General features: G+C 34.5%; 4 protein-coding genes and 2 pseudogenes across 8 annotated transcripts; 5 read left to right on the forward strand and 1 right to left on the reverse strand.

Annotated features, from left to right (window-relative positions):
* The first annotated feature begins 879 nt into the window (after positions 1–879).
* On the forward strand, positions 880–5,168 carry LOC25492882 (U4/U6.U5 tri-snRNP-associated protein 2). Its single transcript, XM_039833071.1, has 10 exons — positions 880–963; positions 1,238–1,391; positions 1,475–1,719; positions 2,172–2,256; positions 2,356–2,541; positions 2,628–2,795; positions 2,905–3,084; positions 4,220–4,388; positions 4,490–4,661; positions 4,752–5,168. Exons 2-10 carry the CDS (start codon positions 1,254–1,256, stop codon positions 4,843–4,845), a joined length of 1,437 nt encoding a protein of 478 aa, XP_039689005.1. The 5' UTR covers positions 880–963; positions 1,238–1,253; the 3' UTR covers positions 4,846–5,168.
* A 6,672-nt stretch (positions 5,169–11,840) lies between these two features.
* On the forward strand, positions 11,841–13,876 carry LOC112421032 (ATP-dependent RNA helicase DBP10-like; annotated as a pseudogene).
* Positions 13,877–33,406: 19,530 nt separating this feature from the next.
* LOC25492884 (ubiquitin carboxyl-terminal hydrolase 14) lies at positions 33,407–36,242 on the forward strand. 4 transcript variants are annotated; one of them, XR_003011350.2, is made up of 8 exons: positions 33,411–34,091; positions 34,171–34,203; positions 34,364–34,454; positions 34,596–34,786; positions 34,871–34,991; positions 35,295–35,380; positions 35,468–35,593; positions 36,020–36,242. XR_003011350.2 is itself a non-coding variant. In XM_024781789.2 (6 exons), the coding sequence occupies exons 3-6, from the start codon at positions 34,987–34,989 to the stop codon at positions 36,196–36,198; spliced, it is 396 nt and encodes a 131-aa protein (XP_024637557.1). In that variant the 5' UTR covers positions 33,444–34,091; positions 34,171–34,786; positions 34,871–34,986; the 3' UTR covers positions 36,199–36,242. The 4 variants fall into 4 exon arrangements, 1 of the variants encoding a protein (XP_024637557.1); XR_003011349.2 differs by having other exon boundaries at positions 33,407–34,091; positions 34,171–34,454; XR_003011348.2 differs by having other exon boundaries at positions 33,408–34,091; positions 34,364–34,786.
* Positions 36,243–38,441: 2,199 nt separating this feature from the next.
* LOC11437744 (U4/U6.U5 tri-snRNP-associated protein 2) lies at positions 38,442–44,437 on the forward strand. 2 transcript variants are annotated; one of them, XM_024782456.2, is made up of 10 exons: positions 38,442–38,628; positions 40,138–40,574; positions 40,662–40,906; positions 41,738–41,822; positions 41,933–42,118; positions 42,208–42,375; positions 42,485–42,628; positions 43,355–43,526; positions 43,625–43,796; positions 43,885–44,437. In XM_024782456.2, the coding sequence occupies exons 2-10, from the start codon at positions 40,206–40,208 to the stop codon at positions 43,976–43,978; spliced, it is 1,635 nt and encodes a 544-aa protein (XP_024638224.1). In that variant the 5' UTR covers positions 38,442–38,628; positions 40,138–40,205; the 3' UTR covers positions 43,979–44,437. The 2 variants fall into 2 exon arrangements, with proteins under 2 accessions (XP_024638224.1, XP_003607389.1); XM_003607341.4 differs by having other exon boundaries at positions 40,149–40,574; positions 43,885–44,398.
* Positions 44,438–48,310: 3,873 nt separating this feature from the next.
* On the reverse strand, positions 48,311–55,886 carry LOC11438791 (altered inheritance rate of mitochondria protein 25). The gene is made up of 11 exons (XM_003607343.4): positions 55,410–55,886; positions 54,446–54,532; positions 54,177–54,218; positions 54,028–54,072; positions 52,096–52,161; positions 51,900–51,956; positions 51,738–51,799; positions 50,307–50,427; positions 48,974–49,051; positions 48,787–48,893; positions 48,311–48,603 (listed from the first exon to the last, which is right to left on the reverse strand). The coding sequence occupies exons 1-11, from the start codon at positions 55,764–55,766 to the stop codon at positions 48,573–48,575; spliced, it is 1,053 nt and encodes a 350-aa protein (XP_003607391.1). The 5' UTR covers positions 55,767–55,886; the 3' UTR covers positions 48,311–48,572.
* A 1,086-nt stretch (positions 55,887–56,972) lies between these two features.
* LOC11441224 (putative F-box/FBD/LRR-repeat protein At1g78760) lies at positions 56,973–59,240 on the forward strand (annotated as a pseudogene).
* Positions 59,241–60,948: the final 1,708 nt, after the last annotated feature.

Raw genomic sequence — 60,948 nt, forward strand, 5'->3', positions numbered from 1 at the left:
GTCCCTGCGCTTTTTTTTGTTTGGCATTAGTCCCTGCACTTTGTAAAACTTTTGGTTTTAATCCTTCTAATAAGTATCTTTTAAAAAAAAAAACCAAAACTAACGGTGTCCCACATGGACCAATCATGGCACGCCATGTGGCATGCTAAAGGGTTAATTGATTTTTAATTAGTTCTTTGAAGGGTTTAAGTCTTTCTAGTTGCTATGAATTTAAACATCTTCTCGAGTTTGATGAAAATATGGAAAATCTATCAAAACTTTCTTTAGAGGAGACTGCTATAAAAAAACTTCCATCTTCACTTGGATTTCTTGTATCCCTTCTTAACCAGATATAGAAAATTACAAGAACCTTGTTTATCTTCCAGATACAATAAGTGAATTGAATCCCTCAAAAAAAAAAAAAAAGTGAATTGAGGTCCCTCTTAATTCTGAATGTTTCTGGCTGCTCAATGCTCCATAATTTTTCAGAAGGTTTAAACGAAATGAAGTCTTTGGAGGAACTTATTGCAAATGACACTGCTATTGAAGAACCGTGTTTTCTTCTTTTTTTTTTTTTTTCTCATGTTCTTTTTGTTTTTTATTTTAAATATCTAATAAAATAATAAAAAACTCATTAATTTTTTTTTTTAATTCAATTATAAAATTTTGTCGTTTTGTGTGCCACGTGGCATACCGTTAGTTTTTTTTTTTAAATAGATGCTTATCAGAAGGACTAAAACCAAAATTTTTACAAAGTGCAGAGATCAATACCAAACAAAAAATAGCGCAGGGATCAAAATCAAAATTGGATGAAAGTGCACGAATTAAACACTTAAGCCAAAAAAAACTATAACAAAGGGAATAACCCTTGTTTTCTCACTTTAGACTTTGTTCAAATATACAAATCCGTTCCTCTCAGAGACACTATCACGTCGCGCATCGTTTTCCCGCTTTCCCTGCTTCTCGTCTCTCTTCATCTCCTTCGTAAGTTCTCTTTGATTTTTATTTTCGTTTTCATCTACCTTGCACTCTGATTTCGTATGCTATTTGCTCTCTGTATTTTTTTTGTTAGAAGATTACTTAGTTATATAATATATGTAACTCGTTTATTCGTGTCATATATACTCTTTTTGCATATATTACTTACGACTCAGTTCCTAAACAAAACGATCATCTCTGCATTCCTTTTCTTTTTGCACACTATTGTTTTTTTATAGAATAATCTCTTTGATTGTTGTATTTGTTGCTGATTCGAAAGTGTTTTAGCAAAGAACATGGCATCGACAAGGGAAAGGGAAACTGGCGATAGGGTAGACGAGGAAGGGCTTAATTTTGAATCGAAAAGGCAAAGAAGTAGTCGCGAGGTGGAGGTTCGGAAGGAGTGTCCTTATCTTGATACTGTTAATAGACAGGTATTTTATTCAGTTGGTCCATTGTAGATAAATGCTTTACTAGATTGCATATGTATTTGATTTTTGTATCGTTTTGTGTGCAGGTTTTGGATTTTGACTTCGAGAGGTCATGTTCCGTCTCTTTGTCAAAATTTAATGTGTATGCGTGTTTGGTTTGTGGTAAGTATTACCAAGGGAGAGGGAAAAGGTCTCATGCCTATACGCATAGCTTGGAAGCTGGACACCATGTTTATATCAATCTCCTAACTGAAAAAGTCTACTGTCTTCCCGATGGTTATGAAGTTAATGATCCTTCGTTAGATGACATTTGGCATGTCCTGAACCCAAGGTTCGTCTAATTTGTTCATCTGCCTTTGTTTGTTTGCTGCACAAAATTTTTCAAAAATAGAATCCAATTTTAGGTTCTGAAAAAATGTTTTTTCATGAGGAATAATCATTTTATGCTTGTTTCTTAGGTCATTGTATTGTTACTTTTTCTATTAATTATATACTGATTCGACAATAGCGGTTGTTTTTATAGATTTTGGTCATTGCGTCAAATGTGTCATAATTTTTTGCTCAATGAATTCAGTTACCCACTTACTTTATCATGCATTTGATCACTTTCAGTCACCCAAAAAGATCAATTTTTCTCCTTGGTTCATAATAAAATTGAAACCTTTAAAGATCTACCATTTATTAAGAAATTTTTGGATTATCATTTACGTTTCTTGCTCATTTTACCTTGTCAATATGTCAACTAATTCTAAAGATTAACTACTAGGATATATCTATGTGCAGGTTTACTGCAAAAGATTTTGAACAACTTGACAAAAATAAGCAGTGGTCTCGGGCAATTGATGGTTCTAGTTACCTTCCGGGAATGGTATATTTCTTCTTCCGGAAATTTTGCTTATTTTTTATTGGTATTTTCAAGTTTGGTGCTTTATGACTTATCTATATCCATCATATCAAAAAATTTCAGGTTGGACTTAATAATATCAAGGAGACTGATTTTGTGAATGTAACAATTCAATCCTTAATGAGAGTTACCCTGTTGAGGAATTTTTTTCTTATCCCTGAAAACTATCAACACTGCAAATCTCAACTTGTTCACGGATTTGGTGAACTCACTAGGAAGATCTGGCATGCACAAAATTTTAAAGGACAGGTTTGTTTCTGATGCTGCCATTGGTTTGTGTGTGTGTGTGTGTGTATTAAAACTTTGTATGCTATCGTTAATATGCATATCAACAGGTCAGCCCCCATGAGTTTCTTCAAGCAGTGATGGAAGCTAGTAAAAACCAGTTTCGGATAGGTGCGCAGTCTGACCCAGCTAAGTTCATGTTATGGCTTCTTGATACACTGCATGCTGATCTTAAACAATCGGAAAAGAATACGAGCATCATTTATGAGTGTTTTCAGGTTAATTTTTTTCACTAATTTATGTTTTCTTTTTTATCGATATATTCTAGCTGGTTGCAACTAGTCGCTTTCAGTTATGTTTTTTGTATTAAATTTACAATGCTTGCAGGGTGAACTTGAGGTTGTTAAAGTGATTCCTAACAAAAGGATCATTGATGAGAAAGAAAATATGGAGGACCAATCAGACAGGGGAGCTGAGCAATATGCATCCGCCAAAGAAACATTTCTAATGTTAGGACTGGATTTGCCGCCACCTCAGGATGTGATGGAGAAAAATATAATACCCCAGGTACTTCTTCACTCAATATTATTTTGCTTGTTACATATAGACATGACAAGGAGTCTCAAATCCTTGGATACATGAAAATCTATTCACATTTATTGTTCTTTATATATGTTAAATTTAATCTCATCTCAATAAACAATTGTAATTCGATATTACTTTATTTTATTATGGTGTCAATTGCGAATAGTTGAAAATAGCAGTTTGTTTGAATCGTGACATAACACCGCTATTTGACAACACTTCTTACAAAATAGCTAGCATGTTGTGGAACAATATTGATTTGTTCAAATTCCGCTACACTATTGCGCAGCTATTTGACAATACTGTTTTCGTTTATTTTTCCATCTTCTAACCCGTATCAAGGGCGTGGAAGCAATACCCTGCCCCACCCCGTTTTTAAATGTTGTAGCCAATGTATTTTGGGTTGGGGTGACCCTAGATTGAAGCTTGATTCTTGTTATTTTGTCTATCATATCCTATGGATATATCATACATGTATAAATTGTAAAATTTTGGATATGAACAAAAAAAAGAAGTTGTAAATCTAATATATATAGGGAGCATATCTTGTGAGAAAGGGGTGTCTTATGTGAGAGTGAGAGGGTTTAATATCAACCCTTAGGTTAAAATGAATGGCTCAGATTAAAATTGAGAATGAGAAACAGCAGTCCACATGACTCACTCTATTTGGGATTTAATCTAAGGCATTCATTTTAATATAGACTTGAGCATAGTCATGACTTACTTGGTTTGTTTTGTTGCATCCATTTAAATTTTTGCAAATACCATGTCAATGTCAATGATTACTTTACTTATAAGCATTAAGCAGTGCTATGTCAGCACTGGAAGTTTATAAATTCAAATTGCATTCCATAATATTTTTCCATGGCCATTTGGCATTTTAGTGCAGCCTAAGTAGATATGTTGTTTGAACCCTCTGCCTCGAAAATGCTATGTGGTAAATGCCTCAAAGAAAAAATGGTAGAATTCCTACTGAAGCAAGGACATTAAGTTCATTTTACAATTCTATGATGAAGTTTCTCCTATTTTTTGTTTTTCAGTTTTCGGTTCATTTTAGTTTTGCATATTGAGGTTTTATGTATCTCTCTCTTGCTTGCTGATAAGGTTTGGCTTCTAGGTTCCACTCCTTAACATACTAAAGTTTGACGGTGAGACTATCACTGAGGTGGTCCGTCCTCATATAGCCAGGATGCAGTATCGTGTTACCAGATTGCCTAAGTATATGATTCTTCACATGCGGCGATTTACTAAGAATAATTTTTTTGTGGAAAAGAATCCTACTTTAGGTGCGAACTTATGTTGAAACAAACCTTTTTTTGTTCAATTTTAAATCAGCCTACTTATTTCTAAGTTAACCCTAATTCTATGATTTTTTGTTTGTTTTAAGTCAACTTTCCTGTGAAGAACCTGGAATTGAAGGATTACATTCCCTTGCCAACACCAAAAGTAAATGAGAAATTGCACACTAAATATGATTTGATTGCAAATATTGTTCATGATGGCAAACCTGGTGAAGGATCTTATAGGGCGTTTGTGCAACGAAAATCAGATGAACTATGGTAAATTATATATTTTTTAAATAGTATAAAAATATATAAATTTGAATGGGTGTTTTAACAATTTTAAGTTCTAACTCCTTGATTTTTTAGGTATGAGATGCAGGATTTGCACGTGTCAGAAACACTCCCTCATTTGGTTGCGCTTTCAGAAACTTACATGCAAATATATGAGCAACAGCAGTGAAAGGTCAAGTTCAAATCCTTTTCTGAGGGCACCGTCACCTGACAGCAAGTGTTCCCGGAGGACTTTGAATATGAGAAATAATTCATGCACAAACACAAAATTAGTTGATAGGCGGTAGTTTAGATGCTTTTGGGGAAATATAATGTGATTTTTTGCTGAGTGATTCAAATAGTCAAATGTGTTGCATAGCTTTTAGGGTCCGTTTGATGTGGAAGATAGGATAAAAAGCCGGATAAAAATACGATAGGATAGTGATAATAGGATACAAACTTATCATATCAAGTGTTTGGGATAGCATTATTTTGTCTTTTCATATGTTTGTTACACACACACACACATATTTGATAAGCAGATAAGATGTATATTATATTTAAACGATAAAATCATCTTTATGAAAGAAATACATTTTTTTAGGAAAAAAATGTTTTCACTTAGTCACTCCATCACAAAATCACTTTTTCATCCGCAGAAAGCTAACCTAACTCACAAACCTGCAAGCTCCATTACTCCCAAACCTGTAGAAATTTTGCAAGCTTCTCAACATGCTCTAGTGTGAAATCAGCCAAAAAATCAATAACTTCCCTCCCTCCAAACATAAAAACACAGACAGAATGAAACAAAGCCACTACAATTGCAACAAACCCTAAAGAAACGCTGAAACTACTGTCTCACAATAACTAAGCATCCCATGATAACATCATACACAAGAGTTTCAATTACTTCCTCCCCTAATTATTTATCAAACTTGTAATACAAGCATACAATGATACTATTATTTCCAAAGCTTGAAAATTTATCATCTGTCATCAAAACAAAATAAATCAAAAATAAGAACAACTTTCTATTTCATCCATAAAAGGGAATCAATTTCATCAAAACCACAATATATAGAATTCATTGAAACAAGGATGAAATATCAGTAAAGCAAAGAGGAAAAGACGAAGAAAAATATATATGATTGGAGACGAGGTTGGAGGCAAAGATAGTTGGAGAGAGCACGATTGCAACGAATGAAATGGAAGGTTGAAACCAAAGAACTGATAAAGATGAATGTTGAAGGAGAGATTAAAATGTGACGTTTGAAGAGTGAGAGGTTGAAGGTGAGTTGCTGAAAGAGACCTTGGAACGTGATTTGCAGAAGAGAGAGGGGTTGGAATTTCCTTTCATGTTTAGATTTGTGGCTGGTGCCCTTTAAAATGCAACCATCACATCACATGTCCTGAAATTTCCTTAGCAGTCAATAAGGTTTGCCAGTTCATGGCCAATCGCTTGGATTCTCATCGGATGGCAGTCAAACGCATCATACACTATCTGAAAGGCACTATGCATCTTGGCCTTTGTGCCACTCTTGCCCTAGTTAACAGACAACCATCTCTCAGACCCTTTGTGATGTTGACTGGGCAATTGACCCTGATGACAGGTGCTCAACCAATGGTGCTGCAACTTATTTTGGGCCCAATTTGATTTTTTGGTGGCATGCAAGCAACCAGTTATTTCCAGGTCAAGTAATACTGAATATCACAGCTTAGCTTATGTCGGTGTTGAATTGCTTTGGGTGCATACAGTGTTCACTTCACCTCCTCCTTCAATCTTTTGTGACAATCAATCAGCGGTTCTCTAACACATAATCCCATTCTCCATGCAAGGACTAAGCACATGGAGATTGACGTCTTCTTGTTCAAGAAAAGGTCCTACAAAAGCACCTAACTGTTCAACATATACTTGTTGATGATCAGTGGGCAGGCAAACAAACCAAAGCCTGTTTCCAATTCTAAGTTTACTCTTAAGGCCCAAGCTCAATGCACTACTAAAAAAACAAAAATTAGTGAGGGAAAACGTGAAATCCCTCTCTAATTCCGTCACTAAATTTTGCGACTATGGAATTTGTGAGGAATTTCATTTTTTCCGTCATTAATTTCCCTCGCTAATTTTGCTTTTTATATTAGTGATGAAACTGCTCCGACTTTGTCGAGGCAGCTACCAGGATCTTGGGGGGGGTGTAAAGTAAGGATATTAGGCTTGTTAGCCAAGTCACAATAGCTAAAGATAAGATATTAGAGATGGTCAGGGAGCTAGTTATCCAGCTGTCACTAGCCGATGGCACTTGATATAAGCTTTAGTGCCTCCAGCTCTTGTAACTAACTTTCATAAATGAGAAAATCCAGTTACAGTAGAATAGCTTAGGCTTCAATACATAGCAAGGATCAAATATGGAAGGTAGAAAATTGAAACAGTTTGTAGCAATCTGATATGCAAGGATTGGATTCGGAGGGTGTCAGCTGTATCAATGTGTTTCACGGAGAGGTATTTTGTGGTGACAAGAGTGCAATAGGAAGGGACCTAATGAGGTACTGATTCTAATTTATCATCCCACGGATGATAGCAAGATCGATTTGTGTTTTGATTGTCTAAGCAAGCCTGGAGTACTGGACAAATTATTTTTGATCTGATGTGTTTCAAGGTTGCTGCGAATTGTGATGTGCTGCTATGGACTATTTAAAAATTAACATGGGGAAGTGTTGGAAAAATTGATGAGCTGATTTGGATTTTGCATATTGCTTGCTTATATAATTGGCCTAAGTTTGATTATGAAAATTTCTAATTCCTTTGATGGAGGAGTATCATTGTATAATAGGAAACAAGTATAGGGAGTAGGCGTGTAGTGGCTGTTTAGGAGGCTTATATGATATGTGGTTTCATGATATCAGGATAATTTTTATTTGTTGCTGCATTGAATCGATCATGCTATTAGATTCTGCTGGTTTGATGGCTGGAGAAGCTTTGCTGATTATGGGTCTACTTTATGTGTGTCTTGTGTCTTAGAATGCTATGCGTTGTTTTGGTGTATTTATTAGTAGGTTGTTTCTATGTGGTGTATTAGTATGTTTAGAGTTGTATTAATGTATTAGAGCTTGTATTATTATCAACTTCTGTATTTGTAAGTTTTTAAGTCTAGTTGTATCAGTTTTTACAACCATGTCTAGAAGGTGGGTAGAGTCTTCTTACGATGATGTTGTAGGAAGACATTCATTAATAAAATTTCACTTATGTTGAAAAATATATTGAGCTAGGAGCATATAGTCTCTTATTTTTGTTCAGGTAATGAAGCATAAGATATTTAGTTGATTCTTACAAAATGTTGTACCGAACAAAGTAGACATGTATGTAGCATAAAGTATAGATCATTGTCCAAAGCAACTAAGCATTGTAAATCATTTATACAATTTCCTTTTATAAATGTATAGTGGTATTGAGTATTTTAATTGTGTGAATTACTTTGATATAAGTTTGGTTAAATAAACTCTTTTTTTTAGAGAAAGGTTGGTTGAATAATAGTAGCAGTAGTAGGAGCAACAGCGGTTATTTTACATAAAAAGAGATATCAATTCTAACATATATATTAGGATAAAATTGTAACATATATGCAGCATTTCATAGTTTGTTTACCGCTCTTTGCGTCTTGTTAGAGATTGGTTTCAATAATATTTGCCGATTTGAAAAAAAAAATCTAACATATATACTATGATAAAATTGTCAAATAAAAATATATAATATGGTAAAATATATTTGGAAGATAAGATCTTTTTATAGTGTATAATTTTGTTCTATTGTAGCAAGATATTTCTATTTTGATGGGATATGACTTTTTTTCATTAAATAATATAATTAATATTATTAAATGATAAAATAGTAATTAAAATAGTTTAAATAAAGGGTAGAATATAAAAGTAAAAAGTCAGCTCAAACCTCATGTAATCTTTCTCTCTCTGTAATACATGTACGATAGAATCTCATATAAAATACTACTAAACAAAAAGAATCTCCTAAAAAAAGAAGATATACAACAAAAAAAATGCTTATAATTTGTATCTCATTATTTTTTTAACAAGTGTGTATCTCATATTTATCAATTTACGTAACAGCTCAACATTAAATATATGTTATTTCAAATAAAAAACCATTAAATGGATGTGTAAAATAACAGAATATATTAATTAAATTCAATTATCATCGTAAAAGAAAAAAAATATTATGAATGTTATTGTAGTTGGCTCTGTTTGGTAAAAATAGTGGATGGCTGATAAGTTAGCTGATAGCTTATAGATGATGGCTTATAGCTGATGACTAGTAGCTGACAAGCTACTTGAAGTGTTTGGTAAAATTAGCGGTTCAATTAGCTGATAGATGTAAAATTACATAAAAGGACATTTTTAATTCATAATAAAGTTTATATCAATTAATGTTTAAAACATTTAAAAATTAAAAATTGTTAATTTAATATTATTATTAAATTAATTTTTAATTCTTTGTATTTAAAACATACGGGGCTGTTTTGTATTTAAATTAGTTAGGGGTCCATAACCGCAACTTTTGGAAAGATAGGGGTCCAAAAATGCAACTAAGCCTATTTTTTAATCATAGTATCTAATAGGTACTCAACCACTCCAATGAAGATCCTCTATCAAAATGTCTAAATAGGTCCCACCAATAACTATTAATTTATTAATGAAAAGAAACAAAAGCAACTCAAATAATAATTATTTTATTGAAAAGTGGTGTGGGGTCCACTTAAAATTGGGGTCTTAAGTAAGACCCTGAGTCTTAAGAGACCCTCAATTTCTTTTTCCACATTGGAGGTACCTATTAGGTATCAGGTCTTAAATGGTCAAGACCCTACCATGTGGATGCTCTTTGTTGCTATAAACGGACAATACTCATTCCTCATACTATGGTAGAATCTAACAAATTGCGTACCTTGGACGAACCAATAAAGTGATGTCCTTTTAATTATTTGAATGTTCTTCTTCTTACATTTTTTGTTGCAAAATTATTAAAGAAACTTTCATAATCATGGTTCTTTAAAAAATTATCTTCCATGGAATTAATTAAAGTGAGTAAAAAAAAATGCATGTATATATATTAGTAACTATAAAGTAAATACTAGTTTTGTTTCCCCTAAAAATATGGGGCATTGGGCAGTCCCTGTAACATTCCAGACGACTTAAAGCATTGCCGACTGATCCTACAAATCAACACGAGTTTTTTCAGCGTATTTTATCCTCACTCGTACACTTACTGGGAAACAAACTTTCTGGAGTTTCCCGGTAAGTCACCCATCCAAAGACTACTCCAAGTCAAACACGCTTAACTGTGGAGTTCTTATGGAATGGGCTACCAAACAAAGACACATCTTGTTGATATAGGTAGTACCAAACAATTCTTATAAGTCTTCCTTCAACCATGTAGTCTCATACCTACACGGCCTCAGGATCCCTCTCATTTCGATGTGATTCGGTTCCTCTAGAAGCTGTCAGAAGCCACTCATTGGCGTGCCTTGTGCACCGGCGACCACTCCCCGTCCTCGTCCGCCTTGGATGTTACAATCCCCCACTCTGCCCATGCTTAGGGTCACCATACCTCAAACATAAAACAATACAGTAATATTATGATATGATGTGTAGAAAAAGACGTATCAATATTACATATAAGAAAACTTGAGGGTGGTTTAGAACATCAAGCCCTGTCTGAAGCCAATGTATTAGTGTTACCTTTGTTATTTTCTCTATGAGCTTTACGTGGGTGTGTCAAGTAAGTTTGAAGTCCACATTGAATGAAAAAATGGATATTAATCAACATATAAGTGCTAAAACCCATATATATATATATAAAGGTGCATGACTCCTTCTATCAATGATATCCTAACAGTGGTGGTTAGGTGGCACACCCACTGATGTTGAGTGTCAAAAGCAGTTCAAGTATACTTGGATCAAAAATCTTCTTGAGAGGGAGCATACCCAAATGAGTAAGAAAGTTCATACAGTTAATGCTTTATGATTTTTGGTGAACATGCGGTGTTCGTTCCACTTATAGTATTGCTCAAAATTCAATATGATGGTCTTCTAGTGTATTATGCCTCTGCTCAAAACCTAATACTTCATTCCATTCTTTCAAAGTGGAGATGTCTAAGGCTTTGATAGGGAAAAAATTGTTTTGCACTGAAGTACAAATATTAGTCATAAGAAAGTGGTTTTGAATTGTAATCCTTCGAAATTTTGATTGCTTCTCAACTCTTGAGAAGAGATTCATATTTGATCATCTGAAGTATATATCAAAATGAATTTGGATGAAAGTAATTGCTTCTAGACAATCAGACAAAGGAGATTAGGGGTAAATAAGATGACACAATGATGTTATCTTAGTTCATCAAAATTGGACGTTCGGTCCCTGTGACTGAGATTATCCAATAATGGTGCTTGAGATACCCTCTCAAATGTTACACACTTTTCTAGGATGACACATAATGTCTTTCTTAGTGTGGCCATCTTGTAGAATTTCATTTGTTGCCTAAGGTAATAATCTAACTTCTTATTTTTAAGTATAATCTAAATTCATATTTTTTTTCAATGACACCAACAATAATTTTTATTATAGAAAAAGTTGTTTAAGGACATAATTAGGTCAACGAGAAAGTATGTATAGATAAACTCGTCTAGTTTGTTATGTTTCTTAAAGGATAAAAGGAAAAAAAAATGTTGAAAATATATATACTTATATCGTGTTTGTTACACTTTTATTTTAATATTTGAATCTACTCTTATCTTATTTGTTATAAGTGTTATTTGTATTGAAAGTTGATAAGAGGAAAAAAAAAAATGTTATTTTCTTTACATATAATATTGAATATTGATAATTAAATAGATGATAAGGTAAAACTTTCGTCCTTTGTCATTTAAATGAGATTAAATATAAAATGAATTTTTTGAAAATATATATTAATGTGACAAAGTCAAAAAAATATTAAGTTAATAAAATTTAAAATACTTAGTTTTTTGAAAGGGAAATTTAATATTAATAGAAATCTTCCCTAAAAACAAAAAAATTAATGTGATCAAAATTAACGGTTGTGATTAAAACCCCTTCCCTGTTCTCTTTCGTGTATATAGAGTAGAGTACTTGATAAACCCTAGAATTATATTCTTCCTTCCATGCAACCGTAGCAGCTTCCTTCTCCTTTTATTATTTATTATTCATCCTGCCACTTACATAATTTTATTCTCTGCCATGTCTTTTTCCGATCTCGGACTCTCGGAATGGACGGTGCAGAATTGCAAGAAGCTCGGGATGCAAACACCGCGGCGCGTGCAACAACACTGCATTCCTAAGGTTCTAGAAGGCCGTGATGTGGTTGGAATCGATGAGACTGGTAGTGGTAAAACGGCAGCTTTTGCGCTTCCCATTCTTCAACGCCTCGCCGAGCATCCGAAACCTTTCGGTGTGTATGTGTTTGCTCTCGTGCTGACGCCCACGCGCGAGCTTGCGATTCAGCTGGCAGACCAGTTTTTGGCCCTTGGGTCCTCGCTCCTCCCCAGCCTTACGGTTGTTGTGGGTGATTATGACAGTCCTACACAGGCAAAATAATTGGTAGCCAGTCCTCACCTTGTTATCGCCACTCCAGAGAGGCTCAGAGTTTTGCTTCTGGATAATCCTGAAATCGCTACTATTTTCGCTACCACTAAGGTAATAATGATATTCATGAATTTGGTGTTTTAAAACATTAACTTTATTATGGTTACACTTGTTTCTGCAGTTTCTTGTTTTGGACGAAGCAGACCAACTTTTGGATGTTGGTTTTCGGGATGAATTGAATGTTATCGTCCAGTGCTTACCAGAAAACCGGCAAAACCTCTTCTTTTCAGAAACCATGACTAGTAATCTGAAAAAGATGATGTATGACCGTTATCGAGATAACATGTATGCCTTCGAGGCTTGTGAAGGGCTGAAGTTGCTTGAGCATTTGAAGATTGATCAAGTATGATTCCAACACTGTTTAATTATGTTTGCATTACCACATTTCCATTGATTTATGTGGTCTTAGTGTTTGGATTCAATTTTGGGAAATAGCCAAAAGTGACTATGTTCAGTTTTTATTTATAATTTTAAAATTGTCATTGTTTTCAGTCCCCGACTGTAGAACTCTGTGAAATGGATTCTAAACCTGGCAGCCGCACATGGATTTCTCCCATAACCAGTGAGTCGCACTCTCTCCTTTCCCTTTCTTCCTTCCTGGTCAACCGTAACAGCTTACTTCTTTTATCTTTTATTATGCCTCTTAATTATTTTTTCTCAGCAGCTAGCTATTGTAATACAACGGACTGTGATAACGCTGGAAACGACAAACACATGTCGTTTTCAGATCTAGGACTCTCGGAATGGATGGTGCGGGGTTGCGATAAACTCGGGATGCAATCTCCGCGGCCCGTGCAACGACACTGCATTCCAAAGGTTCTAGAAGGCCGTCATGTAATTGGAATTGATAAAACTGGTAGTGGTAAAACAGCAGCTTTTGCGCTTCCTATTCTTCAACGCCTCGGTGAGACTCCTTTTGGTGTGTTTGCTCTTGTACTGACGCCCACCCGCGAGCTTGCGGTTCAGCTGGCTCACCAGTTTTGGATCCTTGGGTCCTCGCTCCGCCTCATCCTTACGGTGGTTGTGGGTGGTTTAGACAAACGTATTCAGGCAAAACAATTGGTAGCCAGGCCTAACCTTGTTATCGCCACTCCAGAGAGGCTCAAAATTTTGCTTCAGGATAATCCTGAAATCGCTCCTATTTTCGCTGCCACTAAGGTAATAATGATAATGATGAATTTGGTGAATATTTTGTTTCTGCTCAAAATTGGATTGGATACTGTACCGGTATGATTAAGTATTCCTATAAATTTTTATGAAGAAAACATTCTAGATAGATTAAACGAACGTTAATATGATTATGCTGTACCTGACTGACACTTGCTTCTGCAGTTTCTTGTCTTGGATGAAGCAGACCAACTCTTGGATGTTGGTTTTCAGGAGGAGTTGAAAGTGATCTTCCAGTGCTTACCAGAAAACCGGCAAAACCTGTTCTTTTCAGCAACCATGACTAGTAATCTGCAAAAGATGTGTGACTGTTATTAAGATAACATGTACATGTATGCTTTCGAGGCTTAGGAAGGGATTTAAGGTGCCTGAGCATTTGAAGATTGATGAAGTATGATTGGAAGACTGTTTAATTATGCTTGCATTAGAACTTCATTTTTATTTGATCTTATTGTGTGCTAAAGATGCTTTTTTATTGATTTATGTGGTCTTAAGTGTTTTGCTTAATGCATGTTTGGATTCACTGTTTGTAGATAGCCTGACCGCCATGTTTTTTTATTTTAATGTTTATGTAATTATATCATTCGAGGTCAGTTGCATATCCACTGTTTTGTTTCATTTGTTTGGATAGTTGTACTCAATTTAGAACTAGTATTTGGACAGTCTTCCCCAATATTATATACAACAATTACCTTTATTATTATTTTATTACAGGAAATAATTGCCTTAAAAAGGTTTACCGGATCCTGTTAATTTCAACGAATAGAATCTATTTAGCTGAAGAGATGTCTCATTAATTTGATACATTTGTTACATGGTTTTAACAAAGAGTGATGATAGATATACACACTAATGTGGCAAACACCATTCTACACCCCTTATGTGGCATGGGGCAATTTTGTCTATTTGCTAAAAATGAGGGGTAATTTTGTCAAAAATCCTGAAACTTTCTATCTTCCTTCAACATCTCTTTCCTCTCTTCTCTCCATCCCTCCACCGCCACTATTCCGTTTCTTGCGGCGGCGACAGCGATAGAACGTCCCAATCTTTGTCTTAATCCTTCTCATGCTATCGATCCACCACATTCACCACCATCCTCCACCTAACCATTCTCCGCCGCACCCCCAGATCATCCGTCGTCCACCACTTTCCTCCTCCTAAAACTCGGATCTGACTTTCCCTCTCTCGTCCGTCCACTTTACCATTCTGTCCAACCCATCCCGCCATAGTCCTCTCACCACCGCCGACGTCTCTATTTCTCTAGATTTGTGAGACCAAAATCCAAACAAAGCGAACAATAATAACATTTATCCCTCAAAAAAATAATAACATTCATCCCTGTCTCTCATTCAAACTATTATCTTCTTCTTCTTCTTCTTGGAGGAAGATGAACGTCACAGAGGAGAGAGAGTTTTGTTGTTTCATGGAAGAGTAACAACACAGGGTAGAAAGACCACGTGTGCTTGTTTCATTTTCATTTTCTTTTATTTATTTTTTCTTTTCTTTTTATATTGTTATTTTGACTTTAGTCAAAAAAATGTTGCCAGCTAAGGGTGTGTATGGAGAGGGATGCCAGCTTGGGTGGTCTATCAAACATAACTCTTAACAAATCAGATCACTTTTAATTTGATACTTGTTGGTTGGAAAGCTAAATAGTTTGAACTAGGGTTAAGGACTCGTTTGGTGATAGAGAAATAGGATATGATAATCCGCTGTTAGGTGCATCAATATGATATGATATTAAATCCATCAAACGTAGTTTTTAATTCGTAGTTTTCATAAAACTAATCATATTATGGAAATATGCTCTATATTTCATTGATATATAAAACAGTACATAGGAGGTATTTATAGAATACAAGGGACTGTAGGCAGAGTGCTAGTCTAGCCAGAAAATAAAACAAATTATTCTGTCTATAAATGCTACTTATTCTCCCTTTAAATTCTAATTCTAATACAGCTAATTACAATTAATTAGTATTTACAACCAGTTATAATAAGTCAAACAGCACAAAATCTGATTGATTCTGTGCTAATATTCAACACTCCCCCTCAAGCTGGCATGAATATGTCATTCATAGCAAGCTTGCACACCATGTCATCGAACTGTCTCTTAGGTAGGCTCTTTGTGAGGACATCTGCTACTTGACTTTTGGTAATATAGGGCATACAATCTCACCACTGTCAATTTTTTCTTTAATAAAGTGCTTGTCCACTTCAACATGTTTCGTTCTATCATGTAGAACAGGGTTATGAGCAATAGAAATAGCTGCCTTATTATCGCAATAAACTTTCATTGGAGTTGGGCCTGCAATCTTCAATTCTTGCATGAATTTTTTGATCCATAGTACTTCACAAAAACCATGAGCCACCGATCGGAATTCAGCCTCTGCACTGCTCCTTGCTACAACATTTTGTTTTTTGCTCCTCCATGTAACTAAGTTTCCACCTACAAAGGTACAATATCCGGATGTAGACCTCCGATCATTTATATTACCTGCCCAGTCAGCATCTGTATAGGCTTCAACCTGTATATGCCCTCTGTTTCTGAACATTAACCCTTTTCCTGGAGTTCCCTTTAAATATCTCAATATTCTGAAAACAGCTTCAAAGTGGGTTGGCCCTGGTGCATGCATAAATTGGCTTATTACGCTCACAGCAAATGCTATATCAGGCCTTGTATGTGACAAATAAATTAGCCTACCAGCCAACCGTTGATAGCGTTCTCTATCTATTATTTCATCTTCAACAACTGATTTTAGTTTCACATTGGGATCCATTGGTGTTTCTGCTGCCTTACACCCCGTCATCCCTGTCTCTGTGAGTAAATCAAGTATATACTTCCGCTGGTTGAGGAAAATTCCTTCTTTCGATCTTGCAAACTCCATACCGAGAAAGTATTTTAATTTTCCAAGATCCTTGATGTCGAACTCAGCCTCAAGTCTTCTCTTTAGATCACTAATCTCTCCAATATCATCTCCTGTCATAATAATGTCATCAACATACACTATTAAGATGGCAATCTTACCTTCACGTGAGTGTTTGAAGAACATAGTGTGATCAGCTTGACTTTGAGTGAAGCCATGTCCCTTGAAAACACTTCCAAATCTCTCAAACCAGGCCCTTGGCGATTGTTTTAATCCATACAAGGATTTCTTCAATCTGCAAACTTTACCTCTTCCAAGCTTATCTTCAAATCCCGAAGGTAAGCTCATATATACTTCTTCATGTAATTCTCCATTCAAGAAGGCGTTTTTAACATCATATTGATGTAGGGTCCAGTTGAAATTTACTGCAAGAGAGAGAAGAATTCTGATGGAATTGATCTTAGCAACCGGGGCAAAAGTCTCCTGATAATCTATACCATGAGTTTGAGTGAATCCTTTTGCTACTAATCTTGCTTTGTATCTTTCCACACTTCCATCAGCCTTGCACTTCACTGTAAAGACCCACTTACATCCTACTGCCTTTTTGTCATAAGGTAGATCAGTGATACACCAAGTGTTATTTTTGTTCAAAGCATTCATCTCTTCTTTCACTGCTAATTTCCAATTCGGATCACCTAATGCTTCCTGAATAGTTCTGGGCACAAACAAATTAGAAATCCTAGACACATATGCTTTGTGACTCTGGGATAACTTGTCATACGACAAGTAATTAGACATGGGGTGTTTAGTGCATGTACGGGTACGTTTTCTTTCAGCAATAGGAATATTGAGGTCAGGGATATTTTTTCTCACAGCAATCGGAAGATTAATATCAGGAAAAGAAAAATCAGGTAAATCATTGGATGAGTGAGAAGAATTACCGGAGGAACTAGAAGATGGATTATCAGTAGGACCTTCACTTGGAGAATCCGATTGAACTTCTGCTGGAAAGACAATGGGATCTGTACCATCTTTATGAAATTTTTTCCGAACATAGACTCTAAGTTCAGGATTCTTAATCAGTGTTTCTCCCTCTTCTCCCCCTGTTTCAAATACCATATGTTCTAGCAATTCAAGGTTAGGATTTCTAGGTTCTGTTATCTTAGCATCTAGATGATCATTTGTTACAATATCATCAAGAACAGGTAAAATTTTCCAAAAATTATCTTCCTCATTACTACTCTGACTCTCCCCCTGAAGAGAATTTTCTCTAAAAAAAGGTTGATCTTCAACAAAGTGGACATCCATGCTTTCAAAAAAATTCTTTGTAACTGGGTTAAAACATTTGTATCCCTTTTTATTGGAAGCATAGCCAAGAAAGACACATTTTTCAGCTTTAGGATCCAACTTGGAACGAAAAATATTTAGGATGTAAACATAACAGAGACAACCAAAAACTTTAAGGGGAAGATTTGTAATAATGCGAGAAGTGGGAAAATTATTTTGTAAAACCTGCACGGGAGTCTCATATTGTAACACACGGGATGGCATTCGATTGATGAGGTGACAAGCAGTTAATAAAGCATTACCCCAAAGATACTTAGGTACATTCATAGAAAACATAATAGCTCTAGTAACTTCTAGGAGATGTCTATTTTTTCTTTCAGCAATACCATTTTGTTGTGGAGTATCACGACAAGTAGGGGTGTTCGCGGTGCGGTTTGGTTCGGTTTCAAGCATAATAATCATCCAAACCGCGAGAGAAAAAAGCATGCGGTTTGGTTTGGTTCGGTTGATTTTTAAAAAGCCATCCAAACCAAACCAAACCAAACCAATGCGGTTTGGATTGGTTCAGTTGATGCGGTTAATCGCGAGATAAATAAAAAAATTACATTAACTCTAATATTGCCAACTAGTACCAAGCAATTTTAATTATTCAAAAAAAGAACTTGAAGTTCCAAAATAGCATTACAATACCAATAAAAGTTATTTATCTAAAATAACATTCCAGTACCAAAATAATATTTAAGAACCCAAAAAGAACAACTTGAAGTTCCAAAGTAACACATTATCATGACTCCAAAATAAGAACACATCGCCTCGACGCCTCCATCTCCATGACTCCATCTGCATATTATAATTGATTAGTTTGTTGGTCAGATCAATTGATTCAAAAACAAATATAAAAATTTAAAAAGAATAAACAATTGAACATACCATTTAATTTTTTTCAAGCACGTCTATTAATCAGATTCAATATCAGAAATCCCCTCATTCAATTGTGGGATCGGAGCCAATTCTAAGAATGTATCAAATTATATATAACAAAAGTTAGACATAATAAATAATTAAAATTGAATAAAATAAAATCATGAACAAAAACAGAGTTTACAATATACATATATACCTTCTTCGAGCTTCTCTAAGTCTTCCAACTGCTCCTCGATATCAACTGACAAAGGTGATGATCTTAACCAATTTTGTGCACATATTAAAGCTTCAACAGTGTGGGTTGTAAGAGAGCTCCTATAACAACTAAGAACTCTACCCCCAGTGCTAAAAGCAGACTCCGAAGCAACAGTTGATATTGGCATAGCCAATATATCTCTAGCTATTAGACCAAGAGTAGGGTATTTGGTGGAATTCACCTTCCACCAATTCAAGATGTCAAAATCAGGATTTTTCTTCTCCCTAGGCTCTGAGAGATAGATATCCACTTCAGTTTGACTCAAATTCGGATCTTGATCCATATCCTTCTATTTCTTGTGAGACACTTTCTGCTTGGCCTTTATTTGAGAAACGACTATAGCTTTCAAACATTTTGTTTAAAGCTTCCTTTACCTTATCACACAAAGAATCAGCAACTTCCTTTTCATAATACTTATTCAATCCCCAATTAATAAATTGGAACTTACGACGAGGATCAAAAATTACAGCAATAAAGACCAACATATTCATCTTCGCGACGTCCCCCCAATACTTGCTATATTTTGCTGTCATTTTGGTAGCCATATTTGCAAGTATAGGGTCATCTTTGTGACATCCCATCCAAGCATTGAATCCACCCAATATCTTACAATGTTCCATGAAATACGTAGAAGATGTTACATAAGTTGAACCTGACACCTTCTTAGTGATTTCAAAAAACAACTTCAGAAATTTCACAAAACATTTAGCATTATCCCAATCCACGTTATTTGGAACACCACCTTCCAACATCGCATACTCAACACACTTCTCACCTAATCTCTTAAATGCCTTTTGAAACTTCAATGCACTTTCAAGCATAAGGTAGGTGGAGTTCCACCTGGTGGGACAATCATACTGCACTGTAGACTTGTCTTGTATCCTAGCTTCTTTAATACATATCTTAAACCTATCCAAACGACTAGCTGACCCACGAACATATCGAACCGCATTCCTAATTTTGGAAATTGAAGAGTGCATGTCCTTTGACTTCAACCCATCACCTACAACAAGGTTAAGAATGTGGGCACAACACCTAACATGTAAATGCTCCCCTTTTAACGGATGTGAATTCCAATCCTCCATCCTATTTTTCAGGTAAGAGATAGCAAGATCATTTAAACTAGCATTATCAACAGTGATGGTGAAAACCTTATCTATCATCCAACCCTCCAAACACTTCTCAATCTTTTTTCCAATTACCTCCCCCTTATGAGATGTGATTGGACAAAAATTAAGAATTCTTTTATGCATCTTCCAATCTTGATCAATGAAATGTGCAGTTAGAACCATATAATTAATATTTTGCACAGATGTCCATGTATCAGTTGTTAGACAAACACTTTGATTTGCTTTAGTAAACATGTTTCTTAGCTTATGTTTCTCACTAGTGTAAAGGTTCAAACAGTCCCTAGCAATTGCAAGCCTTCCCGGAAGCGGGAGTCTAGGTTGTGTAACACTCATAAAATAACGAAATCCTTCATTTTCAACAAATGAAAAAGGCAACTCATCCACAATTATCATTCTAGCTAAAGCTTGTCTAGACACATCAACGTCAAAATGGACAGCAACAATTGTGCTATTACTAGTACTACTGGTTCCTTTACTATCTTGAAGGCTAATAATGGTTTGGTTAGGATCATAGTTAGGATCAAGATGTTTGGGAAATTTTTTACATTGTTTTCTTAAATGAGTTGATAAATTGGAGGTTCCACTATTGTGTGAATCAGCAGCATAAGATGCATTTTTACACCACTTACACATAGCCCGACCCTTTTCTTTTATAAAATGATCACAAACCCAAGATTTAGGCCTACAAGGTTTTCTTTTACCTGGATCTTCAGCATTAGGATCATCAGCATTAGAAACATTCTTTGTAGCTGCTTCTCTGACTTTCCTTTTCTTTTTCTTTTGAACATTGTCACCTTGATCTTTGTCCAAATCAATAGTTTGGGGTGGTTCTGGTGTAGGCATTTGTGATAGAGTATTTTCAGCCTGCTAAAAAGATGAATAACATGTTATTTTCAATTAAGAAATACCAACAAGGCAGCGAATAAGATAAACAACTTATTATGCAATTTTACCTGATTTTCGTCTGTGAGTATTAAAGCATTAAAGGTTGCATCAGAACTCACTTCCTTATCGATAGTCATATCTAAAGTTAAAAAAACAAAAATCATAAACACTGCCTCAATATAAATCATGATTCTAAAATAGTGAAATAAAGTTTCTAAAATAGGTCAAGAAAATGAAACAAATTCATCATTGGAAATGAATTGAAGGAGATGGAAAGGAATTAGAATCGAACCTGATGATGCAACAATGGAAAAATCGAATTAAAGGAGATGAAATTTGGATTATATGGGAGATGGAATTTGGATTATGGGAGAGATTGAGGTAGGCAGCCATCAGAAACCCTAAGGAAAATGAATTGAAATGAGTCTCTGAATAATGAATAGCTGGATAGTGTTGGGCTTGGGCTTGGGTTCACACTTAGTTTAATAACATTGAGTATTTTTGCGGTTTGGTTTGGTTTGGTTCGGTTGCTGAGATGCAAACCGCAAACCGAACCGAACCGCGCGGTTCAGTCTAAAAGTCATCCGAACTCATCCGAACCAAGTGCGGTTTTTTGCGGTTTCGGTTTGGGTTGGTTCGGTTTGCGGTTTTTCTATTGGGTTGGTTCGGTTTTGAACACCCCTAACGACAAGTGGATTGATGAATTATCCCATTAGTTACTAGGAATGTACTTAAATATTTGTTGAAGTATTCAGTGCCATTGTCAGACCTTAGAATGCCAATCGTGGTATGAAATTGATTTTTAATCATGTTAAAAAAATCTTGAAACCTTTGTTCAACTTCTGATTTCTTTTCCATGAGGTAAACCCAACAAACCCGTGTGTGATCGTCAATAAATGTCACAAACCATTTTTTTCTAGATAAAGTTTTAATTTTTGAAGGACCCCAAACATCACTATGAATTAGATAAAAAGGTTTGGAAGCAGAATAACCTCTTGAATTAAAAGACACACGATGATCTTTAGCTAAATGACAAGCATCACAATGAAATTGTGAAGAACTTATTTCTTTGGAAAATTCAGGAAACAAATGCTTAAGATAAGAAAAACTAGGATGACCTAATCTTTTATGCCATAACATGATTTTATTTGAAACAAGAGGTGGACTCGTACGGCTTGAACCAAACATTGCTGTATTGCCAAGAGGGGTTTCATCAAAGTAGTACAGTTCATTAATCTCTCTAGCAGTTCCAATCGTCTTCCCCGAGTTCTGGTCCTGAAAAACACAAGTAGAACGACGAAAAAGAACATAACAATTAGAGTCCTCAGACAGTTTATGAACAGATAGAAGATTACAAGCAAATTTGGGAACATGTAAAACAGATTGCAAAGTGATTTGCTCTGAAATTTTTATGTTGCCTTTGCCTGCAATACTGGAATAACTACCATCAGCTATCTTAACTTTTTCAGAACCTGAACTAGGAAAATATGAATTGAATAGATGAGAGCAATTAGTCATGTGTTCAGATGCCCCTGAATCTATTATCCAGGGGTTGGAGTGGTTTTGGACAGATAGTGCCCAAGAATCCTTACCTGTTTGTGCCACAGTACCAACAGGAGTATTAGGGGATGAATTGAACTTTAGAAGTTTAAGAAGGTGATCCATCTGCTCCTTAGTAAATGGAGATGAAGCAGCATTGCTGGTTGTAGGCATAGGTCGGTCACCAAACTTACCAGCCTTGCTATTGTTTGGCCTACCATGTAGTTTGAAACAAGTTTCTTGGGTGTGACGATTGCGGCCACAGTAGTCGCAAACTAAATGAGTCTTGTCACCACCTCGTGGGTTACGGAAAGATTTGTGATTGACTTGAGGAACGGCCAAGGCAGATCCTTCAACTGGTGGCGGGACAGCAGCTTTCTTCTTTCCGAGCATCACTTGCCTACGACTCTCTTCGCGACGCACTTCCGCAAAGACTTCACCAATTGGAGGGATAGGATTCCTACCAAGAATTCGGCCACGAACCTCATCAAACTCAACATTTAAACCTGCAAGAAATTTGAAGACACGGCTAACATCCACCATCTTCTGGTAGTGCTTGCAGTCCTCAGGTGACTTCCACTCATATTCATTGAAGAGATCCAAATCTTGCCAAATACGTTTGAGACAACTGAAGTATTTGGTGACTGAATCTTCAGCTTGCCGAATTTCTCCAAGCTGGAGAGTTAATTCGTAAATTTGGGACTGGTTTCCCAAATCAGAGTACATTTGAGAGACATTCTCTCAAAGATCTTTTGCGGTAGCATAACAGAGATAGTTCGCACCTATCTCTTCAGTCATAGAATTGTCTAACCATGTCATGACCATGAAATTTTCAGCATCCCATGTATCATAATCTGCGCCTACCTTGTCTGGTTGTTTCTTATCGCCAGTGATATAGCCAATCTTTCCTCTCCCCCTGATATACAACCGAACAGACTGTGACCAACGAAAGTAATTAGCACCGTTTAGCCGAATTGTTGTGATCTGAACAGGGTGGTTTTCATGGTATGTCTTGACAGGTTGGGGTGATTCAGGTTTGGGTGAATGCTGGGACTCACTATCAGACATGGAATCAGACATTATGTGGGATGGATAAAAAAAATACGGAAGCAAAATAAACCCTATGGATTTCTTGCTGCCACTGATACCATATGGAAATATGCTCTATATTTCATTGATATATAAAACAGTACATAGGAGGTATTTATAGAATACAAGGGACTGTAGGCAGAGTGCTAGTCTAGCCAGAAAATAAAACAAATTATTCTGTCTATAAATGCTACTTATTCTCCCTTTAAATTCTAATTCTAATACAGCTAATTACAATTAATTAATTAGTATTTACAACCAGTTATAATAAGTTAAACAGCACAAAATCTGATTGATTCTGTGCTAATATTCAACACATATCTATCTCCTTTGTAATCTTAAACCGTAGTTTTTTTTTGGGTTAACAACGTGATAGGATATTTCAAACCCATCACTCAACTCCCACCATACTACTGCCTATAGTTGTTGCCTCCAAAGGCTCCAACCTCTTTCCCCTCTCATCTGAAACCCAACTTTTATTTTTAACAATTGATTAATTAATGATACAATTGCAACACACAGTTTTCACCCTTTTTTTTAATCCTTAGTTGATTACAGACACCCAATTGCTTCAATTTACACTGATTGGATACTAAGGAATTTAAGCAATTGTCTTAATCACATATCATCATCGTTGCTTCTTAATTGGAAAACCCAATTGCTTCTATGGGTAAATATGATCATCATCATCTTTGATTGATACCTAATTGTTAGTATTGAATTATTATTAATCCTTAATCCATGATTGAAGTAGTTCTCCATGTTATTATTAGAATTATTTTCTTTATCTGATTACTGAAACCCGATTTATTTATTTTTGACGTAAATAATCCTTAATCGATGATTGGATATTATAAAAATAAAAAAAATAAAAAAAACAGATTTTGGTTATTATTGTCGTTTTTTTTTTTTTTGTGGTCGAGGTTTGAATTGCGGACCTTGCATATATTATGCATTTGTTCCTATCAACTGCGCTAAACTCACGAGACCAAGATTATTATTGTCGTTTAAATATAATATAAGATTATCATGTCAATAACAAATATACACCGAACTCTAATAGGATAAAATAATGATATCGTCTTTCCTATAATGTACTCCCTCCCTCTCATAATAACTAGGGGTGTTCAAAACTGAACCAACCCAATAGAAAAACCGCAAACCGAACCAACCCAAACCGAAACCGCAAAAAACCGCATTTGGTTCGGATGAGTTCGGATGACTTTTAAACTGAACCGCGCGGTTCGGTTCGGTTTGTGGCTTGCATCTCAGCAACCGAACCAAACCAAACCAAACCGCAAAAATACTCAATGTTATTAAACTAAGTAAGTACTGTACTAGTCCAATACCAAAGTGAACCCAAGCCCAAACCCAACACTATCCAGCTATTCATTTCATTTCTTATGTTGATAATTTTAAGAAAATTCATGTGTATCTAGATTCTAGACACTACAGTAGTAGACGGTGATATTGCAATTGTTTCCTTGGCCTATTTTAGAAACTTTATTTCACTATTTTGTATTGAATTTAATATGGTTAATTATAATTTTAACTATTTTGATTAGTCATATAATTATATGTCTATATCTGAACTATAAAATTATATGTTGTCTATATCTTAGTGTACTTAGCCTTTGGAGCATTTACTATTTAGTGAATTGTATAATTATACTGTGGTCTGTGAATTTGTACTCAAGACAACTTGTCCAATACCACACTGCAGAAACTACACAATATTCATTTTTTACTGCCATTCATGAGTGCCATTCATTTTGGAGTTTAGAATTTTCTACATACAGCTGTTTATTATATGAATGATTGTTATTAATTTCTTAGTCTAGAATTTTCTATAGATTCGTGATCATCCTTGTAAGAAAAATTTTATGAGTGCCATTCTTTTTTTAATAATTAAAATTGCTTGGTACTAGTTGGCAATATTAGAGTTAATGTAATTTTTTTATTTATCTCGCGATTAACCGCATCAATTGAACCAATCCAAACCGCATTGGTTTGGTTTGGTTTGGTTTGGATGACTTTTTAAAAATCAACCGAACCAAACCAAACCGCATGCTTTTTTCTCTCGCGGTTTGGATGATTATTATGTTTGAAACCGAACCAAACCGCACCGCGAACACCCCTAATAATAACTGAGTCATTTGCAAAAAAAATTGTCCCAAAATAACTGAGACATTTCACTTTTCAATACAATATTAATAACTTTTTTCCTTTTATAACTATAATTAATACTACTTTCATCATTCTCAATTCAATATATTCTACTTTACATTTATGATAGTAGAGAATGCACTAATACATAAGACTATCTACAATGGGGAGTCCTTCCCATATTAAGCACCATTGTAACTAGGCATCTTCTTTGTGACACCAATGAATATGATGCTTACGAAGGTGGGTGTTTGTATAGGCACCCTCTCTCCTATTACTCATGGGTCCCACATGTACAATTAATTCTATTTTTTCTATATTTAATTATTGTATTATTTTGATATTAAAAAATAATTATATAATAATTTTCATCATTCATAAGTTGTAACTTTTTATTGTATTATTTTTTTACTTTATATTAATTGACTCAAAGTCTTTATATTTTTTTTAAGTTGTAACTTTTTCTTGAATTATTAATAAAAATAAAGTAAAAATGTTTATTTTTTTAATAATTTATGATTAAATTATTTCAATATTTTAAAATTATATAATTATGAATGAGTATAAAAATTATTGTTAAAATGTAATGATATAGAGTTATTGTTGGGATCCAATTAATAATTATTTTGAGATGTTCGGTTGGAGAGATTGGGTGCTTATTACGTATTAACTATAAAACGAATGACGTATACAGTCGGGACCCATTTAAGCACCCAAATGAAGTGCTGCATAATGGATGGTCTAACAAGTGCACTTAAAACTATTTCTCTCTCATTCATTTATACATTTTTCTTAACACATGTGAAATGAGTTTTTGGCTCGGTTAGTCTGGGACAGGAGGAGTATGTACCAAACACATGATGTGATCAATCCCTATTTTATAGTTATCATATCATTTTACTATCCAGCTCATTATCATATATTATTATACACCAAACGATCCCTAAGAAGTTAGGGGTTCAAGGTTTATATCTTGTAAGAAGAAAAAAAAAACATAACAATTAATATACCAACATTTTTCGGTTAAAAAGAAAAGTAAAAACTTAACTTGATACTTCTTCCACCCTTTTCTACATGAACATCTAACAAAAATTATGTGTAGTAATGATTATTACTAAATTACACCTTATGTAAATGCATTAAATGTACTTTTTATATTATAAGGAAAATAAATATGTGGTAAGGTCCCTCAAAAAAATATGTGGTAAGGGTTGGTTAACGTAGAGGAGGGGATGGTTTTAATGGATGGAAGGAAAATGGAAGGGAGGAGAGAATTTATCTATATATATTAAATATACATTTGATTTAAAAAAGAAGAATGTAGGGAGGAATTTTAATTGAAAATGTGTTTAGTTCATAAGGAAAAGGGAGACATTTTAAAATCAAGTTATTATTTTACCTTAAGCTTATATGTATGCACTACGTTGCAGGCTACATACTGTGCTTTTGAATATGCAGCGTGACGATTGAGATATAGAGGGATCTTGCAAATAAAGATGAAGTGATTTTTTAGAGATGAAGAAGATCACATAGAAGCAACACATTAATTAGTAAAAGAAAGAAAGAAAAGGAAGGGAAAGTGTTTCAGAAGAAATGACACTCCATACCGTGATAAAAGCGAAAAATAAGATTCAACAACAAATCTGGTTTCGACAAAAGAAAAAACAAATTTAGTGAATTGAGACAATTTTTGACATTGTGGTCGTCGACAAAGTTACTTCGATTATCTTTCTTTTTAATGGTTTTTACTTCAAAATTATAGAGGAATATCATAATCAGTTTGGCTTTTGAAAAGGTGGCTCACGATGGCTAGAAAATAGGATAGAAGACGACCCACTGTTGTTGGCTTGGTCACGTTGATCTTCATTGTTTTGATTCCGCACTGTGGATGCCATGGTTCTTGGTGCGAGCCATGGTATGATTGCTCGAGACCGAGGTATGAGTTTATCCGAGACCCCACAATGGACACTGATGTTCCTCATGAGCAGAGGTAATGGTCCTCCTTTGTTGGGGAATTGTACCACCACAACTGGTTGTATGCTCCTTCTCCAATTGGAGGGCATGTCAGCTTATAGCCAAAAAAGACACTAACACCTAAGCAAGATTGGATTTTAGTCCCTTCAATTATAACAATTTTTTTTTTTTTTTTGCTTTAGTCTATGCAAGCAAGTCTTTTTATTTTGAATCATCCTTATAAATTTCAAAATTGTTGCTTTTGGCCTCTAAAAGTTATGATATAGGACCTATATTAATATAGGACTCCTTTTAGTTTTTTATTTTATTTTATTTTTAAATTACTTCTTTTTTATAAAAAAAAATACCATAGTTTGAAGGCAAATTCTATGGTACATCAAAAATTTTGAGTGTATTGGTACACCAAATCAATAAATTAATAGTTAAATATGTTATTTTTTGAAGAAAAAAGTTATTTTCTATCACCTATAATTATAATAATTAAATCTTATTTACCAAAAATATCGAAGAAATTAAATTAAATTTTTCTGATACTCATAATAGAGAATTTTGATTATTTTTTACAATAAAATGTAAAAAAAAAAAATTAGTATAATTTTTATAAACAATGAAATAATGTTTTTTCTTATGAAATGACATTTTTTAAAATATAAATATCAACAAATAACACTTTATTCCATAAAAATAATACTCCGGTACACCTTAATTTACGGATGTACGGTAGAAGTTCTATATTTTATACTCCTCCTCGCCAACCGTTTTTAGAAGTCACAAGCTCTTTTCGTTCAAAATACAAAATGAAGCTTATTCACGCTCATAAGCTCACACATTCGTACATATCTCTCTAAAACCCCCAATTTCTATCCCAAAACCCTAATTCTTCCATTTTCATGGCGTCTTCAAGCAAGAACACAATGCCGAATCTGAATGATCTCCTCGGTAACCTTTCAGCACTGAATTCGCTCCAAGGAAAAAGGTATTTGCTCGAAATATATCAAAACCGCGTTCGAATTCCAGAGCCTAATGATCGCATCTACAAGAACGAATGCTCTTTATCTTTTGATACTCCAGTAAGTTCTTCTCCTCAAATCCGCTTCAAGCAAGAACACAATGCCGAATTTGAATGATCTCCTCGGTAACCTTTCAGCACTGAATTCGCTCCAAGGAAAAAGGTATTTGCTCGAAATATATCAAAACCGCGTTCGAATTCCAGAGCCTAATGATCGCATCTACAAGAACGAATGCTCTTTATCTTTTGATACTCCAGTAAGTTCTTCTCCTCAAATCCGCTTCAAGCAAGAACACAATGCCGAATTTGAATGATCTCCTCGGTAACCTTTCAGCACTGAATTCGCTCCAAGGAAAAAGGTATTTGCTCGAAATATATCAAAACCGCGTTCGAATTCCAGAGCCTAATGATCGCATCTACAAGAACGAATGCTCTTTATCTTTTGATACTCCAGTAAGTTCTTCTCCTCAAATCCGCTTCAAGCAAGAACACAATGCCGAATCTGAATGATCTCCTCGGTAACCTTTCAGCACTGGATTCGCTCCAAGGAAAAAGGTATTTGCTCGAAATATATCAAAACCGCGTTCAAATTCCAGAGCCTAATGATCGCATCCACAAGAACGAATGCTCTTTATCTTTTGATACTCCAGTAAGTTCTTCTCCTCAAATCCGCTTCAAGCAAGAACACAATGCCGAATCTGAATGATCTCCTCGGTAACCTTTCAGCACTGAATTCGCTCCAAGGAAAAAGGTATTTGCTCGAAATATATCAAAACCGCGTTCGAATTCCAGAGCCTAATGATCGCATCTACAAGAACGAATGCTCTTTATCTTTTGATACTCCAGTAAGTTCTTCTCCTCAAATCCGCTTCAAGCAAGAACACAATGCCGAATCTGAATGATCTCCTCGGTAACCTTTCAGCACTGAATTCGCTCCAAGGAAAAAGGTATTTGCTCGAAATATATCAAAACCGCGTTCAAATTCCAGAGCCTAATGATCGCATCCACAAGAACGAATGCTCTTTATCTTTTGATACTCCAGTAAGTTCTTCTCCTCAAATCCGCTTCAAGCAAGAACACAATGCCGAATCTGAATGATCTCCTCGGTAACCTTTCAGCACTGAATTCGCTCCAAGGAAAAAGGTATTTGCTCGAAATATATCAAAACCGCGTTCGAATTCCAGAGCCTAATGATCGCATCTACAAGAACGAATGCTCTTTATCTTTTGATACTCCAGTAAGTTCTTCTCCTCAAATCCGCTTCAAGCAAGAACACAATGCCGAATCTGAATGATCTCCTCGGTAACCTTTCAGCACTGAATTCGCTCCAAGGAAAAAGGTATTTGCTCGAAATATATCAAAACCATGTTCGAATTCCAGAGCCTAATGATCGCATCTACAAGAACAAATGCTCTTTATCTTTTGATACTCCAGTATGTTCTTCTCCTCAAATCTGCTTCAAGCAAGAACACAATACCGAATCTGAATGATCTCCTCCGTTCAATTACTCCCTCCGTTTCAATTACTCCATGTAGATTTTTGGAACGAAGCCAAGCTACCATTTTTTTTGTCTTAACATGCAAGACTCGCTAATAGGTCCCACTAATCTCGTTAACATTTTATATTTATATTTTTATATGGAATTTGTTATTCCATTCTTGGTTAGAATAACAAAATACCACTGATCCAGAAGTCCTAGCTCAACTAGCAAAATGCCGAATTTGTTAGGCCGGATGTCATGACCAGGGTTCGAACCCTGGTACCTCCACTTGTGTGTGTGAGTTTATGATGACTTTGCCATTTTGTCTATCTACCAAAAAAAAAAAAAAATACCACTGTTGAGCATAAATATCAGCCTCTTTTGACACATTAAGTGGTTTACATTTGGTCTCATCCATCCCTGAAATTTGAAATTCAATCATTAGAAATTAGTTGCAAGTATTTTCAGAATTATCTGACTCGTCAAATGTGATTCGAATAATTATTTGCTTCCAACACTTATTCCATATAAATTATGTGTTTAATCATCTCAAAGTGAAAATATGATTCAAAGGGTGAATTGGATTAGGATTTTAAAAGACTATTTTAATAAAAAAAGTCTTTAAGATTTTAAAAGACTGTGTGAGATTGTATTGATTCTATGAGATTTTAAAAGACTTTTTATGTAAAAGACTTTATACACTCAAGATTTTAAAGGATTTATCACACTGACTTTTAAGGATTTTATGTGATTTTAAAATTTCAAATGATTCAATGAATTTTAGGTGAAAAAGAACAAATTTAGAAGCGTGAATGATAAAAATAATGAACAAATAAATTATAGCGTTTGAATAAAGAAAAATAAAACCAATAAAAAAATCTTTTACCATTGATTTTCAAATTTTAAGAATTTTATAAGATTTTAAGGGACTAAAAAACACTATAACACATTATTCTCAATACACATTTTTTATTTGTTAAAAATGTTATTCCCACAAAATTCAATTGTACATATTTAAAATTATGCCAGCACTTACAAATCTTTCAAAAAAAAATATTGTGTCAGCCATTACAAATCGGTCGAGTTACACGAGTTTACCGAGTGTTAACTCAGTTAAACTCGTTAAACCTTCCAATTTTACTAGAGAGAGAGAGAGAGAGTAACTTTTAAAACCACAAAATCCATCAAAATCCAATTTATTAAACAATCTTTCGAAATTTGAATGATTTTGAATACCACAAGACTTTTTTTAAGTGATGAAAAGTCTTGATTGAATACCTCAAGACTTTTTTAAAATGACAAAGAGTTTTAATCTAATACCACAAGACTTTTTTTAAATTGCAAAAAGTCTTGATTGAATACCACAAAACTTTTTCATAATTAAAAAGTCTTTTAAAATCTCATAGAATCCTAATCCAATACATCCCCTGGATAGATTCTTTTGAGTTGTGAGCAACATATATCTTCCTCTCAGCAACATGATGAAACTCATTTATTATATAGTATATGACTCTAAGATGGATAAATTCTTGTGTTGTAAGTAACATATACATCATCCGAGTAAACTGATGAAATTTAAAACTCATTACTTAATAGTTTTTCAAATATGAAAATATGACTCAGCTATTGGATTTATTTGCATATTGTTGTTAAGCACCTATTGTAAACATTAATATACTCATGAACCTCAATTCACGAGTTTCCTCAAATCACAGTGACAGGGAAATGATTCAAACACATATGACAACCTTATAACCAACAAAATAGCAACCTTTAAAAAATACATAACTCAATAACAGTCTATAAACAGAACTAAACTTACTTACCATCAACTTCATGGCCACTCATTGGTTTCAAGTGCCATTTAATTTGGGAAATGAGAGTTCTTTTCCATCTTGGGAAAGTTGATCATGTCCATTAGATTAAATGAGGAACATATTCCTATCATACTCTCTCAACCACTAGATTATTTTTTTATACTATCTTTCACACTCTCTTTTTCATGTCCCCACACACCATACAACCACCACTAAATCACAAATTCAACAACCACTTTGGCCACCACTGCACCACCACACACCACCATGGTTGCTGCCGGAAAGAACTCTCCTTTCCCAAATTAAATGGCACCATCATTTTAATCAAAACTCAAGGGTACCTGCAAATTTTCCTATAAAGAATCTAAATTAACTTAACAATGCAATATTATATTAATATTTTTTTAGAGGGATGCTATATTATTTTGTTCATAGTTTATTTTAGAGGGATGCATAATTATCTTGTTGTTCGAATTCCAATCACCATCGCATAAACTATACCTGTTTGTGATTGTGTTTTTTTTAATCCAATTAATCCGTTTCTCTCCAGGTAAAATGATTGTATTATATAATTTTGAATTATATTATTTTTCTTCTGTTTTTTTTATATAAAAAAACAAATGGGTTCTGGAAGCATAAAAAAAGAAAAAAAAAGAAAAAATGTTAAAAAAGTAAGGTTTAAATGTATTTTTGGTCTTTCTATTTAAAAAGAAAATGATGTTTTGGTCTTCCTATTTTAAAAATCGTACGCTAACAAGTTTTCCGACAGCAACCATGGTGGTGTGTGGTGGTGCAGTGGTGGTCAAAGTGGTTGTTGAATTTGTGATTTAGTGGTGGTGGTATGGGTGTGTGGGGACATGAAAGAGAGAGTGTGAAAGATAGTATAAAAAAATAATCTAGTGGTTGAGAGAGTATGATAGGAATATGTTCCTCATTTAATCTAATAGATATGATCAACTTTCCCATGGTGGGAAAGAACTCTCCTTTCCCAAATTAAATGGCACCTTGGTTTCATTCTTCTCAATCCTGCAATAGAAGCAAACGAACAAAAAACCTATTTAGCAGAACAAAAAGGAAAATGGAAACAGAACTTGAAGGCGGCGACATGATGTTGAACATGGGTTCTGTTTGTGTCTGTGAGAGAGGCACCGATAGTTGGGTTTGAAATTGAGGGTTTTGTGTCAGAGAGAGGGAGATATTTCATGTGTGTGTGTGAGAAAGAGAGAGAGAGATTTGGTTTAAGGGTTTGCTTGAAAATGGGTTATGGTGTGAGTTGTATGTATGAGCGGAGCGGACAAGAGCAAAAATGGTTCTTTTTGCCTCTATTTTTTTCATTTATCTTGCTTTGCTTTATTTTTGTCTACTTTTGTTTGTGAGGGAAATTGCTTGTTTTGGCAAAATATTTGAATTTGAATTTGGGAGCCAATGTTGGGGGAAACTTTTGAATTTGAGTTACTAGTAAAAGTTGTTTTAAATAAAAAATAAAAATTCTAATGTGATGGTTGTAATGTGAATGCTATTTTAGAATAAATTTTTGTTGTTTAATGAATGTATGATTCTGATGTGGCATTGCTTAAAAATTGCCACTATTAAAAACTAGCCTTAGGAATGTGTTACAATCGTGTAATTTATGATATGATATGATTCTGATGTGGCATTACTTAAAAATTGCCACTTGTAAAAACTAGCCTTAGGAATGTGTTACAATTGTGTAATGTAAAGATAAAGATTGATTTTGGTCAATTAGGGCTACGGCTGTGTAGTTGTTGGTTTTTTTTACTAATATTTTTTATGGATAACATGATTTTATCCATTGTGTTCATTTGTAGGTAGGGGATTGGATGACAATGATACTCAATATGATGAGACTCACACAATCTTTATTTTTTACCGCGGACTGGATTACCAATATGGAGTGGATTATAGAGCAACTGGTGTATTCCCTGATCATGTTTCTCTACCATTTCCTTCCGACCTTTTGCCCGAGAGGGTATTTATTGCCTTCTGTTTTTGGTTTCATTGTTTATTTACCGGTGAATTTGATTCACAGACAAGTGTTATTGCCTTCCGACCTTTTAAGAGTTTTTGTTGTTATTGATGTCCTACTGAACTTATCATATAAATGGCAAATGCATTCAGTGTTGGCAAATGCATTCAGTGTTGGCAAATATTCTGGTCCAGTAGTAACAGTACGTACCAGTTATCATATATCTCTTAAAAGATTGTTTAGAGTCTTCCTTATTTTTTATATTATATTCTTTCTTTCAGAATGCAAACTCTGTCACCACCCCTGTATCTGTTGTAAGTTTTCTAGAACTCTTTTGAGCATTATTGTTATCCTTGCGTGCTGTTTTAGGGGCGGGGGGGCATGAGATTTGATAAGAGTGAGGTTGAATATGTTGCAAAGCTGTATTTGCTGTAGAATGAGATTTGATTTGAGTGGTTTGAATATGTTGAGTAGGTGCAGGAAGGGATACCACCACAGATGTTCAAGGCTGTAGTTGCAGACGGCCATTCAGAGTTTTCATCTACGCGACAACAGATATTTTGCCGTATAATACTTGCTTTTGGTTTTTGATAAGCTGTGTAGTACCTACTTGGTTGCAATTTTGACAACCGGTATTTACATTGTTATACTTAGAGGCATCTTTTCTTCACTATTCTCTAACCGCTTGATTGCAATTTAATGTTAGGATGCTGCCGAATATTTACTTCATTTTTTCAACAAAGTGAACCGAGAGAGCTATGGCGGTTACGCTGATCCTGTATCTGGATCTAAGTTTGGTGTTGAACACCGAATCGTGTGTTCATCTGGAAAAGTTGCGTACAATAGAAGCTATGACTACATTCTTTCTCTGAATATCCCATTGCATGAAGCAGTAATGTAAGTTCAAATATCTAGGAATCTTTGTTTTTTCTTTTTCTTTTGGACCTATCCAGGCTTTGGTTATCATATTTTATTCATCAGGCCCGATGATGAGTTTGCACTTCCAAGGGTACGTTTAGAATTGCCTTGCAAATTTCTCAGCTCCTGTGGAAGTGCATGATTTTTACAACACCGCTTTGCAGACTAAGACAACCGCGATGAAGTAAGCAATAGGATGAATAACTGAATAATTACTGTTTATTAGAGCTCTAACAAAATGTTCTGTTTTGCCTTTCAATTATAAAAATGTCAGCTTGGCTACTTTGGTTTGGGAAAATGTTTTGTTTTCACTGTTGATTACAAAATTGTCACATTATTTTGATTCTATTTTTGTTAACAGACTTGTATTTGAAAAATGAAAATAAAAAACATTTTCTCAAACCAAACGAATCTTTTAAAGCCACTCTCTTGAGATCATCTATTAAATTATTGTTTTGATGATCTTAAAACACACTATAATTTGTAGATCAGTTAGCCTGACGTCCTTCCCTGCTTACTTGGTGTTGCACATGCAAAGATATGTTATGGAACAGGGTGTACTGAAAAAGCTTGGTACTTTGTTAAGTCACTAAATCTACTGTTTAATTATTCTTTTTTTTTTTTTTACATCTTTGTTATTAAGAACTGTTGTTTTTTCAGATGTATCAGTTGCTGTTCCTAAGATCTTAGATATCAGTGGTATGCGCAGCAAGGGTCGTCAACCTGGGGAAGAGCTCTATTCAGATACACATGTGACCGATGAATATCTCCCTGATGGAAAAGGAAGTGAGTTAATTTCATTTCTCAATTACTTTTGATATTGATGCTTCACGTACATTCAGACCAGTTAAAAAAAGGATGGAACCAAAGTCCATATAAAATGACAGATTTGCATTGGCAGAATTGGTTTGGATCATTAGCGACATATGCTTCTATAGAAGTAAGTGGGTTGAAATATTGCCAAAGGGCTGCAGAGCCTATGCCATGATGATAAGTTCTGGATTGATTTTGGAGGCTAGCTATTGCTAGTTTGTATCTGTACATTGAAGTTTCTCATTTTGTGATTGTTGTTGCTCCTGAGATAATACTTTTTGGATTTATTAATAATACTTTCTTTTTTAATAATAACTTTCTGGCTTTATTAGATCATATTTTGGATTTATTACTTTGACATGTGGTTTAATGAATTTTTCTCTTTTTGGCTTTCCTCAGGATATCAACTACTGGGATTTGTCAGTCACGTTGGATCATCAATGGATACTGGTCACTATATTGCATATGTCCGTAAACTTGATAGATGGGTTCTTTTCGACGACAACATTGTTGGTGCTGTCCATCGTCCTCCCAAGGACATGGGCTATCTTTACTTTTTCGAGAGGCTTGATGATTGACTTGGATTGTGTCATATTTGAATTTGTAAAGAGGCAATTAACAACATAATTCTAGACCATTTAGTTCTAGACATTTTTTAGTTAATCGATTTGATACACAAGGTTATTCATTTAGTTCTAGACATATCTAGTTATCAATTTGATACAAAAGATTAATTACATATGATTGTACCGACACTTTGTGTATCCGATATGATACATCATTTCTTTAAAAATATAGGAATATATACGTTCATGTTGAAAAGTAGAGGTTATTTGCTTATGTACTATGCTCCTATGCATGCTTTTTATTCTATTGCTCGTCATCAATAACTACACTTTTATTCTTGCTCACTGGAAAAGCAAGTACCAGTAGTATAGGAGTGAGCACGACCGTTCTTTGGCAGTGAGCTGGCCCTCCAAAGTTTGGGGTGCAAAATATTTTTTTTTAGTTTTATAATGCAGATATAAAGAGAATATATTGTATTAACGCGCCTATGTTATCATTTGTGTAGATTGGGTCTAGCGGTAGTATTTTTGTCAGAACTCCAAAGGATATGGGTTCAGCTCCCAGGATCCCAACTTTTCTTCTTTTATTACCTTTTTGTAATAAATAATCAATATTTATTAAAAACACAATATACTTTTTTTTCTTCTTCTTGTTTTTCTTACAGCCGTTCTTTTCATTTTTTGTTCATACTTGTTATATAAAATAACAAAGTTCTAACAATAAATATATTATATCATTCTCTAAAAAATATTATAAACTTTTTTTTTTTTGCTTCTGTACTAAGTACTAACTAAAGAAAACAACAACCTAATATCTATTTTTTTTTTACCAAAGCAGAGTTAACTATTATTATTAATCAATCAATGTTCAATAAAAGAATGATAAGAATAAAAAATGCGGTGATTAGCCAAAGAACAGGTCGCCCTAGCTAAAGTATGAGCAACCATGTTCGCTTGTCTCCTAACAAACTTCATCTCGAAGTGGAAATGTAAAGATAGCTGATAAATAATACTAGAAACAATAACATAGAATTCTGAATCACCATGGCCCGAAGATGATAGAGCTTGCACTAGAGTAGCGTAGTCAGACTCGAAGACAACACGGTTCCATCTGTTCACATCAGCAAAGTGAATGACATCGAGTAAGGCTACTGCCTCTCCCTCCAAAACAGTCATATTTGCCCGCTGCCATTTTGTTTGAGCCCGAATAAATTGCCCACGGGAGCCTCTAACACAACAACAAAAGATGTAAGAGGGTTACGATCATGGAACGCGGCATCCACATTACACTTCAACCATGTCTCACTCGGTTTCTTCCAAACTGAGATATTACCTTGCATTCTATTATGCCCATGTTGCACACCCGGTGGTGATGAATGTTTATGAACCTCTTTCCATTGCTGCCATGCATCTAGTGTTGTCCTTCCAATGCTTTTTGAAGTATGATGACTGTCATTCCAAACGACATCATTATGTGCTGCCCAAATTTGCCAAATAAATAAAGCCACGCGAGCAACAATGTCTCGGCTTTCTGAACAACATATATCATAAACAAAATCTGTCAAACTGCTTTCAGTTCCAACTCGTCTTTGCATCATAGTTGAAAGTCCTGCCCAATACCAACTCTCATGCGCCACCGTACAACCCACAAAAGCAAGTCAGTCATCCTCAACATTCGTATCGCACCAGGGACAACCTAATATCTATTATATACTATATATAAAGAAAATAACCTCTTTCAGCTCTTTTGGGCTGACTTTTTCTCTTTCCAAAACTGCCCTCAATTTTCAATAAAAATAATACTTCCTTCGTCCCATAATAACTGAGCCATTTTTAATAAAAAAAAAGTGTCCCAAAATAAGTGAACCATTTCACTTTTCAATACATCATTAATTATTTTTTTTCCCTTTATAACTCTAATTAATACCACTTTCATGGTGAAATAAGCTATAAGCTCGTGGTGAAAAAGTGTTACCAAACAGAGCTTTTCTTGTCAAACGAGCTTAAAAGCTATAAGGTAAGAGCTAAAAGCTCTTTTTTGGGTGTTACCAAACAGACCCGGAATAGCTTCTGAAAAATAAATTATTAGCTCGTGAAATAAGCTATAAGCTCATGGCGAAAAAGTGTTAACAAACAGAACTTTTTCTGTCAAACGAGCTTATAAGCTATAAGCTAAGAGCTAAATGGGTGTTACCAAACAGTGTAGATTTGGGGTAGTAGAAGAAATGGGCCTTGTGTAATACAAAAAAGCCCACATAAAATTGGGAAGAAAGCCATCGATGAATCATGAATCCCTGAGTAAGGAGGAGCCACAAAGCAGAAATTGAGAAGAAGAAGAAGAAGGTTCTAGAAATAGGTTCCAGAAATTGGAGTCCCGCATCGTCTTCCTACTCTCAACTGCTTCTCATCTCTTTCACCCACACCGTTCACCTGCTTCTCTTTGTAAGTTTCTCTCTTTTCGTGAATCTTCTGAGGAAGAAAACATTGTTATCATGTATCTAATTTATCAAATTAACACAAATTGTTTTACCGTCCATGCTCAAATGTAGAAATCGTTTTGTATATAAGCGCTTTTTCTATAGCAAAATGTAAAATTAAGTTATAATGATTTTGTATATTTGTTTTTGTAAGTTTTTTTTTTTTTTTGAATGACAAATGTTAGTATTAGTTGTTAGATGAGTTTTTTTTCTCCTCTGTATCCGTTAGTTCAAACCAGTTGCGTTACTCAATCCCGTTTTACAAGCTATATTAGAGAAGTTATGAAATTAAGCTCAAAAATGCTTTTGAAAATTGTCATAAGCTGTTTTCATAAGTTCTCTCAAGCAATCTCACAAAACTTGTGTTGGTAGATAAGCTCAAATAAGTCAACACAGGCCCTTCTCTTCTCTTCTCACAACATACAAACCCAGTAGACAAGCTTCTTCCGCTCTCAGCAGCATCTTCTTCTCTCTTCCACTTTCTTCATCAAACCCAATATCTCTCTCTCTCTCTCTCTCTCTCTCTCTCTCTCTCTCTCTCTCTCTCTCCCTCTCCCCCTCTCTCTCTCTCAGTTCTCACTCTAAGCCAAGGTAAGCCAATTGATTCTCTAATTTCTCATTCCTTCTCCAATTGCTTGCTTTAGTGTTTTAGAATTGAGAATTGGGATTTTTTTAGGGTTTCAGAATTGGGTATTGAGAATTGTTAATTGTAAAATTGGAAATGAATAGCGATACAGTTCATGCTTCAATTGAAATATGAATGGGATCGAAAGATTCCGTAGGCTGTTTGTTTTGTTTTGCTACTGCCATGCCTTTGTTTGTTTTGTTTCATAAATATTATAAGTTGTTCGAAAAAAAGTTCAAATTTGGATTGTCGTTCGTGTCTGGGTTTGTGCTTCATAGCTCTTTATAATGGACAATAAAATGCAACTTTATTTCCAAAAAAAATGTGACTCAAGAAATTGTTTATTGTTGTTTCTTGAATCTCTGACTTGAACAACTATATTAGTTGTATGCTATATACACTTTTTGAACTTATTCTTTATGATTTGGTTGTAACCGTAAAAGATGGGATGCAATTAATTGTTATCCATTTCTTCCACAATGCCGTTTTTGGCCCTGCTCTTCAGGTTAACCATTTATTTCCTAAATTGGAACAAAGTGTTTAATTATCTTTCACAGTTCACTGAATCATTGGCGCTATATGTACTCAGAACCCTAGACTTTAGATTCGTAGAAATGCAGCTATTATGTCCCTGCCACAATCATCACACTTTTCTCTAGGGAACCTCTATATTTCCACCATTGGTTTGTTCCGTCCCTGCCACTACCTCCCACGAGTCTACCGATACTGAACTTGCTTCGCTTTTTTTTGCCCTTTCTGTCGCTTGTTCTTTTATTATTATTTTTGCGTAGTTAATGTTAAAATGTTTATGTGTATTACACTTGATGGCTTACTTTGAAAGCGCAACCGTGTTTTTGTAGGAGCATCTCTTTGTTTGCTGTATTTGTAGCTGATTTGAAAGTTTTTTAGCAAAGAACATGGCATCAAAAAGGGAAAGGGCAACTGGTGATAGGGTTGAGGAGGAAGGACTTGATTTTGAATCAAAAAGGCAAAGAGTGGACGAGGACTCTTCCCCCTCTCCTCCTCCCGTCAACATTGCAAATCCTCTTTCTGGGTTGGCTAATAACTATGCTGACATTGATGAGGAGGAAGATTACTATCAAAGGGCTAAGGGTGCTGTTAGTGACAAAAGGAATGGTGAGTCTCAACAGAATGGGCATAAATATGAAGGGGATGATGATAGTGATGAAGAAGAAGATTCAAATCAACAACTATTTGGTGGAAGAAGTAGTCGCCAGGTGGAGGTCCGGAAAGACTGTCCTTATCTTGATACTGTTAATAGACAGGTATTTTATTCATCTGGTGCATTGTAGATAAATGTTTTGCTAGTTTGCATATGTATGTATTTGACTTTTGTATCATTTTGTGTGCAGGTTTTGGATTTTGACTTTGAGAAGTTCTGTTCTGTGTCTTTGTCAAATTTAAATGTGTATGCATGTTTGGTTTGTGGTAAGTATTACCAAGGTAGAGGGAAAAAGTCTCATGCCTATACGCATAGTCTGGAAGCTGGACACCATGTTTATATCAATCTCCTGACTGAAAAGGTCTTCTGTCTTCCCGATGGCTATGAAATTGATGATCCTTCATTAGATGACATTCGGCATGTCCTGAACCCAAGGTTCGTCTAATTTGTTCATTTGCCATTGTTTGCTGCACACAATCTTTCAAAAATAGAATGTCTGGGGTCTATTATATTTTTCATCTTTTGTTCAATGTATCTGCTAATTGCCTAGGCAGTTGTGTCCTTTTGTGCCCTTACATCTCCTGAAAAAAGAAATATTTCTATTCATTCATTTCAAAATTCAAGCTACAGACCTTCCAAATGAGCAAGTATATTCACCCAGGATTGTGACTGCGGTGGTCATTTGCCTATACAACGTTTTGTTAGAATATCAGATTTGAGCCTTTGCTTAATGACTTGGACACACACTTTGGATAGGCATGAAACTGAATCCTCAGTGGTGGTTATGTGCATACGATCTACTCCATGTCGGGGCCAGTGGTAAGCCTTAAAGCTGGGCAGAAACCTGGACAACTCCTTTGACTGTGTAGTAGGGATTCACCATTGATGGTTGGACGACCTTGGAATCCCATTTTAGGTTCTGAAAAAAAAAATCTCGAGGAATAATCGTTTTATGCTTTTTTCTTAGGTCATTATTATTACTTTTTCTCTTAATTATTTACGGATTAGACAAAAGCATTTGTTTTCGTAGGTTTTGGTCATTGTGTCAAAAAATTTGCTCAATGAATTCAGTTACACACTTACCTTTGTTACGCATTCGATCACTTTCAGTCACCCTAAAAGATCAATTTTTTTTCCTTGATTCAGAATTAAATAGAAACCTTCAAAGATAAGTCGGCTATTGTTTATATTTCCTTTTCCTCATTTTACCATGTCAATATGTCGACTTATTCTAAAGATTAACTACTAGGATATATCTATCTACAGGTTTACTGCAAAAGATGTTGAACAGCTTGACAAAAATAAGCAGTGGTCTAGGGCACTTGATGGTTCTAGTTACCTTCCAGGAATGGTATATTTCTTCTTTCTTGTGCAAAAATGAAACTTTGCTTACTTTTTATTGGTATTTTCAAGTTTGATGCTTTATGGCTTATCTATATCCATCATATAAAAATAAATCAGGTTGGACTCAATAATATCAAGGAGACTGATTTTGTGAATGTAACAATTCAATCCTTAATGAGAGTTACCCCGTTGAGGAATTTTTTTCTTATCCCTGAAAACTATCAACACTGTGAATCTCAACTTGTTCAACGATTTGGTGAACTCACTAGGAAGATCTGGCATGCACGAAATTTTAAAGGACAGGTTTGTTTCTGGAACTGTCATTGGTATATATATTGTGTGAGTATATTTTTTAAAAGTTTGTATGCTAACTTTAACATGCATATCAACAGGTCAGCCCCCATGAGTTTCTTCAAGCAGTGATGAAAGCTAGTAAAAAACGGTTTCGGATAGGTGCGCAGTCTGACCCAGTTGAGTTTGTGTCATGGCTTCTTAATACACTGCATGCTGATCTTAAACCTCCAAAGAAGAACATGAGCATAATATATGAGTGTTTTCAGGTTTTTTTATTCACTAATTTCCTTTTTCTTTTTTCGTTGATATATTATAGCTGGTTGTAACTGTAACTAGTCACTTATGTTTTATGTATTAAATTTACTGTGCTTGCAGGGTGAACTTGAGGTTGTTAAAGATATTCCTAACAAAAATGCCTCCGCCAAGGAAACGTCAAAAATGCCATTTTTAATGTTAGGGTTGGACTTGCCGCCACCTCCTCTTTTCAAGGATGTGATGGAGAAAAATATAATACCCCAGGTACTTCACAAAGATCTACATAGCTCTTTGCTTCCCTTTAGACATTGAAGTTATTAAAACAACTTTAGTTTATTGAACCAAATGAAATAGTCTTGAGCATGGTCATGATTTATATGGTTTCTTTTGTTGCATTCAGTTAAATTTTTGCAAATACCATGTCAATGTCGGTGAATACTTTACATATAAGTAGTGCATATCAGTACTGGGAGTTTATAAATTCAAATTGCAATCCGTAATATTTTTCCATGGCCATTTGACATTTTAGTGCAGTCTAAGTAGTATGATGTTTGAACCCTGTGCCTCGAAAACGCCATGAGGTAAATGCTTCAAAGATTTTTTTTGTAGAATGGCTTGCTAGCGAGCTTGCTTCCGTGACAGACTTGCCTTCCTATTCTGCCGGGCTGATCTCCTTCGATTCCTATTTTATCTAGTGATAGGGAATTAGGGATCACTTCACCTTCCTTGCTCCCGAATATGATTTAAGGATCCACCTTTGGCACCGCTCGCTGTTCCATTTGGAACAACTTCATTGACTAACTAAGGGAGTTAGGCTATCACCAGGTTAACTCCCGACATTCCCCTCTGAAGCAAGGACATTATGTTCATTTTACAATTTTATGATGAAGTTCCTCCTATTTTTGTTTTTCTAGTTTCAGTTAATCTTTGTTTTGCATATTGGTGTTTTACATATCTCTCTCTTGCTTGCTGATAAGGTTTGGTTTCTAGGTTCCACTCTTTAACATACTAAAGAAGTTTGACGGTGAGACTATCACTGAGGTGGTCCGTCCTCATATAGCAAGGATGCAGTATCGTGTTACCAGATTGCCTAAGTATATGATTCTTCACATGCGGCGATTTACTAAGAACAATTTTTTTGTGGAAAAGAATCCTACTTTAGGTGAGAGCTTATCTTGAAACGAACTGTAATTTATTATATAGTTTTTATCAGCCTACTTATTTCTAAGTTCACCCTAATTCTGTGAATGTTTGTTTCAGTCAACTTTCCTGTGAAGAACCTGGAGTTGAAGGATTACATTCCCTTGCCAACACCAAAAGCAAATGAGAAATTGCGCACTAAATATGATTTGATTGCAAATATTGTTCATGATGGCAAACCTGGTGAAGGATCCTATAGGGCATTTGTGCAAAGAAAATCAGAAGAACTATGGTAAATTATATATTTTTTAATAGTATAAAAATGTATAAATCTGAATGGGTGTTTAACAATTTTAAGGTCTAACTCCTTGATTTTTTAGGTATGAGATGCAGGATTTGCACGTGTCAGAAACACTCCCTCATTTGGTTGCGCTTTCAGAAACTTACATGCAAATATATGAGCAGCAGCAGTGAAAGGCTGGATTCAAATCCTTTTCTGAGAGCACCGTCACCTGAAAGCTAGTGTTCTGAAGGATTTAGAATATGAGACATAATTCATGGGCAAGCACACAAATTTGGTTAATTGTCAGAGTAGTAGTTTAGGTGCTTTTGGGGTAATACAATGTGATTATTGTAGCTGAGTGGCTCATAATAGTCGAATTTTTTGCATGCTTGATATGATAGTTCGCTCGAGTAACTTGTGTAGTGTGAGGTATCCACTTTGCATATCTTAATGCGAGATTAAATTCCATTGCTTAACACTTACATGCTGTTTGGTTGTTGAATCTCCAAGTTGCATGACGCAGAATGTTTCTTTCAACAATGTAGTTAATTACACAATTTTTGTTGACCGCCATGTAAAACTACAGAAAAGAATTGATTGTTATTATGCTAGTGGATTATCAGACGCTTAGCTAGGATTTGTTTCGTCTCCTTGCTTTTTTATCATCGTAAATTTTTACCTGTGTTGTCATTGAAAATTTTGCAAATCAATAAGTTATATTGATGATCTTAGCAGGGTAATTTGTTGTGGCGAACTCTATAGCTTTTCCTGAGAATGTTGTAGTCACCAACCGCATGGTAACACTGTCAAGAATTACTAATTCTGTTATTAATAGATTTCTTTAATAGTAGTTTTGTAGAAAAAGCTTTAATAATTATTTGATAATAAATCAGTTTGTTTGGTTTTAATTTTTAATCAATGTGTCTAATGTCATTATAATGATAACAAATTCGTCCTATGTATTTTTTTTTTTTAAACTGCGTATTATTTTCATTATAAATTGTTTTTGATAAAAAAGAATTGCATAAAATATTTAGTTTGACCCTATTTATGATTAGGCACCTGGTTCTTTATTTTTAATTTCTTAGCTAATGTTTCAAATTGGGTTTAATACTTTCCATTTGCTCCAACATTAGTTTCATGTTATTATTCTAGAGAATGAATTCAAACTGCATTTGAGGAAGAATGGGAAAATGGAGTTTATTTCTATGGAAAATGTGGAAAAGGAAAGTGGTATGTTGAAGTGATGAACCTAGTCTTGTGTCCTCACCTCGCGCTTTCAAAGATTTTGTTTTGTCCTGAACTGGAGAAACGTCTACATATATTATATATTGTATGCAAACATTCTAAGTTACAAAAGTCAATAAAAAATTATAGGCTTAATACATCCTTTAATCCCTTAATTTATTTTTGGTTTTCATTTTGATCCCTAACTATAAATTGTCTCAATTTGGTCCCATAACTCTTCTGCCGTTTACCATTTTGATCTTTTCCGTTTAATTTTAACATTAAATGTCTAAGGTGAACCAACATTATAGGTGGTCCACCATAAACCTTACTAAGATTTTTAATTTTAACCACTTGATATTTTAGTTAAAAAGAGGATCGTCGGATTGTACATGCCTATTCTATCTTATAAGGTCTGTTTGGGAAACAAAAAAAAGAGCTTTTAGCTTATAGCTTATAAGCTCGTTTGACAAAAAAAGCTCTGTTTGGTAACACTTTTTCACCATGAGCTTATAGCTTATTTCACAAGCTTATAAGCTATTTTTCAGAAGCTATTCCAGGTAGCGTTTGAGCTTATAGCTTCTCACTTTTTCATCCAATTTTACCCTTATTATTTCATTTAAATTGTATTTTTATCCATTATAATTTTTATAATAAGCTACGTAATAAAGACTATTATCCCTTTATTCCAATTTTTGTATATATATCAGCTGGTTTTTTTTTTTTTTTTTGAAAAAATATATACCTTAGTTTTTTTTTTTACGGAACAAAATACTATTATTCAATTAGTGTTACTTTTTATTTTATTTTTTTGAGGTAAGTGTTATTTTCTTTATTCTCTGTTATTAGTATTACTCTATTAGTGCTACTTTTTTTTTTTTTTTTGAGGTAAATGTTATTTTCTTTATAAAGTAGAAACACTTAAATGATAATAAATATAAGATAAAATTTTAGTGAATAAAATTTAATTTAATTTATAATACATAGGATATATTAAATTAATAAATTTAAAGTATTTTTTTAAAGAAAAATTAGTTTACAAAATTACAAATACTTAAATTAATGATATAATTTTTATTATGAATTAAAAATACCCTTTATGTCATTTTACATTTATCAGCTAATTGAACCGCTATTTTTACCAAACACTTCAGTTAGCTTATAAGCTAAAAGCTATCAGTTAGCTTATCAGCTAAAAATTATCCGCTATTTTTACCAAACAGAACCATAGTGTACCATTTATTAACTAATTTTTCCTTAACTAATTTTTCCTCCATTCTTCATCCTCTTCTTAATCATCTTCAACATAATTTTTCCTCCATTTTTCATACCAGCCCAAAAAAATTTCTTCTTTCTTCTTTTTCTTTCTTTTTTTCCTCCTCCCCTCATTCTCGTTCTTTCCCCTTTTTCTTCTTCTTTACTTTTCTGGTTTTTCTTTTCCTTTCTTTCCTTTTCATCTTCTTTCCTTTTCCTTAATTTTCTTCATTTCTTTCTTTTTCTTTCCCTTTCTTCTTCTTTCCCTTTTCATTTCCTTTACTGGGTTTTGAATTCATTTAATTTATTCTTATTTTTGAATTATTGAATTTCTGGGTTCTAGATCTAAGCTTCTAGATCATTGAATTTCTGGGTTTTAAATCGATTTGTTAGAAGAAGAATAAATGATTATTGCTTGAATGATTCCAATTCGTTCAATCCATAACTGTCGCATGAGGTGGAGGTGCGGTTTGGTTGGAGGATTAACGGCGGTGGTGGTGGTTGTTGTTGTTGTTGTCACAACAGTGGTGGTTGATTTTGCGGCGGTTGTGGTTGATTGAGGAGTTTCATAATTGAAAATGGGGGATTTAAAGGGGTTAAAGAGATTAGGATGAATTATTCTTTCTTCTATTAGATTTCATTTTTGAGATATTTTGATTACTGATATCTTGTGATGCTGGAAATCTGAGGTTTAATGAAGACATGAGGAAGAAGAAGAGAGAAGATGAAGAAAAGTGAAAAAAATTAGGTATTGACGGTTCACAATTAGATACAATGGACATGCAATCAAATGGTTAAAATCACATCAAAAAATTTAGACATTAAAAAATTAACGGAGATGACTACATTAGTAAACGGAGGAAAACTTATGGGACCAAATTAAGACATTTATAGTTAGGGGATCAAAATGAAAACAAAAAATTATAAGAGTTGATAAAGATGTAAAATGAATACTTCTTCTCTCTACATATTTTGCAAATTAATCAGCGCTTTCACTACGTTCCCTCAAAGTGTGTTTAAAGGCAAGGAAGGGATCAATGCTTGTTATTATACTTGGAGATATGGTCGATCAAGGGAGCACAAGAGTGATAGAGAAGAGAATCATCACTCATCGTCATCAACAATCAAAGTTATAAAACCATTTTACAAAGCAACAGATATAAATGTAGAAATAGGAAGGAGCTCGACAACTGAAATGGTTGAGTCCGCCGGAAAAGCCATACATCCCACTCACCATGATGATTTTTGGATAAACCAACAAAGCCAATATTACTTGGGACTACCAAGGAACTAACATCAACATTAATCTTTATCATTCTAATAGGGGGCGGATGCCAGATTACAACCCTTGTAGAAGTATTGCGACCAAGAACACTAAGAAAACGGTTGATAGAATCACTAGTAGAAGAAAAAAAAAAATATACAATTTAAAGTGCACCAATCAAACAGACTATGGTTGTTGAAAATAGCATCAACACGTACTATCCAAATTGACCAACAAAATTATTACAAGACATGACATTAGATTTGATTATTTTACTGTAAGTACCCGCAAGCCACTTTGTTATATTATTAACCACTCACTTAACATAATTAACACCATATTTAACAAATTGTCCATCAAAGTTGTTTTCGATTTTATTGTCAAATTTGTGTGTTAAAATATTATTTCTCATTTCAATATCAATCCATTATAATCAGAAAGTTTTTCAATGCCAAGATTTTTTGTAACTTGTGAAAAGCTTGATTTAATATTACTAAATTTGTAAAAAAAAAAAAAAAATTATGACTAAACTTGTAATTGTTGAAAAAAAGTCTAATTGTTCCAGTGTAAAAGACTTTATAATCACAGCCAATTATTTAAAAAAATATTAAAACATGCCCACTGAGATTCCCATTCATTATGATTATTTTTATTTTTATTTATGATTATGATTGTTGTTTGTTTTCTTGGTGAACAATGGCATTACAAGTTTACAACACCGCATCCAGTTCCACCTAGAATCTGAGTTAATTTCGTAGAGACCAAAATGAAAATGGGGTAAAAGTACAAAGGGTTAATCAGACATTTTAGTCTACTTCAAACCAACCAACAATAATCAGGACTATTTCAGGGCCTTGCCATCCAGCAAAAGGAATCAACAGACAAAAGTAAATATCAGATTAAAATTCTCATTTTTACATGAATGGAGCCGTCCTTGGTGTTTAGCTTAGAACACCAATTTAAAAACTACTTTGTAATGAATGACTTCAGAGATTACAATGCCATTAGAAAACCAGATGATACTGTCTGTCAAATCAAATTTACTCGCCGACGTCAATGAAGGGTAATCCCCTAGCCACCCAAAAAAATTAAGGAAAAAAAAAAGATCAATACCAATTCCAACTTTCTGACTATTGGCAAGTCAGAACAAGAGAACCGAACTAAAAAGTAGGCAAGAAAGAATGTACATGACGTCCTAGGTCAAAAGTTTCTCAAGACTCTATTTACATAAAACGCTGTCATGCTAAAACTTACCAGCCTCCATGTCTTGAGAAGTAGTCATTATCTAGTGATATTGCAAGAGCTACAGCAACTGCTCTCTCGGCAAGGGTCAGTGGGCGTTTGACTTCAAGGTCTTCAATCTGCAGAAAGAACAACCTATCAATTAGTTACCAAGATAGGGAGAGCTTTTCTCTTCTTCTAAAAGATAGGGGATTCTGACCGCATTAGCAAGGCCAATCTTGGAGCTGGGATCAGAATTTCCAAATCGAATCACATACTGACCAGCATCAGTTAGAATCTGCAGATTTCATGAAAATCATGCATATCATTACTCAAGCTTGAACTTCAATGCACAAGATTAAAAGTCTGAATAAATGAACATGAAATCCTTCTACTCAGCTCAGTAAAATGACTCAGCAACAATGGTTAGACAAGCAGTACAGCAATAGGATATGAGACACAGAGTTAAAGGTGTAGTACTAAAGAAATAAGAAACAAGAGACAAGAATATCTGGTACACAGCCAATAGAGGGAGCTATCTTTGCTTTATAGCCAGGGAATACGGCAGGAGAACTTATTTAAGAACAAATCCGAACTAACCCCTTCAAGTTTTGAAATTCCCTTTATATGGGGTAAATCATGCGTCAAAACAAATCCTAACCCCTGGATACTATACCTGATCGCAGTAATTTAAGGTTGTACTCGGATTAGAGTTCGTAAAATTGTTTTTTTTAGCAATGTAAAATTGATTTTGAATGATTATAATTTTGCAAAATTGATTTTAGTCAAAAGTGTGTTTGAATATATTGATTTATGTTTGAAAAGTGTTCTAAAATTCTGAATATTGTTCGGACAGTATTGATAAAAATCACTTAAAGATATACAAATATTCATAGGTTAAGTCAATGTAATCATAAATTATGCAATTGTTTTTGCCGAAGTATGTCATATGGGATTTATCTTCACCGCAAAAAATGACATTCTGTAGCTTGTTTTTGAGTAACAAAACATGGTTTAACCTTTTCAAAAAACAAAACATGATTTTAATGCAAAATAATTTTTGTACAGACTTGCCAAACATACACGACTGTACAGACATAACAGAATTAAACAAGGTTGCTGCAATACCTTAGACTGTGGCATGGATGCCCACCCTCTCTCTTTTTACCCCCCATATCATAAGATCAATGGAACTGAATTATCTAAAACAGTGTAACCGAACCTTTGAATCCTAATGAAAACCATTGATTAGATCAATCCCCCAGAAGACATCCAAGTATAAAATTCTTTAATCCTCACACTGTTAATAACCAGTTAATTTGATAGAATTAACAAATTTGGATTAATTTTGGAGAGCAAAACAATGGAAATCCCGATAATGCAGTTACAAATTTTGAACAGGAAAATATATTTTGTATGTTTAGAAAAAAAATTACAGTAGCAGAAGAGAATAACAGTAATGAACAACTAGCAAGTATGTTGAAGAAAGAGAATAATAGCAAAAGTTCTTTATATTTATATATAAAATAGAAAAGTGAATGCAAAAATTCAACCTCAAAGCCAAAACCCCTCCAATCACGATCTATTTGAGCAAGCACCTCACCATCAGCATCTTTCAAGGTGAATGTCCAATTCCACAAGCCAGGATTCTCAACCACCGCAAATTGCTGATTCCTGTAAATCTTATTCTATGAGACTTGCATTTCATGCAAGAGACAAACTTATTTAATTTTTTAGTAAGAGTAATCCAAATAAAACCAATAAAATAAGTAAGGAGCACGCAAAAACATCGGCTCAAGAAAAAAATTATCGCAACATGATAAGAGTTTTAATGTGGCAAAGATAGTACACTGAAATTTTCATATAATATCTTGGCTTTTGAACACATTAAAATTTCCCAAATAAAATATTCAGGTCTGAGATAAAAAAGGGCAACAAAGCAAGTTACAATGTGTGCAATTAATGGCTTGAATATGTTATTTGTCTCTAATATATATTCATTTTTTTTGTTTCAATCTCTAGGTTTATTTTTTTTTCTTTCTGGTTTTGAAATGATGGCTCTTGTAGTTATTTTGATTCATTTTAGCCCTTAATGTTTTGTTTCAGTTCATACAATATACTTTCTGTTGAAATTTGGGGCCTAACTCATCCTTACAAAACCGGCTTGTAAGGTGAGGAGTGCCTCCTCTTTATAAACTCTTCTCAAGAGTGCTATCTATCCGATGTGGGACTAAATCCACCCCTCAAAGCCAACACAATGAAGGTGTTGGAGGCTGCAATGAAGGCTAACCAAAGGCAGCAATTAAGGCGACTAGGGGCGGACCGCAATTAAGGCGGAATTTCCAACACACCCCCTCACGCTTCAGCCCGGCCCAATGGGCCTGAAGCGTGGACGATGCGGGAAGCCCAACAATAGATCTAGGATAGGCTCTGATACCATGTTGAAATTTGGGGTTTAACTCATCCTTACAAAACCGGCTTGTAAGGTGAGGAGTGCCTCCTCTTTATAAACTCTTCTCAAGAGTGCTATCTATCTGATGTGGGACTAAATCCACCCCTCAAAGCCAACACAATGAAGGTGTTGGAGGCTGCAATGAAGGCTAACCAAAGGCCGCAATTAAGGCGACTAGGGGTGGACCGCAATTAAGGCGGAATTTCCAACACTTTCATTTTTGTTTTAGTCTATTAAATATGTATTTTTTTTTATGTTTGAGCCTTTTTTCATGCGGACACTGATTGAACACGGTCATAAACCAAATACAATGGAGCTAAAACAGAAACAGAAATATATTATTAGGGGCTAAAACAAAGGAAGAACTAAAATAAAACAAAAAATATTCATACTACTGGGACCAATTCGAAACACAAAATTAGGGACTAAAGCACATAAAAGAGAGTATATTACAGACTAGAAAAGTAGAAACATATTATATCTGTAATTAATTAAAATAGCTGCAACTCAAAACATATTATCTTGATATTACCCAAGGTACAAATCATAGATTCTTCTCCAGAGATGCCACCGCCTGTGAACTACTCCAATTTCCTAAAGAGAGGGTTTGACATAATTAAAAGCCAAATTGCTCATAAACAACGTAATGATGCAACAACAATGGAGTGTACAATATTTTATAAAAATGGCATACCTTACCATCAATTTCCGCATAAATTGAGCTTGTTATCCACCAAAAGGGTCTACGGACCTAACACCAGAAAAGAATATTCTTAACTCAAGCTAAAGTAGAAATTAATTAAAGACAGATGCTATACTCATGACACTACAGCAAATCCTGATGATAGCCATGCATTAAAACAGCAGTACAAAAAATATATTTTTCTCACCCTAAAGAGCTCATTCCCCATAGCATCAGTTATGTGTGCAACAAAAGGCCTCCTTAGACGAAGCAACTGCAGCAAGAAAGGAAAAAATGGAATGAAATAAAAGGAAAAGGATCAAATCAAGATTTGCAAACCAAGATATACAGCATAAGTCATGAAACCATTGCTAAATTCACCACTGAATTACATACATCGCGCCTTGGCCATTGCACAAGGTGCCCAAATTTGAATTGCTACTATCCAACTTGTACATATTTTTCCCTCTTTATACCAACTGGTTAATATCCCGTGCAAGATTCCCCGGGTGCAGGGAAAAAATGGCAGAAAATAACTGTACAATTTTTCCGCGTGTGGTCACCTATTTTTCTTAGAATAGATGGAAGAGGGCTAACTAATAGACGCCAAGTAGATGACACCCATCTAAAAAGTTAGCAAATAAGATGACCAATTCAAAACCTAGAAAAGACAAAAAAAAATCCAATGTATTTAGTTCTAAGACGTGGTTGCAGACATTTTGTTGAAGTTTAGAGTGGGTGTCAGTAAATGTGTGTTGTAAAGAGATTTTTTACTTTGGGATATTATAATACATGACAATTAAACCCGCCTCCCCTTACGTCTATTCAAATGTCATTCGCACCCCCTTTAGTTTTGCAAAAACACTTGCCTACCCTTATTTTAACACCATGAAACTCTGGCTAGAGAAAGAAATAAAAAAAAAAGCTCTAAAGTTATTGTTTTCCACCTTCTCTATCTGTCCTCCAAAGAAACAGGGTGGATGGCCACTAGCTCATTTTTCCCGAACTGAGTTTGTGAACAGAGTTTGTTACTAAAGCAGTTGAGAGATAAATCTCTATACATCATTCTTGAAGATCTGATCAAATTCCATGGCTGGTATGAAGGGAATTAAAAGGATTATCATGGGCTCCATATTAGAATTTCACCTCTCATGCGAAATGAATTTCATGGCTGATGCAAAAGCCACGGAAGGTTCAAAACAATAAAGTTGATTTTGAAAAAAAAAAAGGATCTGCAACACGGCAAAAGAAAGGGCCTTGAGATGAGAGTGTGAATGAAAGTGGGGAACGCCCATTAGCTTGGAAATTTTGGGGACAAGTTTATCTATTGTCTTTTTTGAATCCTTATGACACACTACTAATGAAGGCCCTGAGTACTGACTTTTGATCAATAAATGACCAAATGATTAGTTGCAAATATATATATATATATATATATATATATATATATATATATATATATATATATATATATATATATATATATAAATATCCCTGTATTCTTTGTCTCTTTTCCCCTAGGAAAATGTTAAACTAGATGTATCATCCTCTACTTTTAAAGTATTAGCTTCTCCTTAATTTCTTCTAGGAAAAAGAACAGTCTACGTGTATGGAGTGATACAAAATGAATTATACAATGAAAACGTTTCTATATATCAAATAGCAAGCATCTAAGTTTTTGTTGGATTGCAAAAAGATGGTGAAATGGACAATATTTATAATTTCTTTTCATGACGATCATAAATGAAACTGGTGGCAAAGCTAGCCATTTTTTTACGAGGGGGCCAAATCTAAAAATATAATAAAATATATTGAGTGTTGTCTTGACAACTTTTATCATTAACTAAGCTTGATTTATAGTTTCTTAAGAGATTGTAAGTGTCAGAATGAGACGAAATGCATCTATCCAAAAAGTGGATATCTTTTGGATTCCTATTTCTAATAGTTTTTAACAAATAAACTCATTTGTGGTAGCATAATATATATTATTGGGGTAGCTAATTACAAAATATACTAACTAATTCAAATAAATAAATATTTTTTGAGGTAGCCAACACATGAAGCTTTGCCTCCTCTGAATGAAACATTGAATAGAAAGAGCAATCAAAGGTAGTGAAGATTAAATTATTGAATTGAATACCTGTCTGGTAATGAGGTTGCTCTGTTCACGAATTAAACCTACAGGCTGCATCATAACAAGGTCGACCATCATTATTATGAGCTATGCAAGGAAATTATAAGTGGATGGTATTACATAGTAGTAAACAGAAGATGAGGATCATCACTGACCGACTGTGGGTAGCATGCATCTACAATGCCATAACGATTTTCCTACAATACATTATACAACCAGTCACAAAATTAGAAATGAAATATTATGAACAAGAGTCAAGAATAATAATTATGTTAGAAGATGCTGGAGCTATGCCCCGCAGCCTCAGCATACAGATTATCCATCATATGTAATGAGAATGATAAATGAACTAGACTATCATATAAGTTGCTTGTGTGACAAATATAACTAAAGGAACCAGCCATCAAAGAATAAAGAGGATCACCTGTTCAAATCCCAATACAAGATTTGCCCACTCGATATCTCTGGTAATTAGTAAGTTGGACCTGGCAAGTAGAGGTGCTACCTTGGCCTAACAAGATCAATAAGGAAAAAGCAGAACATCTCCGTGTTAAATTCCAAACGAAGGATTTAGAACTAAGGTCTTCTTACTCATGTTTTTTTAATAAAGAGCCTTATAGCGAAGAAAATACGTATAAAAAAGGTTAACTGGACACTCTTTTAAAGGAAAAACAATGTAAAAATGTTATGCTTTTTCCTAAAGCTAGAAAATATAGCTTCTGAAAAGCTTTTCTTTCCAAACTCAATCCAATTGCAGCCTCATTTCTAATCTACATTACTGGAGGCATCAAGTCAATCAATTTAGATAACCTTCTCAACAAGTGAATATGGAAAATGAAATATTAGAATAACTAAATAAATATTAAAATTCAGTTTCTATATCTCTATTTTTCAAAAGCCCTCTGTTTAACTTATCTATAAACACTCATAACCTTATAAGGCTTTTTATCAAGAGAAGAATCATAAACTTATTTAAACCGAAAAACTCCCACAGCCTAGAAGTTAATCCAGGCTAGTCCTTAATCATGACTTACAATTAAACTCTAATCATAACCTGATATACCAATACCTAGCACAATGATTAGCCTCTGATCTAACACCATAATCATGCATCCAATGATTGTCACGTCAATTAATGAACATTACATGTGTGTTTTCATATTCATGAATTGACGTGGCAACTCATCATTAAATGCATAATTGTACTTATACTAATTATATTTTTAATCTCTAAACTAGCACCATAATGCACAATGATTATTGATTAAGCTGAAACAACAGCTACTAACCCTATACCCTCGCACATTACAAAACCCTAAGCTAAAATTCTACATCAATACATAACATATCAATGATATAAAACAAATTACTGAGGACACAAATTTCACCTCTTGAGGAGATTCCGGCTTCGAAAATTCGGAAACAGATTGACTTATAGGAGGTTGCTTCAAAAGCGGTTTAGGTTTACTGGTGACAGCAGCAGCAGCAGCAGCATCAGCATGAACAGGTGAAGCAGAAAACCATCTAGGATCAAGATCAAGACCTGGACATTTGATCGATTTTCTAGCTCTAGGGTTTTGGGTTTTGGCATCGGAAACCCAGAGTTTGACGAAAAAGTCCCTGTTCAATTGTTGATGCGCTTCGGTTGCGAAAAGCTTGGTTTGAAGAGCGTTGGGGTGAGAATCGAGAAGGTTGTTGATGTTGGATTTGGAAAGGAGGCGCCAACCATGCTTTAAGCGATTCATTGCATAGGATAAAATGGAAATTGCAGGGCAGGTTGATGAATCAGTGAGGAGAATGAGAAGAACATGTGAAGTGAAGAAGTGGGAGTAATTTGTGAATGAAATGAATATGATCGTGTAGTTGGTTAGGAAATGAGTTGACTGTTTTTTTTTTTTTTTTGAGAAAAAATGAGTTGACTGTTGTAAATGGAACCTATGTAAAATTCGGTCAGAAATTATATTTAAGATAATTTTCTCTCATATTTTTTATTGTGTTTTTTTACTCTTTATTTTCATATTTTTATATTGCTTTTTATCGATAAAAGAAAAAAAATTGTCACAAAATAGTTCTTTATGTGTATTTTGAACATCCAAGTGATCCCATGATTTATTGAACAAGAAGAGGTTGTTCATTAACTTGAAGTTGTTCCTATCGAAAGTTTATTAATCGGATGAGGTTGTTAATGATGTTGAATTATTGATAATGAAGCTCAAGAGGTTAATAAGGTTGTTATTGATGTTGAGGTCGTTGGTAATCTCAAGAAGTAAATGAGAATACGTTGATGTTAAAGTTGTTGGTAATGAAGCTTTGTTCATGAATGTAAATGAGGTTGTTCACGAAATTGGAGGTGTTAATGTTGTTCCAGTTGATTAGGCACAATGATTTAATAGTGATGAAGATTATGAATATTTGCCTTCATATTTAAGTGGAAATGACGAGTCATTCGTGGATGTTGAATCAAATAAAAAAAAAAGTAATAAGACATCAACGGAAGGACAAGGGGCATGTATTAATGTTGAAGAGAATGTAGTTAAAATGATGCTTATGTTGAAAATGACTCCTACCATTCTCAGGAGCTAATAAGCCCTTTTCAGTATTGATGATGAATATGATGGAAATACGAGACAAATTTTTCTTCATTTTGAATCAAATGTGAAGTTTGCTAGGAATAAAATTTGAAACTTTGAATATTTTTAAGATGCGGTAAAGGATTACACCATATACCATGGGGTCTAAAGAAACTGGATGAAAGATTTCAAACAAGACATTAATTTAGTTTACACTTGGATTCGAGGTCGGGGTAGCGAATAAGTGAATGAGGAGAAATTTGATAGAACTATGGCAATGCAGGAATGGTATGACCACTTTTGAGAGTGTCAACTTCTTATCATTACAGTAGGCTACCCAATATTGCTAAACTAGAAGGTGACATTAGAAGAGGGTTGACAATGGAGTTCAAATTTGAGAATTCTTTGTTTATTGAAGATGGACTTGAACCTGTGGTCATGGGAAATGGGGAAAAGGGTTCAAACTTTGAAGTATTGCGAAAGTTGAAAAATTGCACAAACGAGAGGAACAAATGGGGAAGGAAACTTTGTAATTGGTATCCTGAACAAATATAAGATTGTTGAAAAGTTGGAGAGCCTTATGAGTAACAAAATGAGTAGACTTTTGGCTCAAGAAGAGATGTTTGGGAGGCAATGGTTTAGAAAGTGGTGCTTTCCTATTTATGTGGGATAGAATAATTCCAAGTTGGTGTTACATGGTTAGAAAGAAGTTCTTTTCCTACTCAAATTATGGCAGCAAATATCGCTCTTATCACTAAAAGGGCAAATCTGAATCTTTTGTATGACCTTTGCCCTATTTTTTGTGCAACATCACTTACAAGACTATTTCAAAAGTCCTCGCAAACTGTTTGAAACCCATGATGTCAAAATGTATCTCTCAAGAGCAATATGCTTTTGTCAAGAATTGGTCCATTAGTAATAATGTAATGGTAGCAAATGACATCCTCCACCATATGAAATGCAAAAATATAAAATGAAAAAAGAGCAACATGCATTTGCCACCCTATCATATTATTCATTTAAAATTTAAAAGATTTCCTGTAAAAAAAAATAAAAAGATTTAAAATCATTGGTAAAAAAAATGAAAAAAATTAAAACAATAATCAATGAGAAAAATATAAAAAAGCATACTCCCTCCCTTGAAAACACAGTTGGCACCAATTTATTCCCTCCCTCGTCTTGCTAAAAAGAAACTGTTCGCTCATCAAATTCGTTTTCCCTGAAAATCATTTCAATCCATTTTCTGAGAGTTCTTGCTGAATTTCACTCCATTCTTCGAAGACCAGCGAGGTAATTATGAAACTTCAAAATTCTTAATAGTTTTTCCCTTTGCCTTTATAATTGCTCATTTTCTTTTCTTGAATTCTTGTTCTAGAAAAGATGAAGAAACTAAGGCACTGTGAGGAAGAAAACAAAGAAGGTGAAGACAGGCTAAGCGACTTATCGGATTGCCTTCTACTTCGCATTTTGTCGTTTTTGAATGCCAAACACGTCGTTCAAACTTGCATTTTGTCCAAGAGATATGAACATCTCTGGAAACATATCCCAACTCTTATTTTGCAAGCTTCAACATTTGCCACTCTTAAACAATTTTCCAAATTCGTCTCTAAAATTTTGACTCTTCGTGATACCTCGACTGCACTGCTAGCTCTTGATCTTCACCGTCCTGGTTTGATAGAACCGTATCTCCTTAAAAAGATTTTAAAATATGTTCGCTCATATCCCAACTCTTGAATTAGGAATCTCTGTGTGTGCTGATAGTGCTCTCATTTTCCCACATGTTTCTTCGTGTCAGTTTCTTACATCTCTTAAGCTTTTAGTTTACCATAGAGGTCTTTATTATAACAATCAAAAAACGGTATTTCCAAAAGCTTTGAATTTGCCGGTATTGACCAATTTGGATCTGACGAGTTTCGCCTTTAGCAGTGATGGAAATGATTATGCAGAGCCCTTTTCGGCCTTTGGCAGGTTGAATAGTTTGGCAGTTCGTGATTGTACGGTTAAGGATGCACGGATCCTAAACATATCAAGCGAGACACTTGTCAATTTAGATACGCATAGTAAGTCATCCGACTTTGCAAAAATTGAGTTATCTACTCCTGAGTCTTTGTACCCTTACTTTCACTGGTAGTCCTGATCAGCAAATATGTGGAAGCGGTCTTTCTTCTGTGAAACATGTAAATATTGCTGCAGACATTCATTTCCATTGGGAGGAGCCTCCAATGGTTCTATTGAGTTGGCTGCAAGGCCTTGCCAATGTAAAGTCATTGACATTCTCTTCAACTACTCTTCAGGTACATTGGCATGTTCCGAGACTTTAATTTTACCTTCTTGTTAATATTCTGTATGTTATTTCATGTATCTGTTTAAAATCAATTGATATGCATAACTGATCTTATTTCACTCTCATTATTCATTGTTCAGATTCTCTCCTTAGTTCCTGATTTACCAGAGGTTAAGCTCCACTCTTTGTGTAACTTGAAGTCGATGGAAATTAAATTGGCACCACCTCAAGCAGGTTATGAACCACCTCCCATACTAGACGGAATAGTTAAATTCTTGCTTCAAAACTCGCCATCTGCAAAAGTCGACATCACACCAAAGTATCTGGGTGCTTGTAAGCTTGACCAGGTAGTTTTTCCAATCTAACATACATTATTCTTTTAGTTTATTGCAAGTTGTGCTACATGGTTTAGACATTTTCATTGTAGTTAATTTTGAGTTTCCTTTGTTTTAGTTGATTGGTACTTTTGAAATATGCTTACTGCCTGGAGTCTCTTTGGAAAACACTTTATTAGATTGAGATTGATAAACGCTTCTTCATAACATCAGTGATTTTCTTGAAGAGTTTATCTAAGCTAACATATATTATTCTTTATAGTAGATTTAGGATTTGCTATGCGATTTTCTATATAAATCATTGGTGATTTGCTTAGACAATGAACTGATCTTGACGAGAAGAACTGTTGGTCAAAAATATGAAGCAAAGTAAACTTCAAACCACTAAAGAAGCGAAATTTATATTTGCTTTGTTGGGTACTTGGCCTCGTGTTACTTTGCGTGCAAGTCCTGCTAATCCAATTTTAAAATAAAAGCATAATTGAAGCACTCTTGCTGTAGTTACTTCTGAGTTTCCCTTTTCTTTGTTGACTGGTACTTTTGAAACATGCCTACTGCCTGAAGTTTATTTGGACAACTGTTTATCAGATTGAGATTGATAAACACTTGTTCAAACATGCATGGTAGTCATTAAGTTTTTCAAAATATCAGTGCTAGATGAATTTATGTGCAAATACTTAAATGCTTTCATTTAGTTATTTGGTGTTTGTGATAAGGTAAGTCCGACCATAATATGTGATTGATCTTTGGCAAAGGAAATAACGAGTTCCCGTCCAAATTTCTTACTGCATAGTTGCATTTTCGTAATAATGGACTAGGTACTTATGCCAGCTTATTTTTGTTTCACATCAAATATTGATCATATGCTCATGGGAAAGAACTACTTTTATTGCAAAATGATTGATTGTTTAGTAACTGTCAAATTTTGAATATTTCGTATTCAAGTATTGTTCGTTTTCTTTTTTATACATGTTGTAAATTTTCTTGATATGATTGATTTGGTGGTGACAATTGATAGTGTTACTTTTTCCACCTTTAGGAAGATAAATCGTCAAATGAAGATAAGGCGGAGAAGCACCAACCTAACACAAACTCTCAACTTCTAGATAAAGGGCAGTGAAGAGTTTTCAATAAACACTTGTTATACTCTGCATGAATCATTTAGTTTCTATTGGACCTCATTTATTGTTAACCTTTGGTTTTGTCCTATAAATTTGTTTTCTGATCCTGACAATTCAAGGTTTCCTTTAATATAACTTGTACCAAAGAGTACATTGCATTTATTCTCATTTTGTATGATACAACTTTGTTTCTAATGAATTAAGGAGTCCATATTGCATCTTTATGAGAAGCTACCAAAATATAGCGTGATTTGTAATTTGCATAACTATCAAAGTATTTGAGGGGATGGGACATTATTTGTTTAATGTGTCACTATAGTTATCAGCTAGGACTAAAATATTTCGGAGTGGAATGATGAACCACTACCTGAATTATAGCGGAGGTGCTGTTGTCTGATAGTCAAAATTCTACTCTGTTGTTCTGGCTTATGGAGTGTCTGCAGCTTGTATATGTTGTCTGTAAGTTGGAGGGGATCTGATATTGTGTCCCTTGCTGCTGCAATCAGTGATTCACAGCAAGTGTGTAGTAAAACAGTGAGCACCTCTGTGTTACAACTAGCAGGTCGAGTGAAGTTTCGATCGGACAATTGGGTTTTGGGTGACATTAGCAATATAGG

This window comes from Medicago truncatula, chromosome 4 (genome assembly GCF_003473485.1).
Source record: "Medicago truncatula cultivar Jemalong A17 chromosome 4, MtrunA17r5.0-ANR, whole genome shotgun sequence".
Taxonomy (NCBI): domain Eukaryota; kingdom Viridiplantae; phylum Streptophyta; class Magnoliopsida; order Fabales; family Fabaceae; genus Medicago; species Medicago truncatula.

Bases quoted from the DNA above. Each gene is read 5' to 3' on its own strand.
- LOC25492882 (XM_039833071.1), top strand. From the start codon at position 1,254: ATGGCATCGACAAGGGAAAGGGAAACTGGCGATAGGGTAGACGAGGAA. The intron at 3,085-4,219 runs GTACTTCTTCAC...TTTGGCTTCTAG, and splicing joins AGAAAAATATAATACCCCAG to GTTCCACTCCTTAACATACT. The intron at 4,662-4,751 runs GTAAATTATATA...TTGATTTTTTAG, and splicing joins CGAAAATCAGATGAACTATG to GTATGAGATGCAGGATTTGC.
- LOC25492884 (XM_024781789.2), top strand. The intron at 35,381-35,467 runs GTACTTTGTTAA...TTGTTTTTTCAG, and splicing joins GGGTGTACTGAAAAAGCTTG to ATGTATCAGTTGCTGTTCCT. The intron at 35,594-36,019 runs GTGAGTTAATTT...GGCTTTCCTCAG, and splicing joins TCTCCCTGATGGAAAAGGAA to GATATCAACTACTGGGATTT.
- LOC11437744 (XM_024782456.2), top strand. From the start codon at position 40,206: ATGGCATCAAAAAGGGAAAGGGCAACTGGTGATAGGGTTGAGGAGGAA. The intron at 40,575-40,661 runs GTATTTTATTCA...TTTTGTGTGCAG, and splicing joins TTGATACTGTTAATAGACAG to GTTTTGGATTTTGACTTTGA. The intron at 42,376-42,484 runs GTTTTTTTATTC...CTGTGCTTGCAG, and splicing joins TAATATATGAGTGTTTTCAG to GGTGAACTTGAGGTTGTTAA.
- LOC11438791 (XM_003607343.4), bottom strand. From the start codon at position 55,766: ATGAATCGCTTAAAGCATGGTTGGCGCCTCCTTTCCAAATCCAACATC. The intron at 50,428-51,737 runs GTAATATCAAGA...TAAGATTTACAG, and splicing joins ATCTATGATTTGTACCTTGG to GAATCAGCAATTTGCGGTGG. The intron at 48,894-48,973 runs GTCAGAATCCCC...TTCTTTCTGCAG, and splicing joins AGATTGGCCTTGCTAATGCG to ATTGAAGACCTTGAAGTCAA.